The sequence below is a fragment of the Rhinolophus sinicus genome, linkage group LG10 (genome assembly GCF_036562045.2).
Source record: "Rhinolophus sinicus isolate RSC01 linkage group LG10, ASM3656204v1, whole genome shotgun sequence".
In the NCBI taxonomy this organism is placed as follows: Eukaryota; Metazoa; Chordata; class Mammalia; order Chiroptera; family Rhinolophidae; genus Rhinolophus; species Rhinolophus sinicus.
The window spans coordinates 111,168,633-111,233,319 of record NC_133759.1 but is presented as its reverse complement, the minus strand read 5'-3'; the positions used below and the strand labels follow the sequence as shown (position 1 = coordinate 111,233,319).

At 59.4% G+C, this 64,687-nt stretch overlaps 1 protein-coding gene and 1 long non-coding RNA gene across 12 annotated transcripts; both read right to left on the bottom strand.

Annotated features, from left to right (window-relative positions):
• Positions 1-21,256: 21,256 nt before the first annotated feature.
• On the bottom strand, positions 21,257-55,795 carry PDGFA (platelet derived growth factor subunit A). 11 transcript variants are annotated; one of them, XR_012489952.1, is made up of 8 exons: positions 55,207-55,338; positions 54,128-54,257; positions 52,685-52,781; positions 48,351-48,455; positions 46,058-46,245; positions 39,525-39,651; positions 37,466-38,981; positions 36,406-37,161 (listed from the first exon to the last, which is right to left on the bottom strand). XR_012489952.1 is itself a non-coding variant. In XM_074314078.1 (7 exons), the coding sequence occupies exons 2-7, from the start codon at positions 54,188-54,190 to the stop codon at positions 21,408-21,410; spliced, it is 927 nt and encodes a 308-aa protein (XP_074170179.1). In that variant the 5' UTR covers positions 54,191-54,257; positions 55,501-55,640; the 3' UTR covers positions 21,257-21,407. The 11 variants fall into 11 exon arrangements, 9 of the variants coding, with proteins under 9 accessions (XP_074170179.1, XP_074170177.1, XP_074170178.1 ...); XM_074314078.1 differs by lacking the exons at positions 36,406-37,161; positions 37,466-38,981; positions 55,207-55,338 and adding exons at positions 21,257-21,754; positions 55,501-55,640; XM_074314076.1 differs by lacking the exons at positions 36,406-37,161; positions 37,466-38,981 and adding an exon at positions 21,257-21,754.
• A 7,082-nt stretch (positions 55,796-62,877) lies between these two features.
• LOC141567333 (uncharacterized) lies at positions 62,878-64,217 on the bottom strand. Its single transcript, XR_012489951.1, has 2 exons — positions 63,877-64,217; positions 62,878-63,191 (listed from the first exon to the last, which is right to left on the bottom strand). It is a non-coding gene; the product is annotated as an uncharacterized LOC141567333 (long non-coding RNA).
• Between the last annotated feature and the right edge of the window lie 470 nt (positions 64,218-64,687).

The following is a 64,687-nucleotide window of genomic DNA, read 5'->3' as shown; positions in this document are numbered from 1 at the left end:
GCTGACCGAGGAGCCCCAGAGGCCCGGGACCTTCCAGGCTGCGTTGTCCCCCAGGCACAGTGCAGGGGACAGACACCCGGTACATACATGGCACAAATCACAGAGTGTTTGTGCCAGGCTGGGTGTGCGGTGTGGGAGGAAAGACAGACAGGCGGACAGTACACCTGGGTGTGTGTCCCCAACCATCTGTAAACAGGACCATGTAACCAGCCTATGGCCCTCGTGGTTCCCACAGCCCTGCCCTTGGCACATGGTCCCCGGCAGCCAGGAAGCCCCTCCCCAGTGCCCTGTGGGGCGTGCGAGTCCCTGGGAGAGCCCCCCACACTTGGGAACCTGCTTGATGGATGGGGAAAATATGGGACTGTCCCTACAGAGACCCCCAGACAAGGCACCACACTTCAGAAGCCCCAATCCCCAATATGCCCCCCAGTATTTTTGATTGAAACAGATTTTCAAATCTCTGTTCCCCTCTCCCCTCACTGTGTGGATGAGAGGCCAGCCTCCCGAGGGGACAATCCAATGTCCCCATCAGCTGGGAGGAACCTAGCGTGGAGGGGGAATTCGGGGCCTGAGAAAACTTGGTTCAGATCTTGCTGGCCACTGGCCAGAGGTGTCGCCTCAGACAAGCTCTCTGTGGGGACAGTCACACCTACTTGGGATTGTGGGAATTAAATATGATAAATCTCGTGTGATGCTCAGCCCAGGCCCTCAGGCAGTAAAAGTCCAGCTGCTGCTATTCTTGCTCTGACTGTGGCTACTGGCCGCGGGCCTGCCAGCCGCCCTGTGACTTCAGGCCTCCCGGCCGCTCCACACAGGCTGGACAGAGGGGAGCAGTGCTGGGTCAGCGTCCCCGGCAACTCGACTGCTTGCTGCTCAGGGGGCTGCAGCTGCCGCAGCCTGTCTGGGCCGTGTGGGTCCTGGGTCTCTGCTGGCAGGACCGGCCGCCACCTTCCCGGAAGAAGTCTGGGGACAGGGAGGTACTGAGGGACACAGGACTGAGTACAAGCCAAACAAGCTTTAGGCAGAAACCAGCTGGGCGGCCCCCACCAGGGCAGGCAGCGGGCAAAAGGGGATTTGCGCTCTGTGCCCTGTGCCCGAGGCCTGGCCACCGGAGGCCCACAGGCTCTCACTGCCGAGTGACTTGATTTAAGGCTTGGCTCCTGGTCTGATGGCTTGTCATTTGTGTAACCTGCAGTTTTCTAGGCACATAGCAATTTCCACCTCCCTCCCTGTCAAACAGGAGACAAGCTTTCTCCTTAAGTCGCAGCCAAATGTCTGAATGGAAGTAACTTCACAAAGGGGCTTGACTGACAGACGAGGACAATAAAGTGGGTGACGTCCGGGTTATCAAAGCAGACCAGGTGGGCTGGCGAGAGCGGGCACGTCCCCAGGAAGGCCTCTCATTCCTCGCTTATCTCTCAGGGGCCCCAAAGCAGGAATTAACAGGCACGGTGCTGGGTGGCCCAGGGCATTTTTTAGATCCCCGTGAAAGCTCGATCTATTTGGAGAGATGGGAAAGGGGCAGGAGCTGTTTTCAGCAGCTAGAATTGCTTTCCTCTCTCTCATTCCTTGCTTCCGCCCGCTCCCCAGGGACCCTGGGCACACCCCCTGAGCTCACAGTTAGCAATGACTAAACTAGATGCCCCTTCGTGGGGATGGCGTGCATGACCTCAGGGGTCAGACAGGCCTCCAGCTAAGTGGGTGTGAGGCCTCAGCACAAAGAGCTGACCTTTCCTGGAGCTCGGCTCCTCACCTGCAGGGGTTGGGGGGTGAACCTCCTGGCAGGACTCCCGTGTGAATCCAGGGAGGGAGGTCGCTGTTACACACGGCAATCATGAGTGCATGCCTGGCACAGACACAGCACCAGGTGGAACAGCATGGCGTGCACCCTGGAGCAGAGGCGTGGTCTCAGCTCGGAGGCCTCATGGCCCCAGACCTGCCCCCCACCCTGTTCTGCTCCTCTCCAGGGGCCTCTGACTGGCTTCTCTGAGCACACTCCTGCATCGGGGGAAATCGGGAGGGGTGGCTCTTTGGGTGGCCAGGCTGTAAATCTTGAACAATAAGGTGTGTCTCAGTTTCCCCTCTACAAAATGAGTAACTATATCCCTCAGCCATGGGAGGCTATGAGTCAGTGTTTGTAACACACTTTTGGACCAGATGAGAGCAGCTCCAGGAGGGCCTGCCCACTGCAGGTGACTGTGGGGTGCACACACGCACGTCCCTGCACCTCACACACTCAGACCTCAGCACGGCACGCTGCCGGCCCAGAGCAAAGCCAAGGGACTGGGTGACAGAGGGCCTCCTCTCTCCCACCTCTCCCTCCCCTTGACATGCTGTGGGTACTGGCCTGCCCAAGTGTAGGCCCCGGACAGCCTGCGCATAGCTCTGCAGTGACCGCTGCCCTTAGCAGCCAGCAGGTGGGCTGGACAGAAATAGGCAGGAGTGGCCATACCCAGAGGTGGGGCTGGGTTTAAGTTCCAGCCCCTAACTTAACCTCCTTGTGTTTGGGCTACCAAATCAACCTGATTTAGAACCGAGAGCCCACCCATCAGAGGGGCTCTCTCTGCATAAATCCACAGCATGGACACCCTCCTGTGCCACCAGGGCTGGCTCCATGCTGGAACCGTGCTGGAGAGCAGACAAGGGAAGCCGCCCCCACTGCAGCCCGAGGGCGGCTGGCCGCCCAGCGGACCTGCGCCCTGTGGACGTGACGGGACAGAGGCCAGACACCTGGAGCTCCTTGCGCCCCAGGATGGAGGGCATTGGGTAAGCCACCCCACCTGCCTCACCAGGCCGTCCCATCTCCGCTCCCACACGGTGGCCCTGCTGTACTGGTGGGCCCTCCGCGGCACCAGCCCAGAGACAGAGCAGACCTTAGAGGCACCACAACTCTCAACTCTCGGGGCAAAGGCTGGGTGGGTGGCCCCTGGAGGGGGCGTGTGCCACGGCAGGTGTGCAAGAGGAACTTTGGGACCTGCTGCCACTACAGTGAAATCTCTCATTAACAAGTTTTGTGTGGGTTACGTATTGAAATGACAATGCTTAGGATTATTGGGTCAAAACACATAATGAAATCAAATGTCACGTTTCTTTTTATGCCTGTTAATGCAGACACCGGCAAATTTAGAATTACACACGTGGCTCTCAGTCTATTGCCACTGGCGGCTCTGACCTAGAAACACCGCCGTGTTACTGTTGGGACTTAGGACTGCAGAAGAAAGCTGCTGGTGTGTGTAGATGTTGAGTGAATGAGAGAGTGGATGAGTTCCCTTGGGCAGAACCAAATTCAGGAAGCAGGTGACCTACGGGGCAGGTCACAAGCACCCAAGGGTGGCCCTTTTCTTATTTGGGATTTTTAATTTAAACTGCAAACTGGGCAGATACTATGCTCAACCAGCCAGGCCCATTTCCAGGGAAGCCAGCCCCTCTCTTGGGCTGGAGACCAGGGGAAGCAGACTGGGTAGTGCCCGTGCTGAGGTCAGGGCCACAGAGTCACTTGCAGAAATAACCACGGAAACGCCAGGTCCAGCAAGAAGCCACCTGCCCGGATGCTGCCTGGAACTCCCTCCTCCGGACCCGGGGGCTGTGTCCAGCTTGTCTCGTGGCCGGAGGGAAGCGGCTGCTCGCCTCCCACTCGGCAGTAACCCAGAGCCCCGGCCCATCCATCACTGTCGAGCTCCGAGACCAGCTCTGTTCTAAAGGCCGGCCTGGCTACGGCTGCTTCCGCTACCCACAAGGACAGGACAGAGAGGGTCTGCCCTGGGGCTGGCGCTGGCAGAGATGCCCTGGGCCAGACTGAAGGTGCCTTGCCAAATGCACATTGACCCCCTTCTGGGGGTCATGCAGCCAGTCCGGGGGTTCTTCTCTCTGCAGCCCCAGCTGGACATAAGCCCTGCAGTGACGGGAGCCCAGTGCCAGGCCCTGCCTCTGGGCAGAGCTGGCAAAGTGGCTTTGTGAATGTTTCCAGCTGGCAGCCTATCTCCTGAGCACCCACTAAGGGCCAGAACTTATCAGGGGCCAGTGTGGGCCGAGAGTCTCTCTGTGACCCTGCCCACTCTGGGCTGGCTGTGGGAGCAGGAAGCCTCTGCCCGGCGGCTCCTCACTGCGGTGTGCCCGGTGCTCTCTCCTGGGGCCAGCAGTGTGGGCCAGGCCGCGCCTGCCTGGGGTGGGGGGACATTCAGCATGATGCTGGATGGCTCCAGTGTATGAAAGAGCCCCACAGCGTCCAGCCCACAGCCCACAGCCTCCCTTGCCAACGGTTCACCAGAGGCTGCCCGCAGCAGCGTCACGCCCACACCCAGGATGGGTACAGCACTGTGCTCCGCCGGGAGGAGGGAGCAGGAAGGAGATGCTGGCACCACCTGTGCACCACCTGTGTGCTCACTCCATCCATCACCTTGTGTGTCACAGGGAGGCCTCCTCAGCCCGGTGCCCAGGTGGGAGCTGAGCCCCAGAAAAGGCCACTAGTTTGCCCCAAGTTCTCTGACTCACTCAGGGTGGGGTCTGATTTGCACCCAGGACTTTCTGACTCCAGGTCCAGTGGTCTTTCTACTCAGCCCCACCCCCACCCCAGCTGCCAGCCCACAGGCCCCTGGCCGCCCTCACTGGCTGCTCCTGGGTTGACACTTGAGCCCTGACTCAGTGGTTCTTTATCCACTAAGTAGTTCTGGTGGAGGCTGGGAAAAAGCTGAGACTCACCTTGGCCTGGGGCCAAGAGGTCATGAGATGAAAGGTCATGCAGTGTGGCTGCCCCAGCCTCATTTATTCCAAGTCAGCTTCTGAATGAAATCAGACTCGGAAAGACTCTTGGGTGTCCTGGCTGGGCACTCAGCCACCACTCAGCCCTGAGGGACAGGTCCTCGTTGAGAAACAAACAGAGGGACAGACCACCTGCCTGCAGACACAGCTGCATGACTTCCCAACCTCCAGCCTCTGCTGCTTCTGCAAAATGGAATCTCCCTTCCAGGGTTTCAGATGGGAGCAGCACACAGCCGGTGCTCGGTGACGTGGCTCCCAGCCTGGGGCCCGCCTACAGCTCGGGATGATGCCTGGTGCTCACAGCCCCTGGCAGTGCCTCTGAGACCCACCTGCCCCAGCCCCGGCCCCAGCCTCAGCTGCACAGAACCCCCACAGCTGAGGCACGTGGGTGTGGGCCCTTCATTCCCTTTGTGCTCCTAGAAAACTCCTAGTGAGCACAAGACCAAGAGCGGGGAATGCCATTGGTCTGTCCCCACACTCCCTGGGAGGTCTCTCCTGTGGGGACCCCCACAGCCACTCAGCCACTCCCCAGAGGGGAGCCCCAGCGGCAAGAGACAGCAGAGCCCCTGGTATTGCTGCTCTCTATTTCCTCCCTTGCTTTAAAACACTGGAGTGTCAGCTTCATGAGGGCAGGGCTGAGTCTTGTCACTGCTGCATCCTCTCACCTAGGGCCATGCCTGAGATTGAGAAGGTAACGATAGCTACTGAATGGGAGGACGGATGGATGGATGGATGGGGGATGGATAGATAGGTGGATGGATGGATGACGGAAGGAGGATGGATGGATACTTGGATGTGTGGAGGGCCACATGAATGCAGGAGTGGATGGGAAGAAACCAGCACAGCCAGGATGGCTCCGGGCACCCTGGCAGCCAGCCCGTCACCTAAGCAGCCAGAAGGCGTCTCAGTCAGGGACTTCCTGCCTCAGTTTCCAGGGTGGGACAAGAGCCCAGAATCAGTTCAGTTCCCTGTGAAGCCCAGTTCCCAGACCCCCATAAGCCCCCTGAGTCCCCAGCCCTGCTCTCATAGGGCCCAGGTCTCCTCACATCCTGACGCAGGAGGGCTCCCCCTGGCCTCCACAGCCTCAGCCCTAGCTCTGCAGAGCCAGGGCACAGGGCCACTGTGCAGCCAGCATGAGCCACAGCAGCTGTTCTGATTTTAGCCTTCCTGCTAAGTGCCAAAAAACACGCCCAAGGATTAAGAGATGTAAACTTCCCAAGTTTCTTCCTCTTCTCTTTTCAAAATGTGATGTGCTGGCTTTGACATCCAGCAGTCTTTTCTGACTTACAGGTGTTTCCCCTATGAGCTCAGACTGTGTGTCTTGTCCCCCAGAAATGGGATGTGCCTCAGTGCCTCTTCTTGAGGCCCCCCTGGAGCCCGAGGGGAGAGGTCCCCGGCCGGGGTCCCCAGGGTCCCTGTGCCACACCACCATGCACAGACCCTTAAAGCCGGGAAGGAGGCCACATGCCACCCGGCAGCAGCCACTTGCTGGGGAGAGCTTGGGGGAGCGGGGTCGGGCAGTGCGGCCTCCCCGTCCCACTGCAGCCCAGGAGTGAAGAAGCTGGGACCAGAGCTTCAGCGAGCAGACGTTGACGTACCCCCCCCACCACACACACAACTGCATGCTGCCAGGCACTGGGGTATGTAGGGGGCGCTGAAGAGAGACAGGACCCCGCCATGAGAGCCAGCAGGGCCACCTGACCGTGCCCAGAGTCACTCAGGGTCCCCTAACCAACAGCCTCAGTGTCCCCAGACAAGCCTCGCCCCTGTCTGCACACAGGTGAGCTCTCAAATTCACAAATGGCTCCCTTTATACTTGGAATAAACCCTGCAGCCTCCTGACCTTGGCCCTGCTGAGCTGCTCTCTCCTGCCACGGCCACGCTCCGCGACGCACCGGCCCTGGTTCCCAACGCTCCTCATGCTCAGGGCTCAGCTCGAGACCCCCACAAGGCTCCTGAGCACGTGGAGGATGCAGCTAAGCAAACAAGGAACTGAATTTTTAATTTTATATATTCATTTATCTTATTTATTTAATCTCATTTTGGTTAATTTTATATCTAAATATAAAATGTAAGCAGCCACATTTATGAACAGGCCTCATGCAGTCACATAAACACCTGCACACACGTTCACCACAGCTTCATTTGCAACAGCCACAAATGGGAACCAATGCAAATCCACCCCACGGTCACAGCCTCCCCACGGTCACAGCCTCCCCACGGTCACAGCCTCCCCACGGTCACAGCCACCCCACGGTCACAGCCTCCCCACGGTCACTGAGCAGCAATACAAAGGGGTGACCTGCTGACGGGCTGAGTTAAAGATGTCAGACAGAAAGAGGACATAGTCCATGACCTCATTTACACGACCTGGTAAGAAATACCAGCTAATCGGAAGGGATGGGGTGCAGTGGGGGTGCCTATGGCTGGGGAGACGGGCGGGGATGTTCATTGCTTTGAGTTTAGTGATGGTTTCACAGGCGTGCACCTATGTCAGAATTCATCCGAGTGTACACTCTAAATACCTGTAGTTTGCCGAATGTCACTTATACATCAATAAAGCTGTTTTAATAGAAAGGTGCAATTGGGGTAATAGGACAGTGAAATGAAAAAAGATTACATGGGATTCACGTCTTACACTTCACACCAGAAGTAAAGCTCCAGAGACATAATGTGAAGTAAAACAAAATGAGACGTAGGAAGGGCGGTCTGTGTCTTGAAGTGGTGATTCCACCAACGCGCCATGAGACACAAGCAGCAGAGCTGCACACGCCTGTCCCCGAGCCCAGCCCTCCCCTCCGCATCTGGAGGCTGAACAAAACCAACCATCGGGGACACCGGGGTGAGGGCACAGGGAGCCCTCTGTGCCCTCTGCCACATTCCTTCCAAGTAAACAGTGTTTTAAATAAATAAGTGAGCCAACAGCCTATTTACCCTGCGTGGAAGTTCAGACGGGTTCTTCAGTCATTTCTATGGGGAAAGATGCTTTGCAAAAAAACTTAGACAGGACATAGGTAAGTGACACGCTGGGAAAACATCTGCAAACTGTGTCATATGCCAAGGTAAGTAGGCCTGATACAGAAACAGGTTCTACACAGAAAGAAAAAGGCAGACCCTCCAAAAAAGTGGGCAGGAGGCCCTCCCCCCAGCCGCCAGTCCCGGGATCCATGCGGTTCCTCTACCCGGGGTCCCTGCTCCGCCTGCTCCACCTGTCCTGTGGGCCCAGAACACATCAATTCCCATCAAATGTCAATAGTTATGGGGATTGCCTCCTGTGCTCACCCCCAAGGAGCCTTGGACACTGCCAGCACCAGGCCAGGCACGAACTGCATGTTAACAGGAGTTCTGTGTGCCAGGACCCTGATGTTGGAGGTGAATGCTGTGTCCAGTCCCGTAACAGAAGCTGCTCTGGAAGTTTGTGGAAAAAGTGAGTGAACGAATGAATGAATGAGCAAATGAATGAGTAAGCGAATGAATGAATGAATGAATGAGTGAATGAATAAATGAGTGAGCAAATGAACAAATGAGTGAGCGAATGAATGAATGAGTGACCTGTGGGTCCTGGCCCATGAGGTCACCGAAACCCCTTCTCAAAGCTGGGGTGCCTCTTCCTGATTCAGCAGGGCCCTGTCTCCAGAGGCGGGGGCCTCAGTTTCTCTGAGTGGGTCTCTGCTTCTTTTCCTCCCTTGTCTGCCTCTGTCTCTGTCTCCCTGCCCACCTCTCTCTCTCTCTCTCTCTCTCTCTCTCTCTCTCCCTCTTTCTGTCTCTCTCCCTCTTCCTCCTCTTGTCCCTGGGGAGAGAGCTAGGGGACACTCCTGTCTCCTCAGGTCCCAGCTGGGGCCCCACGGGGCTGGTGCTCTGTCCTCCCCTGGGGAAGGACTCAGGGCTCAGGGCAGCGGGAGGTGCCCTCACAGGCTCAATCAGCGGCTAATTAAGAGCTTGGGTTACTCAGGCTCAGGGTGAGGATGGGACCTGCTCCCCTGAGCCTCCTCACTGTGGGCGGGACCCTGCATAGCCCCTCCTTGTTGGGCTGCAGCAGAGGGCGGCTGCTTGGCCCGGCCAGGCCTCCCTGGAAATGACAAAGGCGATTTAGTCATTTCCCTGGAACCGTCACATCCCGCTGCCCCGTCCTAAATAAAGAAACAGCCCTTGCCCAGCGTTTTCAATTTTCCCAGATGCACACCCTGCCCTGCCCCGCCATGTGTTCTCTCTGGACAGAGCTCTGAGCCTTCCCACAGGTGACAGGCGGGGGTCTCGGGCAGGACAGGCCAGCTGGGAGCCCGGGCAGGGTGCTGAGGTCACACTGCTGTGTCCTCGCCCAGCCCCACCCCTGTAATTTGGGAGTGACATCACCCCCTCCAGGCTGTTTGATGAAAATTCCCCATTCACAGGAGGAGGGTGAAATTTGTGGTGATCCCAAAATAGCCCCAAAGAACTACCCGCCACCCCAGGAAACCACACCCGGCTGAGGACAGAGGTCACCCAGCTCCCAGGCCTTTGATGAACAGGGACTTGAAGAAGCTTCCAGAAGAGCAGTGGGGTCACAGCTCCTCCAGGGCCTGGTCCCCAGGACCCACAGGGGAGACGTCCACTCAGGGCTGAAGGAGCAAATGAAGGAAGCTGGGAGGGACAGGTCTGCCTGGGCCCCCAGAGCTGAGAGGATGGGCCCGGCCTCCTCAGCTGGCCTGTGGTCCTCTGTCAGGACAGCCCCAGGCCACAGTGTGGGGCGTGTGACACCATCGCCCCGCCCCCAGCCCCCACCCCTCAGTGAGGGAGAGACGGCTGTCACTGTGTTAGAGCCGGGAGCCCAGAAGCAGACCAGAAGGACTTGCCAAGGTGACAGCTGCCAGGGGCAGACAGGGACGGAGAAGGCAAGCCCAGCTCTGCGGCTCGTCGTGTGGGCCTGGCAAGGGGTTCACGTCTTCATGCCTCAATGCTTGCATCTGTAAAGTGGGACTGGCCCTCAGGGTGCTTCAGGGCTGTGTGGGCATTTGGAGAAGTCAGCGGGGGAAGTCTCCACACACACACCGCACAAGGGCCACACTCCATTCCTACCCCGCAGGCCTGCAGCTGCGACCGTCCCCTTCCAAGACAGCTTCTGCTGTGGCCTGGAATGTTCTGGAGAGGGGTGAGGACCCTGGAGGGTAGGCCCAGAGCACTGTTCCTGGTCAGGCTGCACTTGGGGACTCGGGTTTCAGGGGGAGTCAGGGTTGACGAGTCCCTGGTTGTCTGCAGGGGCTGCTGGTGACACCCTGGGCCTAGGCTATGGCCTGACCCCCAGAGGGTGCCCAGCTCAGAACCAGCCTCACAGCCATTGTGGTGGCACCAGGCCTAGGCCCTCCTTGCGGGCAGGGAGAGGTGGGGACGTCCCCCATCCTCTAGGCTGCACTGAGGCTGCGGCCAGCACCCTGGCCTGTGTCCCCTGTCCATTCATCTGGTGTCCAGCCAGAGCCATGGAGAAAGGCCAGAGAGGTGGCTGGACCCATGGAGCAAACACGCAGACGTGCAGAAAACACCGAAAACCCAGGAAGAACCCATGTTAATTCTAGCAACTCTGTGCTGTGTGTCACGTCTGATGACGACGCCTGTTGAGCACTTACTGAATGGCAGACTGTTCTAAGGTCTGCAGGTAAGAAATGGAGCTCAGAGAGATGGCGCCATGTCCCCAAGCTCACAATAGGAGGGACGACAGGGACCCCTCAGGCCCGACTCAGGCCCCCAGCGTTGGAATCGCACTGGATGTGGTGGTCCTGGCCGTCTTTACTTACAGAGGGCGAGGGCCTGGACTCTGGGCCGGGAGCCAGCGGGAGGGGCAGGCCCACGTGGGGCCCCCGGCTCCCCACCACCTCAGCAGGTGCTTCTGCACGGCCAGACCAGAGTTACTGCCTGTCCTGCATCTCCAGCCCCAGAGAAGACAGTGCACCTGCCCCACCGTCCCCCACCTGCAGTGGACACCTCGGCTTTTCCTTCCCCGTTTCTTGAGCCCCCTCACTCCCCATGGTAGAGCTCTGACGTCCACGGGCCCTTCCAGACTAGGGTGAGGGGTTCTGCTGAAGCTTGGGAAGGTGGGGCAGGGGAAGGGGCCGGGCTTGGATGCTTCATAGCCCCCCCCCCCCCCCAGGTCTGAATTCCTAACCCGGCACCACACGCACACCCAGTGTGGCCGGCAGGGCTCCCGGACCCTGGAAGGTGGGCGGGGCCACTGCAGCGTCCCCAGCCTCTCCTGGCAGCTGGCAGGCAGCACGCGGGCGGGAGAAGCTGCACCCTGGGCCTGGCCTTGGAGCGTGTTGGACATAGCCCTGGGGCCTGGACATGCACGGCATCAGTGCCAGCTGGGGCGCAGGGAGGAGACGAGGTCCCCTCTGTGCGTCACAGCAAGATGAAAACTCCTAAAGGTTTGGCCTTTGGGCCTCAGTACCTGCTACAATGGCATTCAGAACCCAGGTCTCCAGCGTCAGGCCTGGGAAGGCCACACGTGTGGATGGACGTGCCCCCTCCGCCCAGAGGGGGCCTACATCAGTCTCTGCACCAATAACGCTGGGTAACATCCACATTAACTCAGACACTGTGGATACCAAGTTTCATAAAAAGTGCTTTCACGTAGTGGGCCCTCAGCCACCCGGCCCTTGGAGGAGCTGTGCTGGGCGTCAGGGCATGAGGACAGAGTCAGCCCCTCTCCAAGCCTCAGTCTGCCTTCCTCTAAATGGGCTTCACATGAGGGAGTGCCAAGACTCCTGGTGGCATTCCTGCCCTCAGACCCGCCCCCAGACCAGCACAGTGGACAGACGGGCCAATGGACGGACATGACTGGCTTTCCAGTGTGTGTGTGGGGGGGGTTGCCAGTTCTGGATTAACAGTGAACCTTCCTTGTGGCTCCCAGAAGGGGCCTGTTCCCTGGGCTTCCTGCCCCCACACCCGCCTGCCAGCTCCCCGGCGTGCCTGTGGGTGACTCCTGGAGCACAGCCAGATGCTGTCACTAGTCCCAGGGGCCCCTCAGCATTCTCATTCTCAGCTTTTGTTTCCGATGATGCGGATCCAATGGGAAGGGGAGAGTGGTGGGGGGAGGGGGAGCTGCCAGCGAGGGTGGGGGTCTGTGGATGCTCCACTTGAGGCTGGGGATCCATCCCATGGAGGGTCACAGCAAGCAGGTCGGTCGATGACACTCAGCCTCACGCCTGGGGCAGACTCGGGCCAAGCATGGGGGTACCAGGGGGACAGCATAGCACCAGCTCTTGGAGGCACGGGGGTGCCAGGGGTACCAGGGCCGGGACGGGTGTCCACGGGCCTCCATCCTTCTGGAGGGGCCTGCAGAAGGCTTTCTCTCACCGGACAAGAAAAGGTGGGAGAGGGTGCTGCGGAAGGCCGGGGTGGCCGGGGGGTCCTGCAGCACCCTCCCACTGTGGGCCCAGCCGCCTGGCCTCCACTGGCTGCGGCCATCATCAGGCCCTCTGGGTTGAGAACAGTAACAACTGTGCCCTGTTTATGTCAGCAGCTTGCCTGTCTACAGGCCAAGGCCAGCAGAGCCCACCCAGCTTCTCTACCGTGATGGAGTATTTTAAATTACATTTAAAATAAACGTTTCCTTAACTCGTATCTGATCTCCCGCGGTGACTCTCGGGTCCAGACTCTGAGTTAGGCCTCGCTGCTGTGCTCCCTGGGGCAGTGGCCCAGCCCCAGCTGTCCCCGGTCGGCAGCACTTCGGAACACTGGACCCCACTGAACCCCACCTGGATCTCACTGGACGCCACCTGCATCCCACACCCCTGACCCAGGGGGCCTGACTTGCTTCCAGGGCTGAATTGTACCCCGCGGCCCCATCAGGGGATGAGTATAAACCAAACCCCACAACCACTGGAGGACAGCCCCTTCTTCCAGGACAGGCCAGCACCCCCTCGGGACAAGTGGGACAGGCCCTAGCTGGAGGGAGGAGGCGGAGGCCTTGGTGGCCAGAGGCAGCTGCTGGGCTGGGCACCTCCTCATTTACTGGGGACCCTGAGGAGCTGTGCTCTCACTCTCGGGGCTGGAATGCTAATTATGCTGATGACCTCACCCACAGGGGCAAAGGAATCCGGGAGGGGGCCATCCTAGAAATCTCAGGTCAGTCATGGCGCCTCACTCAGGCCTGGCTTTCTTCTCTCCCAGCCAAGAGCGCCCGACCATGAGGGGGTGGATGGTCATGGCTGGCATTACCGAGCGCCTACAGTGCCAGGCTCTGTGCTAAGAGTGCTCACCACCCCCAGGGGCTGCGCAGTCAGTTCATTTCACAGAGGAGAAAGCTGAGGTTTGGGGACCTGAAATGCAGAGCAAAGGGCGGTGGAGCCAGGCTTCACACAGGCTCGCAGGCTCCACGGCTGAGCGTGCAGTCACGTCATGCTACAAGAGGTGACATTGAGAACAGCGGTGATGTCGGGTGAAGACCAGTCCATGCAGCTCCCCTGTGTCGCCAGACGGGGAACATGTGCTCTGATCCCAGGCCACCTCTTCCAAGCCCAGCAAACGGGTGCTGACGCTGTTCCACAGACGCTGTATTGTGCCGGAGCTCAGTCTCGTGGGGGAGACAGACGGGTGGGAGTGCGGCCCCCAGTGCAGGGGTAAATCTGCCGCAGAGCAGAGGGGCAGCATCTGCAGGGGGGTGGGCACCTTAGGGACTGCTTGATCCAGGAGCTGCTGCCAAGCTGGGTTTTAAAGGCTGAATAGGAGTTTTCCATCAGGGAGAAGCATTCCAGGAGCAGAAGATAGTGTGTGCAAAAGTGTGACACCCGTGGGAGTGTGCTGACAGCCAGGCGCATCGGGGGCTGCAGAGGTTGTGGGGTCCTTTCTCAGGGGCCTTGTGCACCAGGAGGGGAAGCTGAGAGGGAGCCTCATGTGTGTGGTGGGGACAGATCCTGCCCCCGCTCCCTCCACCATCCTGAGCCCCTCCAGCTATTTCCAAACTGCCCCTGGAAAACCTCTAGCTGGGAACCGGAGGCAGTGCCGGGAGGCACCCACGCAGCAGCGGCAAGAGTCCCTCGGCCAGGACACCAGGCACTTCCTGACTGTGGGCTCCGACCTCCGGCGGGCACAGAGGGGGCGGCATTCCAACTCCTCCTCGACAGTTTGTCCATTTCCTGCCCTGGCTGCAAATTTCAACCATTTCCTTCACGGGCCACCTCCGGCCTCTGCCGCTGCCTGGCCCCACACTGACCCTGGCAGGCACAGGATGGGTCTTGTCCTGCCAGCTCGAAGTTTGGAACCGGCTGTGCCCTCAAGCGAGCACCCTGCCAAGAGGCTGCTGGATGCTGGGAGGGGCACTGAGCCAGAGTGCTGAGGCGCCTGGGGTCCAAGTCTCGCAATGCATGCCCCATGTGTGCTAGCCTCAGCGGCAAATGCATGGTGCCTACTCTGCGCCTGGATAGAGCAGGTGTGGCAGACCAGCCAGAAGCAGGACGTGGCAGCACCATGTGCTGGGGGTGGGCTTCTACCTCGTAACCTTTTACACAGTGTCTCCACTCAGAGAGGGTGAGCTCGAGGGACAGGGGCCCGCAGGACAGAGGGCCCAGACCTGAGGGACCATTGCAGCGTCCAGCGGGCCCCCAGCAGGCCAGCCTGAGCAGATCCCAGGAGATCCTGGCAGGGGTCCTTGCAGAAACTCCGTGGAGCACACAATTATTTCTTTGTGGGCCACTGTCCCTGAGTTCAGAGGCTGCCCACTCACGAGAGCAGGGTCCTGTGGATGAGTCGAGGGCTTCCCAGCCTCCCTTGCAGCTAGGGTGCAGCCCTGCGAGTGAGGTGTGGGGGGGCTGGTGCTGGTGAAACCCCTGATGTCTTCCCGCGCTCTCTGGCCCTAGGCCTGCAGCAACCTGAGGGCATTCAGGATTTGTTCAGGCCCCATCCACAGAGTCTGGGGGCTGCCTTTACTACGCAATTCTTAACAAATGTCTCTTCAGCATAAAGTAGCAAAGGGGTCTGCTGCTTGTAGCTACGATCAAGGCTGACGCTGGACAGGAAGCTAGGCATCTGGGGAAGCAGCCCCACAGCACTGGGACATGCCACTCAGTGGACAGTGGCAGCTGCATGCGGTACCCACCCAGCCCGGAGACCCTCCTGCTCAGCTCCCAGCCTGGCCCGGGCCTGCTGGCTAGGACCCTCCACTGATGCCCAGATGTGCTTAATCTCTATTTGTCCCTAGAAGCAGGCCCCCAGCTGATCCCCTGTGGGGAAGGGGTGGGAAACCCCTCAGAAAGCCAGGCAGGGTCCGAGAGCTTCCTGCGAGGTTGGGAAGGGCAAGGCTTCCTCTCCCGATTCGGGCCCCCGACCTGGGCCAGAACTCCAACTCCGGATTGCAGTTTCCAAAGTGTGCTGTCCTGGAACCTGACGGATAGCTACAGTGGCACCCCCGTCTAGGCTGGCACAGGGGTCCCCAGTGTGTCCTGAGGTCACCCCACTGGAGTTGGTATGGCCAGCCTCAGGAGAGCCACAGCCACATCTGTAAATGGGGCGTGGGGGGCAGTAACCCTTCATGGGGTATCTGTGGGATTTGACCTCGTCCAGTGCTGTGACCCTGTCCGAACACGCAGCACTCTGACAACATAGGGAAGATTAACTAAGATCTGAAGAGGGAAGGTGAGCCCAGGTCACCCATCACAGTGTTCTGGCCACAGCAGGGATCTGTGCAGCATGGGGGCCTCGGGAAGGGCAGAGCTCCCATGGACCTGGCCTCGGGTGGCCCCACTCTGGGGAGCCAGAACATGCGGTGGGCGCCTCCAGCACAAGCTGTGACGCTAGACAAGCAAGAGGATTTTCCATGGGGGCCAGGGTCCCGGCTGCCTGCCATTAACACAGGGCTGTGAGCTCATCCGGGCAGCAACAAGGCACAGGGCGGCCTCTAGCCATTCGAGTTTCAGGATTACCAGCGGGGTGTTCGTGCAATATTTATGCAATAAATCTTTCCACTTGGGGGCTTTAGTATGTCACAGGAGGCCCCTCCCCAGCCCCACCCCCAAAACAGAATCCTGGGAAAACCCCCTTTCGCAGTTTCCCACAAGGCCAGGTGCAAGCAGCCGCGGCGTGCGTGCAGACAGCGGCTCCCAGCACTCAGCCTGTGGTCCTCAGCAAGAAGGAGCGAGAGCGAGGGGACGCTGATTAGGTAGCTGCACGGGCTGGCAGTGGCTCTGCTTCCCCGGAACCTGAGCCGAGAAGACTCAGGGACTGCCCCTTGGCCTCCCCGTGGCCAGGACCCTGCTCTGGGGGGTGGGGGGGCACCAGCGTGCTGAGCGACATCCACACATGCAAAGAGATGCTTCAGGCAAACTTGTAAAAACCCACTTCTGAGCTAAATATTCAAGTAGGTTTTGGGCCAAATTTCACCGCCAGCGTCAGAGCCAATTTTGTAGACCCCTTCCCGACCCCAGCAGCCCACCTTCACCCCAAGCTGGCTGGGAAGTGAGCCAAAGCCTGCAGTACTGGGCTGGGGGTGGGGAGAACCAGGGACAGCCAGGCACACACACAGCCAGACCGAGCTCCATCTGCGGCCCAGCTGAGCATGGGCCTGGGGCTCCCGGCCTCTCCCATGGGGGCCGCTGGGAAGGGTGGTCCTGAGTGACCACCTAAGCTCTGGCTGTTCGTCTCCATCTTCCTGGTGGCCCTCCTGCCCCCCACTGGCTGCTGTGACCTGCAGCTGCTTTAACTTGACGTAGGAAATAACACATACGTCGGGAGCACAGGCGAGGTGGTAGGCTGGTCACACAGCGCCGGGCAGCCCTCACACCCCTCTGAGAGTAGGAGACACTGTTCCCTGTGACAGATGAAGGCACAGGAGCCCGGGGAAGTTAAGGGATTTGCCAAGGTCCCCCGGCCAGAGAGGGAGACACAGAGCCCAGAACTGAGGCGCACCCCCGCCCCTCGGCCCACAGTCTCCCCACGAGCCCTCTGGGCCCTGCTCGGGCTGCTCCTGCAGAGCTGATGCAGCCATTGGCCCCAGGCCGGGAAGGAGCAGGTGTCAGCGGATCCATCCTACGGCCCAGCTGTGCAGGGACAGGCAGATGGCCAACTGGGCGCCGCCCGCCAGCGTGCCCCAGGAGACAAGACTGGTGGGCCAGCTCTTTCGAGAGCCCTGAGCACACTGAGCAGCCCCTGCACCCAGGGCCCCCAACCATCACGTGCAAGGCAGGAATTAGCTGCCGAGGCCACGATGGTCTCGGGCAGCTGCCTCCCCAGGGCCGCCAGGGATCTCAGCCGGTAGCAGACACGACTTGCCTCTAATGAAACAAGTCATCTGAGGCTGGGAATCCACAAGAGAGAACAACTGTTCTGTGCTGCTGGCTGCCAATGAGTATTTCGAGTCCATCTCAGCCGGCCTCAGAGCAGCCGGCCTGCTCGGCTCTTGCAGAATTCTGAATTCTTGGCCGTTTCTGATAGTAGAATGCCCTGGGCCCTCAACAGGAGAGTGATGGCAGCCGTGGGAGGCACGCACATGGTCACACACACAAAAATTAGACCAGCAGACCACTGCTGCGCGTGCACTTGGGCCGGAGGCTGGGATGGTGCATACAAATGAGTCAGAAATCCTCGCACAATCGTAACCACACATACAAACATGGCCAAAGGTAAAATGCCTTATGTCCACAAGACATTCTACTTAAATGGCCCCAAACGGGACACAGGCAAATGTCCATCAAGAGGTGAAAAAACACTGGATTCGACATGAGAAAGACCAGCAATAGCACAGACTCCAAATCCCATGTGGGTGAAGGGGCGTGCGGCTGGTTCTGTGGTAGGGAACGCTGATCGGGGGTGGGGGGCTGTCACGGACCAGGAGGGACTCTGGGTGCTGGGAAAGCTCTCCAGCTTGACTGGGAGGTAGGGACCAGGTGTGCACACATGTGAAAGCCCCGGAGCTACACAGACCTATGGACTGTCCTTGACACGGGGACGCCTGAGCAGTCCCTCTACCCGCCCACAGCCCAACCCCTTCGTAGAGGTTTAAATTGTGAAGGAGGGACACAGAGGCAGGCCTTGGGGACAGTGAATTCTCTCCTGCCTGTGGCAGCACACAGGCAGCTAAACAGCTGTCTCCTCAGGCCAAGGGGCAATGGCTCCTGCTTGGGCCCCAGGGTCAGCGTGTCATGGTGGGTTCTTAATGATGGACACACAGCAAGATGTGACCACAGGCCTTTCCAGCCTTGTGATGCTAGAGAAAAGAGATGTGACAGTCCCCCCATCCTCAGGGGGTACATTCCAAGGCCCCCAGCGGATGCCTGGAACCGCAGATAGCACCAAACCCACTGTATACTGTGTGTTTTCCTACACGTGCACACCTGGGATAGGGTTTAATTTATAAACCAGGCACAGTAAGAGATTTACAATAACTACTAATAAAATAAGATAGTTATAACAATGCACTGCATTGAGCGTTACGTGAACATGGTCTCTCTCTCTGATAACCAATCTGATTACCGAGGCACCAAGACAGCTACTAAGTGACTAACAGGCGGGGGCATGTGCAGTGTGGACGCTGGATATTGGGGTGACTCACGTGCCGGGTACACAGAGTGGGACAGTGAGACTTCATCATGCTACACAGAACAGCATGTAATTTAAGACTTCTGAGTTGTTTATTTCTGGAATTTTCCATATTAAAAGTTTGGGTCATACTGGACCGTGAGTAACTGGAACTGAGGAGAGCGAAACCACAGACAAGGGGACACTACTGTATTAGCCATCACGCCAGGCGGTCTCTCCCAAGAACTCACTGACTAAAAGAAATGAAGGGAATCCAGGCGTCACAGTGACCGTGTCCTGGCTCCGGTGACCACCAGCTGCTCTCACCACCACCGGTACCACCACCCTGCTGCCAACGTCATCTCCATCACCTCCACCCATAAGTCTCTTCCCTTTATTAATAAGATATGGGTGAGTGTTCTAGTATCTGGGGCCCCCAGGCAAGTGGCAGACTCTAAACTCAGACGTAGATCTTTAGACCCCACTCTCTTGGTCCCACAGCCCCACGGGGCCGCAGCCAATGCCCCGTCCCCAGATGCTGAGATGTGTCCACTGAGAACCCCGCTTAAAATAATGCCAAAATTCTGTTTTCAAAGCTCTCCCTAAACCACACGTGTCTGGACGCTCCTCACGCTTGCTAATGACCCCAAATGTGTTAACTTTATGGTAATTACGTGCGTTGTGCAAAGTTCCCTGTCTCCCCTGGGAGCCAGCACAGTGGCAGCCCCAGTTCCAGAACCCTGAACTAACACTTACGTAACCCTTGTTGAAGTCTGCCATGAGAACAGCCCTGCTGAGGAATGACTGCCACCAATAAAACATTTTATGGGCTGGCGGCAGACTCCATATTTGAAACAGTTCTGTTAATCTCTGGGAAGTGAACGCTTGCTGGAACCTGGGCAGCTCACAAAGTAGACAGAGGCTTCGGCAAAGCCCTGGGGTACCATAAACTAAAGAAAGAAAGCTGTAGGTCAAACGCCCGAGAACTTGGGCAGTGCTCTCCAAGGACGTCTGTTCTAGATGCTGCCCGGCCCTGAACACAGATATGGCCATGAGCCTGGCCCACGGGAGCCAGGTGGAGAAGAGATGAAAGAATGTACTGCACACGCTCATGGGCCGTCCAGCAAGTGGGCCATCCAAGCACCCTACACACCCCGCCCCACGGGCGTGCCCTCCCCCACACGGCACCCAGAGCTGCTGTGCAAAATGGCAGCAGTGGTCACATGTGGCTACCAACACTTAAGCAAATCAAAACTAAATGAAGTTTTAAACATTCAGCCTCTTGGTCACACAGGCCACATTTCAAGTGCCCGGTAGACACAGGTGGCCATGGTTGCCACATTGGACTAGCTCTATCCAAGTGACTGAACACGTTCATGATCTAGAAAGTTCTACCAGAAAGTGCTGGTGAAGAGGCGAGAAGCTATGGCATCCAGAGCTGAGGGCCTGGGAGCTGTATCGGCTACCACAAAGTGCCACAAACTGGGCGCTTAAAGCAACAGGCCTGTGCTGGCCCAGGTCTGGAGCTGAGGCCCGAGGTCAGGTGTGGGCAGGGCTGGCCCCTTCTGGACGCTGTGAGGGACAGTGTGTCCCGGCCTCTGCACACTCTCCTGGGTCCAGCAAGCCAGGTGTTCCAGGCTCACACCGCCCTCCTGTGTGTCTGTGTCCACACTTCTCTCTCTTGTGAGGACACGTCAGTGGGTCAGGATCCCTCCTCCAGGGTGACCTCACCTTAGCTCATTGCGTCTGCAAAGCCCCTATTCCAGTCAGGCCATAAGCACAGGCTCCGAGCAGACATGAATCTTGAGGGGACGCTCCCTAACCCAGCACGCGCCCCCCCCCCCACGGCTCCTGCGTGGCCCCCTCACCACCTGTGCTGCTTTATGACCACTTGTTGACTGTCTGTTTCCACTTCCAGGTCCTAAGCTGCCAGGGCAGACACACGGCCTTGTCGCCACTGCTCACCCAGAGCCCGGTCCATGGTATATGCTCAGCAAACAATTGTTCAACGAATGAATGGACGGATGACACAGGGGCCACAGAGGGTCTCATTCCAGACCTCTAGAGAGCCTGGGTCGCGTTGCCCACCCAAACAGGAACGCTCCAGGGAGCTGACATGGGACAGAATCGGCCTGGGTCCGAGGCCTGGCTCTGCTGGGTGACTGGGTCGCCGGTGACCACCGAGCTCCATCTCCTCGTCTGTGCAGTAGGTCGACCTACGGGTGGGTAAGTTGACAGCCAGTGTCTAAAGGGGGAGCCCTTGGCCTCCGAGCCGGGTCTCAAAGAAGGGGCTGCCTTTGCCCAACAGTCCAGAGTGCCCCATGGGGCTGCAGTGTCCAGCCGTCCCCAGAACCCATTCCACAGAGCCCTGTCTGACGTGTGACGAGGGCAGCAGAGCACTGGAGCCTGGGGCCCTCCCGCTCCTGCCGGCCCCCCAGGAGTCAGTGGGAGCCCACGGAGGAGGCTTGCTCACACGGCCGCCTAAGCCAGAGTGTGTGCTCCTCCCTCAGGACAAGGAGGTCCCAGCAGGACCGAGGCACAGTGTCCTGGCAGCGACCCAGGTGCTCCCGGGCCAGCTGTTTCCAAGGAGCATAAACTGTGTCTTACAAATTAAGATAGCAATTCCGATGAGTGAAAACATTAAAAATAGCTCTGCTGATTCAGTCCTTCTCAGAGCTCTGTGGGAAAGAGTCCGTCGGCCGGGGACTGGCCCCACGGCCTCAGCCCAGCTTGGGCTCCAGCGGCTCACGAAGAAAATGTGAGCAGAATTCCAGACGGTGGGTGCCCTGCAGCTGGTGAGTGGCCTCGAGGCCCACCCTGCACAGTCCCTCAGTGACAAGGAGCGGCACCCGTTCTGTGGGGTTTGGACCCAGTCACAGCTTCTCTGGCCACTCATTCCTCACTTCCTGTCCTGAAACGTTCCCAACCTCTCCTCTGCACAAGGAGAGACCCTTTAGTCCCATTTTAAGGTTTAGAAGGGAAATTTTTATCACAAGTTCACGTGTAGCAGACACAAAGATACAAACCAGATGAAATGCTTTAATCTGCAGTAGGGAAGAGCCAAGTGGAAAGGGCTTACAAATGTATTGTGTCACGTGACAGGAAGTTGACTGGTGCACCAGTGAGTGTGACATCACAGGACTTGGGAAGCCTCCTTTTGGCCTCGGGCCTCAGAACCGGCCCTCACGGCTGCAAGATGACTGCCGTGGCACCGGGCAGCGCATCCGTCCTCCAGCCTCTGCAGGCTCACTGCCATGTGCCTTTTGAAGAGCCAGGAAGATGTCCCCAGGAACCGTCCACGTGGCAGTGGAGCACAGGACCTGGACTTCAGAATGAAGGCTCAGTCCTCCCAGGCCGTCCCAGGGTTTGCTGGGAAGACCCAGGGCAAGGTGGGGTCTGGCGACCAGGGCTGTGCACACGACCACGTCAGGCTCCTCAGCATCTCCCAGTCCAGCCGAGCACCAGCACCCGAGGCTGAGGGTTGGGGACGGTTGCTTCCACACATCAGCCTTGTGATCTTTATAAAACACAAGAATCGGCATCTGGTCAGAAGGTCCTGCCCTTTGCTGGCTCACAGGCTCCTTGTCGGCGTAAGTGACCCCAGCCATGTGGAAGACCCGAACCTCAGGGGCTCCCAGAGGAGGCGTTTGTCTGTCACCCATACGAAGCCCAGCCTGGCATTTCTGCTCAGGGGGCGGCAGGCCAGGTGGTCATTCAGGGACCAGGCTCTACGTGGCCCCCGCGCAGCCGTCCTCAGCCTCTCATAACCGTCTCCCATCCAGCTGCTGATGGGGAAGAGGGGTGGGGGGACCAGGTGGGCAGGACGGTGAGGGGCCAGGCCCGGATGCCAGGACATGGCTCTCAAGCTGCCCGGGTGACCCCGCTCTGTCCTGGGCAGGAGCTCGGGTCCTGGTGACAGCCTAGGACTCCACACACTCAGAAACAGCCACGTGCAGCTCTGTTCCCCAATGGCCACGGCTTTCAGGGCCTGGCCCCGACACCTCAGGTGGCGGCAGCAGCACATGGCTGTTTCAGGAGGGTGAGAGCAGCACCGCTGGGCATCTGTGGGAAGAGGGGGGGTGCTGCTGCGTCCACGGGCCTGTCTGCTCCGGCCTGCTGCTACTGCTTCCCCGCCAGAGCGTGGTCTTGTCAGGGGCCTACGCTGACCCTCCAAGTGCCTCTACAGTCACGAGTTGGCGGGATTGGGGAAAAGACTGAGACTCCCTGTTTGGTGGTGTTGTTGTCACACAAAACACAAAATTAATTCAGCCATTTCTCCTGACCTCGAAATGTCGACAGATACATTATTCATGTCTTTGGAATTCATTCTCCCAAACATGTACAAAAATAAACTGGGCTTCCTCCGAAGAGGGGGCTGTCTCACCTGAGGAACGAGACTGCTGGCAGTTGCCACAGGTCCCCCTGCAGGCCAAGACATCTGGGGGGGGGGGGCAGCCGTGTGGACAGCTTGCCATCAGTGCTGAAGACACAGACAACGTCCTGTCCCAGGCAGAGAGGACACAGTTGGGAGGGGGGACGAGGCTCTGGGACCTGCACGTCTGACGTGCTTTGAGACCTCATCAATCCCCACCCCCACTGCCCGCCCCTCTGGTAAAAGTTTGCTGAACCAGAGGGTGACCCACGGGCTCCTAGGGGCTCGGCACAAACATTCTGTGACTAAGCCCAATATCCTGGTGGCTTCCTTCCGTTCACCTGGGACCGGGGCCTGGGCATCTCTCCCAAGGCCAGTTGTCTGCTGCCCTCGGGAGCCCCGGGGCCATGCGGGGCCACCCCTCAGGGTGGTGGAAGGACCAAGGTGTCCCAGAGATTTTCAGGGACTGAGGGAGGGAGGGGCAGGCATGGAACTCACTCAGCCCATATCTTTTCTGGGCCACTCTCAGAGCATCCCCCAGCGGCTGACGTGCCATCTGCCAGCCACAGGTGTTCTTTGCTGAGGTGCAAAATGGCATGTGGACAGCTCCTGTGTGTGCACATGGCTCTAAAAACCCAGCACAAAGACAGGACACACCATCCTTTCTCGAGGGCCCTGCTGTCCAGAGAGAGACAAACACACCTCAAGAGTGACGCTGGCTGGTAAACTGAGCAAGACATGGAGGTTTGGCAGAGGGCAGGGGTGGGCGGCTCTCTTTCCACCTGGGCATCATCTCCTGACACCTGGCCACATCCCTGAGGCGCCCCAGGCCTGACTTCCTCCATTGCTGGCTCAGGATGACAGTGGCACTGCCGCGCCCCTCACCAATATGCTGGACATGCCAGCACTTAGCGAGTGTTCACACAGCCTCACCAAGAGCCCCTCCACTGTCAGCTGGGGGTCAGTGAGGCGCCCCAGGTGGGCCTCAGAGAAGAGGCCCCTGCCAGCAGCCCCGGCACAGACATGTGAACACCATGCAGGGGATGGGGCCAGTTGTGGGGGCCAGCCACGTGCAGGGAGCACCCCCTCCCGGCCAGCCACGCGCAGGGAGCACCCCCTCCCGGCCAGCCACGCGCAGGGAGCACCCCCTCCCGGCCAGCCACGCGCAGGGAGCATCCCCTCCCGGCCAGCCACGCGCAGGGAGCACCCCCTCCCGCCAGCCACGCGCAGGGAGCACCCCCTCCCAGCCAGCCACGCGCAGGGAGCACCCCCTCCCGGCCAGCCACGTGCAGGGAGCACCCCCTCCCGGCCAGCCACGCGCAGGGAGCACCCCCTCCCGGCCAGCCACGCGCAGGGAGCACCCCCTCCCGGCCAGCCACGCGCAGGGAGCACCCCCTCCCGGCCAGCCACGCGCAGGGAGCACCCCCTCCCGCCAGCCACGCGCAGGGAGCACCCCCTCCCGGCCAGCCACGCGCAGGGAGCACCCCCTCCCAGCCAGCCACGCGCAGGGAGCACCCCCTCCCGGCCAGCCACGCGCAGGGAGCACCCCCTCCCGGCCAGCCACGCGCAGGGAGCACCCCCTCCCGGCCAGCCACGCGCAGGGAGCACCCCCTCCCGGCCAGCCATGACAGCTGAGGCCGCTGGACCTCCTCCTGCAAAGTCAGGCCCATGTCAGTTTGGCCAGAAGAGGGTGAGTCAGGAATCAGGGACGCCGTGTGGGCCTTGCTGAGAGGGGTCCCCCAGAAACTCCCGCTCACCTGAAGCCTTTAAGCGCTGTTTGTGAAACACTTTCGGATGCTCAGATGGGGGGCTGTCGAGGGTCAGGGGACAGTGGGAGGCCCACTCCCAGCTGCTGGCCAGGTACAAAGTGGGGTCTGAGATCCAGAGGGGCCACCGGGATATGCACTCCATGCATCTAATATACCTGCCCTAGACACGATGGGCGCAGGGCAGACACTGCAGCCAGGGTACCAGTGGGGAGAAAGCAACACCCCTGCAAACAGGAAGCAGCTTTGGGGTATCAGCAACCAGACCACTAGAGAGGAGCGCTGAGTCATGAAGAGGACTTCCGGCCCCGGGCAGGGTGCAGACAGGCCTGGGTGCCCTGGGGGCTGACACCACAGCAACACAGGCCCAGGGTGGGAAGAGGCAGGGGTGGGAGTGAGGGCCATCCAGGTCAGCCCTGCCTCACACACCTGCCCGAGGTGACAAAGCTCCTGAGTCTCCCTTCTCCCTGGCAAGTCCAGGGTGTGCAATCCCCTGAAGCAGCCTGTCCTCGGCCCAGGCTAAACCAGTCTCTGCTCAGCCCCCAGCCGCAGGCCACGTCCAGGCTGCTGAGCGAAGCCAAGATTACAGTCTCCTGCTGGAAGGAGGTCAGGCAGGCCCAGCTGGAGGACAAGAGGAGCGGGCCCGGCAGGGACCCAGGGGGTGTGGCGAGCTGGACGTGCTGGGGGGTCTTTTCCACAGCTGGCCACCTTCCATGCTCAGGCCACGCAAGGCAGCCACGGCTCCCACAGAAATGAAGCCCAGGCCAGTTTCCCTCAAAGACCATTGGAACAGGTGAGGCCACCACAGCCAGCCAGGTCCCCGGGAGCCAGGCCGAGAGCCAGGCCGAGTCTGAGAGCAGGGGAGCACCTCACACAGGCCGGCCTCCGTGGGAGCAGGAAGGCCCTGGCACTGGGGGCAGGAGGCCAGCACCCGACCTGCTAATTGACTGCTTCCAGGGCGTAAACAGCAGCCCCCCCAGGGCTCAGGAGCTCTGACGGCCTCCAGACAGGGCGTCTCCTCTGAAGAATGGCTTTGTCCAACTTGTTTTCAGTGTTTGGAAACTGAAGGTGACCTCACCTAATCTCTCCATCTTCTCACCTCACAGGCGGCTCTTTAGCAGAGCTGGATAGCAGGTGGTCTGGGTGGGGGGCAGGGGGAGGGGCAGCTGTCCTCACCCCTCCTCACCCCTCCCACCACGCCCCACCACCTGCTCAAGACTGCTTTTGTCAGCAGCAGAAGCCCTCCTAGTTGAAAGAAGGCTGCCCACAGCTGGTCCATCTTCCCGGACACGCTCCCCCTGATTTGCCCACCCTGCTCGTCTGGGGTCCAGGCACGCTGGGCGTCTTCCCTGATGCCACCAGACCAGGCTGGGTGCCCTCACCTGCCCCCACCCCAAGCCCCAGAGAAGCAGAAGACCTCAGAGTTTAAGCCCAGTCTGGCCCATGTTCACATTCTGACTCCTTCACTTGCAAGACTTGGGTCAAATTCCTTACTGAACCTGCCCTCTCGTCCCCTCCTGGACAACAGGTTGTTGGTGGCACTGATCTCATGGACGACTGTGAGAACTGACACACGAAGCCCCTGACAGGACACAGCATCAGGGTCCGAGCAGTGCTGGCCATGGGGGCCGTCTCTTCCCTCAGCCTACAATTACGTGTTCATCTGTGTGACTAATGCTGGACTTCCTCTGAGTGTTCAGTGCCAGGAAGGCAAAGATGACGCCTAGCACAGTGACAGGCCCTGCTAGGTGTTCAAATGTTTGTTGGGTGCACGGATGGGTGATGGATGGATGGATAGGTGGTGGATGGGTGGGTGGATGGGTGGGTGGGTGGGTGGGTGGATGGATGGATATGTGGAGGATGGATGGATGGATGGTGGATGGTAGAGGGATGGGGTGGTGGGTGGATAGATGGATGGTGGATGGATGAATGGATGAATGGATGGATGGATGGATGGTGGATGGATGGATGGATGGATGGATGGATGGATGGTGGATGGTGGGTGGATGGATGGATGGATGGATGGATGGGGTGGATGGATGGATGGATGGATGGATGGATGGATGGATGGTGGATGGTGGATGGATGGATGGATGGATGGATGGATGGATGGATGGATGGTGGATGGTGGATGGATGGATGGATGGATGGATGGATGGATGGTGGATGGATGGATGGATGGATGGTGGACGGTGGATGGATGGTTGGTGGATGGTGGATGAATGGTGGATGGGTGGATGGTGGATGGATGGATGGATGGATGGATGGATGGATGATGGATGGATGGATGGATGGATGGATGGATGGTGGACGGTGGATGGATGGATGGTGGATGGTAGATGGATGAATGGTGGATGGGTAGATGGTGGATGGATGGATGGATGGATGGATGGATGGATGGATGGATGGATGATGGATGGATGGATGGATGGATGGATGGATGGATGGATGGTGGATGGTGGATGGATAGATGGATGGATGGATGGATGGTGGATGGATGGATGGATGGTGGATGGTGGATGGTGGATGGATGGATGGATGGATGGATGGATGGATGGATGGTGGATGGATGGATGGATGGATGGATGGTGGATGGATGGATGGATGGATGGTGGATGGATGGATGGTAGACAGTAAATGAATTAATGGATGAGAGACTCATGGGACCAGAGAGGAGCTCCACTCTGATATCCAACTGAGGTTCCAGCAAGGGGCTCCCAGCCTGTGCCAGACAGGAGGAAGCACCTTCCCACTGACCAGTGGATTCAGGCTGACCTGGGAGCATAGCCTTGCGTAGTAGGGTTCTAGCCTTGGATTCCTCAGGGCTGCCAGAGACAAGGGCTGTGTTTCCTGGGACAACTAGAGTCCTTCCACTTCCCACTCCCAGTCCTCAGGAGAGGAAGAGGCACAAATGTTACTTGACCTGCTGCTGGGAGACTCAGACTCCAGGGGTGGGGAGAGGCCCTAGGAGGTGTTTGCTCAGGGTGGAGGGCTGAAAAGTGGGAACCGACATCAGAGCAAGGCTTCCTCCCACAAGCCACAGCCCTGGGGGGCTTGGCCCCTCCCTGCAGGTCCTCCCTCTGTCCCCTTGGCCTAATCCCCCTCCCCAGACTGCCACGGGGCGGGTTCCCACTGCAGTGGCACTACAGTATTTTGTGAAAAACCCATTTATTGTCTTCACTGCTTGGGAAGTTATAATCTCAAGGCTGCAGCTTCCTAAGGCGTTGCCATGGAGATGAATTTTCTGTCATAAATAAAAGTATTCTGGGGTCAGGAGATCTCAAGCATAACTAGGACAGATTTTGAGGGGGAAAATGCCAGAATTTTTCAAACACATGAGACGATGATCTGGGCTGCTTTTCTCTGGAGGCTGTTTTCAGGCTGCCATGAATTTGGCACAGAAGCCCAGCCAATGCGGGAAGTGGGTGTGTCCCCCCTGTCCCCCATCCCCCCGTGAGGGACTAGAATCCAGAGACCTGGTGTTTGAATCCAGGTTGCGTTGCTGAGGTGGTGTCTGGGGGAACCAAAGATGGGGTGGTTCCCAGGGGTCACTTTCCCCCTTAGGCCCCAGCTGGTTCACCCCAGAAATCCTGACACATCCCTCAGGCTGCCGCTCAGGGGCTCAGGGGCCGAGGGCTCATGGGTTCAGGTGTTTCCTGTGTGACTTCCCAGGTGCCAGCCCGTCAGCACACTGCCACCAGCCCCATGGAAGTGGCGTTAAGGATTTCCTTTGTTCAGGGTCACTGCAGGTCAATGTTTGAAGAGGTGGGGAGGCAGGAGGAAGGTATGCAGAGCTCAGGGGCCTCGGAAGCCACCCAGGCAGACAGCTCAGGCCCAGCCAAGGGCTGTTTGCCAACACCCCCCACACACACATACACACCACACACTACATAGACACACACACACCCCACACATACACACATACACCCCCACCACACACACCACACATACACACACACACACCCCCACCACACACACCACACATACACATACACACACACACACACACACACACACACACACCTCCACCACACACCACACATACACACACACATACATACACCTCCACACACACACCTACCACACACTACAGACAAACACACCACACACACACACACACACAAACACCACACACACCACCACCCCACACATACACACACACACACCCACCACACACACACACCACTCACACACTACACACACCACACACCCCACACACACACACACACACACCCCACACACCACACACACACACACACACACCCACACACACACACACCCCACACCGGTATTAGGTAAACAGTCCTCTAGTCCTCTGCCTTCCCCACCCCCCACGCCACGCGCCGCGGCGCCATCCCTTGTACAGAGGCCCATGGTCCTGGGGCTGCTGCCCCCTGAGGCTTCTGGGAGGGAGCAGCTCTCGGTGCTCAGGAAGGTGGTTTTAAAACATTGAGGGAGGAGGAAGGCCTGCTCTGGTGGGTGATGCCTTTGGAGTCTGAGTCCTGGGCTGAGGTCCCTGTACCCACTGCCCCATGTGGGAGGGTCCACCTCTCATTCAAAGGTCCAGCTAAAAAGGCCTTAAAATGCCTAATGGGAGGTCCTTAAGAAAGCCCTCCTTAACCTGCAAATACTCTGCAAAGCCAGGACATGAGCTCAGGCCCAGAGGCTGAGGCTGTGCCCTGTTCCCTCCAGCCACCCAGACATGCTTGCAGCCCGGGGCTTTTTGCCTCTTGATGAATTGTGACACTATTTATTCAAAGGTCCAAGAGGACCAAACCAACACAGAAGGTGGGCTGTGACACCGAGAGGCCAGTGTGCCAGGACCACCACACCACCACTGCTGGGACCAAACCACCACTGCCGGGACCACATCATCACTGTCTGTTGACTAGGGCTGTTCCCCATCCCTGAGGCCAAGCAGGGACCATCCCAGTGGCAATGATCCCTCAGGGCTATGCTCACATGGCATGTCACCAACGCTGGCCACCAGCCTGGGCATTTCCTTTTTCTGCAGGAGGGTTCTGTCTCCACATGCTTGTGCAGCCCACACCGCCACCCTGAGAAGGGCACTGGGGTACATATACACTGCCAGGCCTGGGCAGGGTTGCCCACTGCCGGGCGGGACAGCAGGACATAACAAGGGCCTTTAAATGTGTGCTTCCACTTCTAGAAAAACTGCACGCCCAGGATCAAAGCCAGATCCTGCAGGGAGCTGGGGACGAGGGGTCACCTGCATGGCCAGCAGATGGGGGACTCCTGGGAAGCCAGCAGGAATCATAGTTTTGAAGAATATTTAACAGTCTGGGAAGGTACATGTCTCATGAGCAGGAAAGAATCACAGATAGAAGGACATGCGAAGAATGCTCATGGGAAACTAGTTAACACTCCAGACCAATGAAAACAGGGTGCAGCCAAAACAACGCTCAGAGGGCAATTTATGACTGCAGACTCCTGTATTATAAAAAAGAAAGATTTCAAGTCAATAACTTAACCTTCCATCTTAAGGAACTGGAACAAGAAAAGCAAACTCAGCCCAAAACACACAAAGGAAGGAACTCATACAGATTAGCGGGAGACAAATAAGATAGAGTAGGAAAATAACAGAGAATATTAACAAAGCCAAAAGCTGTTTGAAAAGATCAACAACACGGATGGATCTTTAGCTACACTGATCAAGAAAAAAAAAAAAAAAAAGAAAAGAAAAGAAAATGACTAAAAGCAGGAGTGAACCAAAGGAACATTAGTACTAACCTTACAGAAATAAGGAGAATTAAACGGGAATACTCCTAACAATGGCATGCCAAGAAATTAGATAACATAGATGAAGTGGACACATTTCCAGAAACACACAAACTACTGAAACTGACTCAAAAAAGAAATGACTCCCAGCAAAATGCAGATCTATAACAACCAAAGAGATGGAATTCATAATCAATACATTTCCTACAAGGAAAAGGCCAGGACCAGATGGCTTCATTGTTGAATTCTCCCAAACATTTAACAAAAATAACATCAATGCTTCCCGAATTCTCCCAAAAAGAAGGGGAAGGAACTCGCTCTCATAGAATCGTCATTTTTATGTGCTGATACCAAAACCAAAGACATCACGAGAAAAGAAAACCGTAGACCACTATCCTTCATGTATAGACGTAAAAATCTTCAGGCCGGCCCAGTGGCTCAGGCGGTTGGAGCTCCGTGCTCCTAACTCCGAAGGCTGCCGGTTCGATTCCCACATGGCCCAGTGGGCTCTCAACCACAAGGTTGCTGGTTTAACTACCACAAGGGAGGGTGGGCTGTGTCCCCTGCAACTAGAAAATGGCAACTGGACCTGGAGCTGAGCTGCGCCCTCCACAACTAAGATTGAAAGGACAACAACTTGACTTGGAAAAAAAAGCCTTGGAAGTACACACTGTTCCCCAATAAAGTCCTGTTCCCCTTCCCCAATAAAATCTTAAAAAAAAAAAAAAAAATCTTCAACGGAATATTAGCAAACTAGATCATGGGACACCTAAACATAATGGTCATATATCCAAACCAGGTGGGATATATCCCAAGAATGCAAGGTTGGTTCAAGAGACACAAATCCATCTGTGTAATGTATACTGTGCTAATAAGGAAAAATCATCATCATCTCAGTTGATGCAGGAAAGCATCTGACAAAAATCCAACCCCCTTCATGATTTAAAAACACTGGACAAACTAGAAGGAGAAGGGAACGCCCTCATCCCAGTAAAGGGCACTGATGTGGAACCCACAGATCGCACCACGTTTAAAGGTGAAAGACGTAAAGCTTCCCCCTGCAGGTCGGGAGCAAGATGACGGCTGCCCTCCCCACTCCTAGCTGCCTGTGAAGGTGGCTCCGGCTAGGGCAAGGTAACAAGAAAAAGAACACACATCCGGATTGCAACGGAAGATGGGAGTGCCTCCTATCTGAGCATGATGTGATCTCGAATATACAAAACCCCCAGGAATCTACGCACACACATTAGGGCTAAGAGACCAGTCGGCGAGGTTGCAAGATACAAGATCACGACGTGAGAACCGACTGTACATCAACTGCTATGCACCAGCAATGAACAACCCAAAAACTGAGTCAAGAAAACAATTCCGCTTACAACAGCATCAGAACGAATACACTACGTAGGAACAAATTTAACAGAAAAGTTGTATGACTTGTACTCTGAAAATTACAAAAACATCACTGAACGAAACTGAAGACCTGAAATAAATGGAACGACATCCTGTGTTCGGTGTTGGAAGGTGTAATATGAAGGTGATGACCCCCCAAACTGGCTCACAGATTCAACACAACCCCCATCAAAATCCCAGCTGCCTTTTGTGCAGAAATTGACAAGCTGATGCTAAAATTGAAATGGAAAGACAATGAACCCCAAACGACCAAAGCCATGCTGACAGCGACGAACCAAGTTGGAGGGCTCTGTTCCCTGATGTCACACTTACTATGAGTCGCAGCACTGGGGACAGAGTGGCCGGGCACAAGGACAGCAGGCCAATGGGCGGCCCTGAGAGCCCAGAAACAGACGCACCCGGTCTGGTCAGCTGGTGACGGGCACGGGTGCCCAGACCTTCAATGGGAGACAAACAGTCGCTCAACAAATGAACACCTGCTCGTTCACATGCAAAACGACGGCGCAGCCCTGTGTCACGCCACACACAGAACTTAACTCCAAATGGATCAAAGACCCAAACAAAAGAGCCAAAACTATAAAACTTAGAGAAAAACATGGTCAGACGTGTTCATCACTGTACCACCTGAAACCGCCTTGTGCACAAAATTTGGGGCAACTCCGACCACTATGCGCTAACCCCACAGTTTAGTCACCACAGGTCAGGGGACTGAGGTCCAGAGAGGGGGGACTCCATGTGAGGTCTCCAACTGCCCTCTTCAGCACCAGGCTGATGGAGATGCCCTGGGACGCACTCTGAGACAAGAATGAATAAATGAACGAACAAATGAGCTGCTAGAGCCCTGCAGCCGGAGCCACAGCCCTCCAGACCGTCTGGGATGTGGGTCCGGCTTTCAGTCGTCTGGTGGGTGCTGTTTGGAAGACCCCGGCTCCTGGTTCCAGAGCAGGGGACAGCAAGGAGTTGGCACTGCCAGGCCATGAGAGGGCAGGACAAAGGGCCCTGGACCAGCAGAAAACAGAGAGTAACTCTGGGGTTAGGCAGAGTTCACGGGCGCCTGTGCTGCTGAGCCAGGAGACATGATGTCTTGACAAGGTACAAGAACCTCAGAGCACAGGTCCTGGCAAGTCTGCCGAAGCCTGTTTGTCTCTGGAAAGGCAGCTGCAGGAAAAAGCCTGGGAGTCCAGGGATCTCAGCCCCGCTGGTGGGAATGGGAGGTTTGTTCTCCAGGGGACACCTGCCTCTTCTCCCTGAGGGCCTGCAGAGCTGAGCTGGGACTAGGAAGGACCCTGGGGCGGCTAGCTAAGAAGCCAAGGTCCCAGGCCGTCCCCAGGCAGCCCCAACGGAGGCCTGCCCTCAAGCACCTATAGCAGCTACCCCACTTTCCCACAGAATGGCCCCGAGCTGCCACAGGATGATGCCCAGCCAGGCCCCTGCACAGCCCGAGAAACCAGCCGTGCATGTGGGGGTTGCAGCACAAAGCTGGAGGGGCTCTGAGCCCAGCCCTTGCCCAGGCCCTGCGATAGGCCCCAACACTGCACAGAGCACAGCCAGCCCTGATCCTGGAAGTGGTGATGAGGGCAGGACCAGGCGGCCTTGTCCCTGACAGAATGACGTGAGGTCTGAGAAGGTGGCCTTGAGGCCCAGAGGGCCCCAGGGAAGGGTGCCTGGGACTCAGCCCCTGCTCCGTGGCCAAGGGCTGGGCAGGGATGGGTGCAGCCCCAGCAGAGCTCTCCTGTCCAAGCCTGAAGCCTGCCGTGCCCCCTCCCGGGACTGCCCGCCTGCCTGCACACTGAGCCGACGTGGCACAGCTGGTGGCAGCGGTGGCAGCAGCGAGGCGCGTGTGGCGCATAGGGGCAGGGACAGCCCCAGGCTGCGGGACGCGTGTGCTGTGGGGGCAGTGCTCCCAGGAGTGTTGCCCACCAGCCGGCAGGTGGAGTGGACGGCAAACACCCCACATTTCTTACACATTTTGGGGGCCTCGAGGGCTTGCTTGTAAAGTCACCGTGTTATTCTACAGAAACCACACACTTCACACTCCAGGGAGTGGGGCTGCCGTGACAGGCCAGCCCCTGCGTGCTATGGCACCTGCGAGGCCAGGCAGGACCCTGGCCCCCAACCCAGGGTGGACCTGGGGGCTCCCGTCAATGCCCTCACAACCTGAGAGCGAGGCCCCAGCGCCACGAGGACCCGAGAACCTGGGCTCTGAGCTTGCTGCCAGGCCTTCCTTCAGGGGACCCCTGGTGACCCAGAGAGACAGAGCCCGCAGCCCTGCCTCCAAGGGTCTAAGCTGGTGAAGGGAAAACAGGGACCTGGGGAGACACTCAGCTGGAGGCGGCATGCGGGGCACGGTGACCCAGACATCCCGGGAGCTCAGTCCTTGGGGGGGGAGGCCACCTGCCAACCGTCCCCTTCATCTCAGCTCTTCTTGGAGCCACACAGCACAGCGGGGAGTCACTTGGGGTGGGTGGACGGCTGGGATTGAGGGGGACAGTTGGGTCTGACTTCAGCCCACGGCTCACAGTCCCTTCATCTAAGCAGCTCCATCCTCACTCCTCCATGAAGGGATGGGGTGGGGGGACCCCAAGACCTTCCAGAGGGTTTGCAGCAGACTAAGCCCCCTCATTACCTACACCATGGTGACCAGCACAGCCACCAAGTGATGATTTCCGAGCAGAGAAGTGGCCTGTCTGCCAAGGTCATGTGGTTACACTGCTGGGGGTGCCCAGGGCAGGCAAGAGCCCACAGGGCCACATGCTGACGGCCCCAGCTGTGGCTGCCAGGACACACCTGCCTCCCTCCCAGCAAGCTGTCTGCTGCCCCTCCCCCAGGGAACTGTGTTCCCCCATCACTACTCTTCTGTGCAGGGTCCCTCCAAGAGGAATAAGGACATGCAAGGACGCAGCTGTGTCTAGAATGGGGTGGGGGGACCCAAGGCCAAGCGTGGAAGGTCACACTGACATGTTCTTGGGTCCACACGCTGCTTCCTGTGCCAGACTGGAAAGCAAAAGTTAAGGGGCCTGTCACCCAGAGGTCGTCTGAGCCCGCCCTGGGCCAGCCAGCTGGAGTAGGAGACCAGGGGAGCCTGGCTAGCCACTGGGAGACAGCTGCTCTCCAGCGAGGTCCACTCACTTCACAGACCAGAGCCCAAGGCCTGGACCAAGGGGAATGCCCCATGCTACAGGAGTCCCCACCCGCCTGGAACCTAGACCTCACAACTCCTGATGGAACCCCCGATGCGAGGCGAGGACGGCTGTGACCAAGGGACCAGGCTGTGACAGATGCACAGGTGGGGGACCGCCACCCCAGAGATTGTCCTTCTGCAGTGTTGGGCCCAGAACCACAAAAACAGGGACATGCCAGCTGGGGCTCCAGGTCCCGACACCCCCGTGCCCAAGCGGCAGCCCTACCCTGCAGAGGCACACACTGAGGCCGGACAGAGGCCTCTGGCTCGGGACCCAGGGCTCACGGACACACAAGGGCAGCCCACGGTGGCGGGTGGGCAGAGCCCAGGAGCAGAGCCTGCAGCTTCTCCAAACTGGTGTCCTCACTGGGGGCAGGAGGTCAGACTGGCACCGTATGGCCCAGCTCTGCCCAGTAGCACAGGCGTAGGTAAGAGGGCGGGAGGAAGGCCGCCAGCAGGCCCGAGTCCCTCTGCCACTGCTGGCCTCTCCTCGGGTCCCCACACACCTGCACACGGGCTTCCTTCTGCGCTGCTCTGACACGTACATTGCTCACCAGATGGTTTTATGGCATCTCACAGGAACACAAACACATACATTACATGTTTGTGTCGGGCAGAGTGGCCCAAACAACACAGCCCAAGGCGCCCAGCATGAGTCCACCTGCCAAACAGGGCACTTCATTCCAGGGGGCAGGCGGGAACCAGGGGACACGGCCACTGTGCTCACCCTCACGACTTTGAGACGGCGTGCTGAGGGATGGAAACTCTGGGCTGAGGGTGCGGTGCTAAAGGCACCCCTGTAAAAGACCCTCCATAAACATCAACACCAGACGCACGCCCGCCAGCGTCCCACAGCAGCACACGTCCTTACGGCCACACGAGCCTTGTGGCTTGGTTGGGACAGCAGGCCATGGGCAACATGGGTGCCCGGGTTTACTGGCTTACGTTCAGGCAGTGAGGCCAGAGACCAGACCACTTCTGGACTGAAATCCTTCGTCCACTTGGCTGCTCAGACGGGCGCCCGGCCTCCACCTGTGCGAGGCCACATGCACTGGCAAGGTGGCTTCAGCGGTCTGTCTCCAGCAGGTTTGAGTCCCAAGGGCAGGCTGCACTCTGCAAGTCCTGGTTGTCGTGGGGCGGCCCAGGGGCCCCACCGGCCCAGAGAGCAGTCATTCCCCAGTTGTCTCGCAGGAGCCCCAGCCGCGGGGTTGTGGGCCGTGACACGAGATGGGACCAACATTCAGCGAGGCAACTAGAAAAATGTGACTATAAAATGCGTTTCGTGTATGGGTTTTGTGGGGGTTTTTTCCCTTTTGGTTCAAAAAAAACAAAAAAAACATAGCAGGCTCTCAGGTATATAAAACTAGTAATATTAGATAAAAATACAAACTTCACCTTTACAAAACAAAATTAACACACACACACATTTCTGGTAAGTACACGTGAAGCATAACACCTTACCAAAAATAAAGACTTTAGGTTCCATCCAAACCCTGCAGCAGGAACAGCATCGCTGTCCTCACGGGAAGGTGGCCTCCAACGGCTGCATGTAGCAAACGGGGGAGCCCTGGGGGCCGGGGACAGGGGACCAGGGATGGCACCTGATTGGATCACGCACAGTTCTCTCGAAATGGCTTAAACTAAAAAGTAAAATAAAATGAGGCAAGGAGAAACATGGGAAGCCAGAAACATTTAGGAAATGATGCATAGGTAGGTAGACCATGTTTATTTTAATACATCTCATTTGTTTGCATCCCGCTAGGAGAAACACCGTCCCACTGTCCTGACGGTTACAGCAGCCTGGTGTTATCGGTGTAAATGTCATCCAAGAGATAATTAAAAAAAAAAAAGCTAGGCAAAGAGTAAAAAGGAAAGCTTAATAATCACTTTATGGTGTAAAAAAAAACCCACTTAAGGCTCTCAGAAGGTTTCTGTATAGACTTAAACACTACAGCAAGGAGACGTGCTTTCTATAGTCCCGTGGTGGCATCCGTGGCACTCCTGGCCCCAGGCCCGCAGAGCTCGCCGCACTGCACAGGCTTCCAGGAAAACCAGGCTCTGTGTCCTCGGCAGCAGCACCTGTGGCCACCTGGACAGACTCCCGTGTGCTGGCGCGTGGGCCACAGCCCCCTGGGTGCCCCTCCGAACGTTCCCGCAGCTGTTCAGGTACGTTGTGGGTCAGTGTCGCCGCCAAGCTGCATGGTCTTGTTTGCTCTCTTTTTGACAAGGAAGCGCCTTATTGTTTCACCAAGTGCTACAATACTTGCTTTGATGTCACATTAAACAAACGTACACTGTCTCTTTGTTCTCCAGAGTGCGCAGGGAGACAGTTTTTCACGGAGGAGAACAAAGACCGTACGCGGGTGGTAAGCACCGCACAAGTAGGTTCAGGAATGTCACACGCCATGTACATCCGTGTCCCGGGAAAGGGCAGCTAGCTTAGCCTCACCTCACATCTGCGGGGAGAGGGAGAGACAGACACTGAGGCGGGGCCGCGAGCACACACACGTGGATGGAAGCCAGAGTGGGCCTCCAGCCGACCAAGGGCACGCACACTCACACGTATGTGCCACAGAAAGTCTTCGGCTTTAACATGTTCGTGAAATTCTTCAAACCAAATATGTCTCGTTACATCCTGATGGGAGCAGGACGGGGCTCTCAGCATTTCACAAAAGAACACGGCTCAAGAGCAGGTCCCAGTCTCCCATTGCACAGGTAAAGGACACCAGGACCCAGAAAGGTTTTTGTCTTTCTCCTCACCTTCCTATTTCTTCCAGCCTAGGGTCTGATGTGCTTTCTGGAGCTCTGGCAGCCACCTTGGACCATGAGGCAACTGTGGACACTGCCAGCCAGACAGAAGGGGTCTCTGACCGGGCAGGTCCACACTGAGCTGTGAGCCAAGAGCAGCTCGTGTCCATCGTAACACGTCACCTGTCCACTGCTCATCCTAACCCTCGTACCACCCACACGCCCGGAGCCTGAATGCCAGCAGGGCCTGGGGGAGCAGGGATGCCCGCCTGTCCCTTGGGGGTCTCTGTCATCGGCTGGACCATGGAGCCCAGAGCCCAGTGGTCTGTAGGCAGGACGTACAGACAGCACACGACCCCCGGGCTGTGCTCCTGGACTAGCAGAGGCCAAGGCCACGCAGCCACTTGGGGCTGCTCCAGGCACCCATCCCCATGGCCTCTCCTCCTCAGAGAAGCATCACGAATGCACCGGACCCGCAGGCCTGCAGAGCGCCTCACCTGGGAGCTTCCTGCTGTGACACTGCCAACCGCAGCCCAGAATCTCAGACACCTCTTAAGACTTCCTCTCGCCACTTGTTTTGGATGCCATGGGCTCTCACGCGCCCAGAGGCAGACAGGCCAACACCAGAATCAGGAAGGCTTGAGACCACCTTCTTCATGCCGACTGTGGCTGCCCAAATCTCATGCACTGGGAAGCAGCGCGCCTCACTGAAAGGCTGTACTTCCCAGGCTCCCTTGCAGCTGAGGGATGGCCAATGAGATCAAGGCCAAAGTCGCTGGGTGGGATTTCTCTAAGGGCTCGTTTTACCCTTCTCCCCACTTTACTTGCTTTAAGCCTGGAGTGTGGATGTGATTTCTGGGCTTCAGCAGCCATTATGGGCCATGAGGCACCTCTGAGGATGGGTGGCACCAGTCCCGGGTAGATGAGGGTCACCGATGATACCTCAAGACTGCCATACCTGCTCTGGTCTCACTGTCTTTCTGTGAGTCGTGAATGTCTACCTTATCTCAACCTTTGTTGCTGCTACATTACCAGCAGCCAAACACAATTTCCAGCATCGTGGTCAACTACCCTACATGTTAATAAAGCATTTCCAGACAGGACCTGCTCACCTCCAACAACCCTTACCTGCAATCTCTGTAAGTCTGTTTTTCCGTCTGTCAAGTGGGGTGGGTAACATGCCCGAGCTGCCCCACTGCTGCTCGGGAAACCCCAACCCCTCCACTCACGTGACGTTTTGCCCCCCAATCAACGAAGACCAAAGCCAGAGCAGGGGCTCAGGGCTTCCCGTGCGGCAGGAGGGGAGGGGTCGAGGACAGGAGCAGGAGGCCCACAGCCCAGCCAGACCCCAGAAGCTGCAATCAGGCCAATCAGAGGGTGTCCTTGGGGTGATTTGTCCTGATCAGCAGTGCACCTCCCACCGCGGTCATGGCACATCCAGCTGACAAGACAGCTCCTACCTGGTTGGCTCGTTAGGTGGGTTTTAACCTTTTTCTTTTCCGCTTTTTACCTGACTCCCTACGCCTTCCTGTTAACAGAAGGGCACGGCGGGTGAGCAGGCCTAAAGGAGGACTCAGGTGGAAACTGAAACAATAAACACCTGAGCTGTTTGTCTTTCTGGAAAAAAAACTCCATTAGCGCTTGCACAGACACACTTCCTGGTCCCTCGAGCCAGGCCTGACCCGGGCTGCTTCTGGGCAAAGTCTGCTGGCGGGGGAGGCTGAGACCCCCACCGGTAACGTGGTGGCCCAGGTCCAGTCCCTGCCTTCCCACCGGGGTGGGAACCCTCCTCAAACACGCCTGGCCTAATTACCACAAAGAACCGCCGGCCAGGGTGGGAGACTTGCACGCACACCCACCCCTCACTCAGGCTTGGACCTGTCCTGCCAGAGCCACACAGCTTGTCCCACCTCCCCACCGGTGCCGGGGCGGCAGTTTGCTTCCCCAGGGCGCTGACTGGCCTCTCTGCAGCCGCAGGTGCCACGACCCCCGAGCCCCACTTCCTGGCAGCAGCCGCGGGAGCTGGGCTCTGAGGGCGGCTGTGAACACCCCGCGGGAGCTGGCCACTCACCGGTCTCCTCCTCTCGGTACTCCGGGTTCGGGTTGGCGGTCGTGCACGTGCACTCCAGGTGCTCCTCCAGCCTCACTTGCACTTCTTTTAACTTTGGCTTCTTCCTGACGTACTCCACCTTGGCCACCTGCCGAGACAGCAGGCCCAGCTGTGAGCACTCAGGAGGGCGGGCGGGCGGCCTGGCCTCGGGCCTCCTCCCTCCGCCCGGTGGGAAGGCAGGAGCCAGGTGAGACTCAGGTGAGACTTGGTGCAGCACAGCATTTGTGGTTGGTCTCATTTTAACTGAAAGTAAACCCAACATGCGTGCCCGGAGGCGTGCAGGATATACCTGGAACTGGGGGCCCTGGAGGCGGGGAGGCATTTGCTTCCGTTTTAAGGATTTCTGGGGCAACAGGAAGTTTTTGCATGGCATTAAGTTATTAAAGGGGAAACGCCGTGGCTGAGGTACACGGCACTGCTGCCTCTGGCTGGTGGCCAGGCATCGCCCTGCCTCCTGCCCGAAGCCCACGGAGGAAGCAGTGTGGCCCCCAGGGTCCACAAGGAGACTGTGTGTGTCCGGATGTGAGAGGCTCCAGCCCAGGACCCTACAGGATCCAGGTACCACACCGCCGGCCCCACGAGGACCCCTCCCCTCCCCCAGGGCCAGTGGGCCAGGCCCATGGCACCAACAGCCTCAGTCCAAGGCAGGCCTGAGGACTTCTCGTGCCCCCAGGCCACGGGTCTCTGTGGACTTGGAGGAAGCTGGCCTTCTCAGAAATGTGGGCAGAGGCCCTGGGGCCCTCCCCAGAGGAGGTGGGGGGAACCCAAACGGAGCTGCTGCCTCCTCTTCAGTTTGGGAGAAGCCAACAACTGCCCTAATTCAAGGGCCTCGCCAGCTGGAAATTCTCGGCACAGGATCACATGCGGGCCTGCCTCCACCCCGAACCCCAGGCGCTGCAGGGGGACTGGCCCAGAGTCCAGCTGGAAAGGCCCCAGGCACAGCTGGGGGGGAGGGGGCGAGAAATCAAATCCCCAGGGGCCCCAGGGAACTGGCTTGTCTGCTGGGAACGCAGCTCCACCCCCCACACAGGCACACACACGCCCGTCATGGGACCTCAAGCACATGCACGCACGCACACACACACAGTGCACCAGCATACACCTGGCTCCACACTTAACACACAGCAACAGTGAGCACTGCAGAGGCAGCCATGCCCCCTCCATCCCTCCCAGTTTGTGGAGCAGGAAAACACTAAAGCAACACTCCCTGCCTCCCTGCAGCCCCAGTGGGATCCCCACTCCCACAGGCCCACAGCCTGTGCTCTGGTCTCCGGTCTTTCTGCTGGCCCCACACCCCCACGCAGCGTGGCAGGCACTGCATCTGTGCCAACACTTGGGGCCGGGGCCCAGCCCTCAGGCATACCTAGCCCACCCCTCGCCATTTGCCTGGGAAACAGGTGGAAAGGGAACAGAGCCCATAGGTTACACCCTGAGCATGTGACCTGCAGGGCCCATCCAGAGCTGACAAGGGGCGAAGGGGACCCAGGCCCAGAGCAGAAGCCCCCAGGTTGTGAGAGTCCGGATGGGGAGGAGCGGGGAGGGACCCTCCTCCAGGCTCCTCTGCAGCGGAGGAGGACCCTGGGCAGTGGGGTTGGCCCTGTACCCTGGCAATGGGGCTCCCATCACACAGGTCAGCAGGCCAAGGCTTGTCCAGACCCAGCCGTGACTGACCCACAGAGTGGCATCTGAAATGGTATACATTGCATGGCCTCAGGTGTGAATACCAGGTATGGGGAGGTGGAGGGGGGTCAGGAGCCAGGCCAGGTTTGGGATCAGGCCAGGGAGGTTCCCTAAGTCAAGGTTGGAGAAAAGGTGGCCTCCAGCAGGAGCAGCCACAGGCTGGCCCGCTCCCGAGAGGCCTGGGATGTGGCTACCCCTCCACCTGCCCCTTCCCCAGGGCCCTGGAGCCAGAGAGGAGACTATGGACTGTGGGGCAGAGCCTCTGCCTTCCCGTCTGCTAAATGGGACCATGGGTCACAGGGTCATGGTAAGAAACAAGGTGACGTGTACAAAAGCAGCTGGATCCTGATGGGGCTGCACCGCTTCTGGAGCGAGTGCCCCTGGTGTTGGCACTTCCACACAGCACCCCAGCTTACCACAATCAGCCCTCAGCACCCCCAAGTCTGAAGCAGCCAGCCTGCTGGCCCGAGAGTGAAGTGGGGTCAAGTGATCCCCATGAGGGTACTGGGTGGGCTGGGCCTCAGCAGGCCTCCTGCCACCCTCCTCTGTTAGGAGGTCTAGGTCTGCCTGGGTGGCAACCAGGGGCCCCATGCAGGTAGGTCAGAGGTCTGAGTGCCATGTACCCCCCACAGCCACCGTCCTATCACCCCGGCCTGCTGGGGACACGAGAGGGCCTGCTCTGTTTGGTCAGCAAGCATCATACCAAGTTTCCTCTGTGGGGCCGAGACCCCCCAGACTCCTGGGCAGAGGCGGGTAGAGGGGGGCAGGCTTGTTCACCCAGGACAGCCTGGACACCATGGAGAAGGTGACACCCCAGAAACTCCACCCCACCCCAATCCCTTGGCGAAGCACGCAGTACTGGCTGCCTCAGCCTGGGAACCCACTTTCTCCTCAGACGGGCCGTTTTTATCTAAGAAAACAAACAGCGATTTACGATGGCACCTGTTTCGGGGCATTCAAGGGCTTTGCAAGGATTGCGGATGTCCCGCCACCTGTCTGGCCCGGAAACGGCTACATTTTCCCCAAGAACATGCTGTGAATATTAAGTTCTCAGAAGCGTCCTCCACACTAGCCAGGTCCACAGAATGGATCCCCTGTTCCCACACTGGAGCCAAGCAGGCTCCCCATGTCCCTCCCTCCTCTCCCCGTGTGCACCTCGGTGTCTGGGCTACACCTTACAAAGCAGAGTCCAACTCCTCAGTACAGAGGGTGCCTGCCCTCAACCCACCTGTGTACCATAGGCCAGGCCACCCAAACATACCCCCCAAGAAGGGACGCCCAGCACAGAAGGCAAGTTTCTGCCACTCACCAGCATCCCAGGCTGGGCCGCCATAACCACAACACAGGATGCCACCCAGGAGGGCTGGGGACAGCCACACCTGCCGAGGACGCCCCAGGTGCTGGGGCCAGGGTCAGGCAGAGCGTCATCACCAAGAGAAACAGCAGCATTAACAGCCCCTGTGCCAGTCGCTGTAACGCTCCCAGCAGCCCTGCGAGGGCACAGTTACATCAGCTTGACAGATAAGGAAACTGAGGCAGCAGACAAGCCTTCTTTGTTCGCTGGAGGCCGGGACCTGGGAACAGCAGAGGCCCTGAGCTCGTCCGAGGAACTGTCTCGTCAGGCGTGAGGGCTCCAGCCTGCTGGCACTCCAGACACAGCATCCCCATGTTCCCCTTCCCGGTCCTATGTCCACCTAGAACTCAGCCGACCCCAGGGCCATTTGGGCAGACCTCACCTGGTTTAATGGCCGGAGTGGAGGCAGCCCTTCTCCTCCCACCTGGCCAGAGGCCAACGCAGCCCGGGGAACAAGGACCCCAGGCTCCAGGGCCTGAAGGCTGATGATCAGTGCCCCTCGGGCCATGTCCAGCTCCCCAAGGCCAAAGGTATTGGGCTCTCTGACCGCTACGGCTCTCCCCAGGCAGCCCTGCACCGCGGGGCAGGGGCTCAGAGGCCCTACCCGAGACCTAAGCCCCCAGGCCACCGCGTTCTCCCCCAGGCCCATAAATTGGACCCCACACAGCAACAGCTGGACCCTGCCCCAGTGTGCCCCTCCCAGCTCCATTTCCAGGGCGCAGAGCCTGTCCTGGGCACCCAGGTGGACACGCCCAGCCTGTCTTCCAGAAGTCTAGCCAAACAGGGCCATGTCCATTGCCCGCACACAGCCGCAGAGCTGGGTCCTGGCTCCTGGCTGACCAAGGTCATTTACTGATGAACTTGGGTTGGTGCGCACAGTCTGCCCTGGAACAAAACGTGAGCCCACCTGCAATGTCCTGAGATCCCCACACAGGAGACAGCTGCTCAGAGCTGCTCCTACACCCTGACCCCACTGAGGCCCATGCACCCCAGCGCATCCACACCCAGCCTGGGGGCGTGTGCACACCCAGCCTTCAGCTAGCACAACTGGACAGTCACTGGCTGGGCCTCAGGATGACCGTGCCCAGCCTGTGACCTGCACGCATAAAAGCCCTTGGACTGTGGATCAAAAGGCCATAAACCCCGGAAAACCTGGGAAGTGCCATTGCAGGACGGGCGGGGGAGCCACAGCACCTCCCACAGGCCCACTCTGGGGTTCCGAGGGCTGCGCTGCCTCCACCCCAAATGGAGCGGGAACGGCATCCACAATGGGCCTCCTGTTCCCACTGACCTTTTGTCCCCTCTCTGCCAGAACCCCCGCTGTCTGGGGCCGGATGTTTTCCTGCCAACCCTCTGACGGGTGGGCAGGGAGGGAGAAGGGGCCCGGGTCTGGGCAGGGTGGGGTGTGGGCGTGGAACCAGGCCGCCTGGGCTCCAGATGCATGACTGAACCCTCCCTCTCAGGCTGACCACCACCCCGTCTGGGCAGATGGATGAAGGCTGGGCAGGCCCTGGTACAGAGCACCCCTCCCAGACAGGCCGGCCTCAGACACCACCGTGCTGCTGGGACCCCTACTGGAGTCTCTGGACCCCCACCTACCTACTCAGGTGGGCCAGCAGAGAGGCAGACACTCCCTGGTCCTCACACTATGGGGAGCAAGAGTGGGGTCAGGGGGAGGCCCTGGAGGCCGGAGAGCCCTTCACTGCAGCACCCCTGCACCTCCAAGCCCCGTCTCAGACACCCTGGTGCCCGTATCTGGGTCCATCTCATCTAAAGCACCCACTGCCTATGCCCGAGAAAAAGACCCCAGGTACCCGGATTCTTGGGGCTCATAACACCCCCCAACATACCACAAGTGAGGACATTGAAACCCCACAGGGCAGAGGCTGGCCGGGGTCACAGAGTGGAGACCCGGTGGGCAGGGCCGGTACGGGGTGCACAGGGCTTGTTCCTCGAGCCTCCGTTTCCTCCTTTAACAAAGGGGTGGCAATGGGGGCCCTGGGGTGCAGAGCTGGCTTCAGCACCAGGAGGGGCCCTACTGCTGCAAGTCTGGAGGCCTGACTCAGGTTCCCACCTGGGACACCTTGGCATCCAGGGGAGTGTCAGCCGGCCCGGCAGCCCACGGGCAGTGAGCCATGCAGCGTGCTCGCTCAGCACGGAAGACCTGCAGACACCACGTCGAGGTCAAGTCCCACTTATGGGTCTAAAGGACCTTTGCGTATGACACGTGGCCGGGCCTGCTATGTGGTCTGTCACTAAGAAAGCTTTCTCCCCTGAGCTTTCATGGGGACCACAGACCAACATCGAGGGGCCTAGACTGGCAGCAGCCTGGAGAATTTGAAATAATTTCTAGTCAAGAATAAGTTCTATTGCACCCCCAGATCTGACATCCCCACTCGAGGACAACGGGCCCACCCTGTGCAGAAGACACCCTGCTGCCCAGGTCCTCGCAGGGTCCTAACGCACCCAGAGCCAGTCTCCAGGTGTCAGCCTGACGTTACAGGAGCCAAGAGACACCCTAGAACCACCCTCCAACCCTATCCTTTAGAAAAGGGCCACACAGGGACTGATGCCGAGACGTACAGCACGCCCTGCTCTCTCGGGGGCTCACAGCCCAGACACACAGGGCCATGCCTCAGACCGCCTCACAGGTGGCGCAGGTAAGCCCAGGCCAGGAGGCGCAGGCCAGCAGGTCACAAGCCAAACCCCAATTTGGCTGCCCAGAGCGACCTAAGGCAGAATGTCCCCAAGGACTCAGGAGAGGAGCACAAGGAGCCCCCAGAGTGGGAGGGTGACCTTCCTGCATCCCCCCAGGGCTGCCCTTGGAGGTCATCGTGGCCCGCCCCTGCTTGAGGGAGGGCCGTGCCAGATGACCAGCTGTGTGCAGGCTCCCAAGTGACTACAGGTGGATGGCGAAGACAGTCAGCCGAAGCCACCGGGTCCTGTCTAAAATGAGGGGAGGGGCTTGGCCTCGGATCCCGGCACCCCAGAAAACCCATCCAGACAAGCACTCCCAGTGGAACAGGGTACGCGCCCCGATTTACAGATAAGGCACGGCAGCGTGGCCACAGCTCCACACCAGCACCCCCTTCCTTGTCGCCCATGTCCTGGGGAGAAGTGTGGGGTAGGGCAGGCTCCGAGGGGGCCCCGGGCCCCTGCCATGCACCACGGCCCCTGCCAACGTGCCTGCGCGAGCTCTGCAGGGCCCCCACCTAAGTGGCTGCACCTTGTGGAGCCTTTAGCAAGGCCAGTCAGCTCCAGACCACTGTATCCTATGTTTCTTTCTTCAGGGTCCCTTCCAAATTGTCATTTCCTGGGCGGCTCTATGTGGTGGGGGGGACACCAGGCTGCGTCCCAGCTCTCCCCACACCGGCCCACACCGCATGTCCCTTCTCCCGGGCCTCGGGCTGCTGGCCATCACGCGGGCCAGCGTGGCTCCCTTGGGGGTGGCAGGGCTCACCTTCACACTCCGGTGGTGCACGCGAGAGGGCTGGCACTTGACGCTGCTTGTGTTACAGCAGCCAGTGCAGCGTTTGACCTCCACACACGGAGGCCAGATCAGAAAGTTGGCAGACGTGGGGTCCACCTGGCTCCGAGGTATCTCGTAAATGACCGTCCTGGTCTTGCAGACGGCGGGGACAGCTTCCTCTGCAGAGGAAGAGCCGCAGTGAGTCCAGAGGTCTCTGTCCCATGCACTGCGCCCACCCACCCCCTCTGTACCCTCCCAGGCCTGCAGCAGCTGAGGGGCCACCCAGCTGCTGCCTCCTCCAACGTGACGTGTGTCACGCAGCCCCAGGGCCCCCCTCCCCCAGAGCGCAGCTGAGCTGACCCAAGGATGGGCAGGAGCATGAGGGCCTGGTGGGGTGACCCCAGAGGAAGGACACAGCTCGCAAAGGGGACAACGTGACACTAGGGCCGAGACAGCAGGGAGGCCCACTGTGCCCATGGGGGTGAGGAATGTGTGGCTGGGGACAGGATGGAAACTGAGGCTGACAGGCGGTGGGGCTGCTGGAGCCCAGTGTCCCCCTGCCCACGATCAACACTCGGGGAGCTGCTGGGCTGGGGTGACGGGGAGGAGCAGGGAAGCCAAGACTGTGAGGCCCTGAGAGAGCTGACTGGAGACACCAGGACACAGCCTGGCGTATTGGTTCACACCCCAGGCTGCTCTGGGCCATCCCGGGGGCCTCGAGGGCAGCTTGGCTGTGGCTGTGGCGTGAGATGGAGCAGCCACAGGAGGTCTGGGGGGAGGGTGTCAAAGGCCTGCACAGTAGGCAGGGGACAAGGTACATGGGACACAGCACGCCCAGACTCCACAGCCCCCGGCCAGAGACCTGCTCACGGAGGGTCACCCGAGGCCATCCACCAGCCACGAGGCCCCTCCAGGGGGGACTGGCTCCCTTTTCTGCTCCGTACTCCTTACCACAGGTTGACCAGTCCAGCCAGGGCCCTGAACGCCTTATGGACACCAGGCTGTGACTGACAGACGAGAAACCCACCCCAGGACCGGGGCGCACGCACAACACACTGCCTTCCTGGGCCACGACGAGGCCCAGCTAGGTATTGTGCGATGGTCGCCTGGCGTCATCCAGACATGGGGACTGGCCACCAGGGGCGCCGCTGCCTAGTCACCTGCCCAGGGAGCACGACCGGCAGGATGAGGGGCCAGGGAGGCTCAGGGACCACCCACTGAAGCCGCTGCCCCCAGCAACACGGTGGGGGCCCCCAAACCCCAGAGCGGGAGCTAGAGGACTCAACAGCCAGCCACTCACACAACGGGCCTCCCACAAGCGCAGTAGCCAGCTCAGAGCAGGCCCGTGCCCCTTGCAGACAGGAAGATGGTCCGAAATGTAGTCGGGGGGGCCAAGTGTCCAGGAGGGGCGTCAGCTCTCACTGTCCCCTCCTCGCTGGGCCCCGAGAACAAGCCACCAGACAAGGAAGTCTGGGTGCCAGCAGTCTGGCCACCCCAGTGGGGGAGGGGGCTGCCTCACAGCACACAGCCTGGCGCCCGCCAGGTGAGAGGGGCCCAGGGAACCTGGCCAGGTGGGCTACAGTCACAGCAGTAAGTGTCATTTGGGGAGGGCCCGCCTGCCTTAACTGAACCATTCACCCACTCTCGTGCTCAAAGGTGGAAACTATAAACCCGTCTACTTGGAGGAAACCGACGTTTGCATGGGAGTCATCTGCCCAAGGTCACACAGTGAGTGGAACAGCCGGGGTTCACACGTAGCAGCCTCAGTAAGCAGGCGGGACCCCCAAGTGGCACAGGGTTGAACAGGCCACACTCCCAGCTGCATCCCGGGGGCAACAAAGAACAGCAGGCCATGACTTCCGCTCAGAGCCCCACCCACTAGCAGACATGGGGTGCTTTGCGTCAGGGGACAAGAACCAAGCATCCCCGAAACCCATGCCCAGGTGGGGCCCCAGGAGCCAAGCACAAGTGGGGTGGGGCACAGGAAGGGGGTGTCCATGAGCATCCCGCCAGGCTCCATGGCAGCTTGCAGCCAGGAACACCCAGCACTCCACATGGCGGGACCGCCAATGAAACGAGGCCTCCTCGAGAGCAGGCCCCAACAAGACCGGCACTTAAGGAATTTATGACGGCCTCCTCTCCAGGGGCTGTCAGCCGGGCCAGGCCACAGCACGAGACACACTGCAAGACCGAGGGGCCCCAGGCAGGCTGGGCCTCTGCTTTACACGAGGGAGGGCGGGCTCCCCTGAGTCCCCCCCAGCCCCTCAATGGTCCTGGGACTCACCGATGCTTCTTTTCCTCCGAATGGGCACAGGTGGCTTCTGAGGTGTGCGCTTGGTGGCACGGCCGCTATGGGCTCTCAGGCTGCTTTCCAGAGCATCCTCGGCCCCTACAGGAAGAAAGAGGGAAATGACCAGCTGGCCCCTGGGGGCCCGTCCACAGCTCTTCCTGCAGCTCAGCCCACCCCCATCCTCAAGATGGAAGGGGTCCTCTGGGAGCCCCTCCACCCCGACATGGGGAGTTTCCAGGTGTGCAGCTGCCAAAAATATCCTACCACCCTCTCCAAAGCATCCACAGAAATGTGTTGCCCGCACCACACCTCCAGTGGACCTGCGGGGGAGGGGCTGCAGGTGTTCTCCCAGGTGAGGAAGCCCAAGGCCAGCCCTGCCCCTCCCCCCCCATGTCCATAAGACCCAGGCGGACAGACCCACTGCTCCCAGCCGGGCACTGTGGACAGCAGGCTGACCTGAAGGACCAACAGAAGCGGTGGCGACAGACGTTGCCAGTGAGTGTGCACCTCCCCCCCATCCCCCTAACCTGCCCTTGATGGTACAGCTAGCTTTTGAGAGTTCGGAAGGAAGGCCGGCCCGGCTGGCTGACAGCCAAACCCCACTTGTTCCCAGTCATCTCATGCTGAGGGTGAGGCCACGAGAAACGCTGGAGGGGGGAGCAGGAGTGGCTGCAGGGCCTGGACATGAGTCCTGGTGACTGACAGGGCAGACAGCCTGCACAGGAGTGCCTGACGCCTGGGAGCCACGGCCACTACCGCAGAGGCAAGCTGTCGGGAGGGGCTCTCAGCCACAGAGCAGTGGGCCCCAGAGCTAAGATCAGACTGGACCCTAGTCCCCCAGGACTCGGACAGGCTAGGGGAGGCCCAGTCTCTCAGAGCAATGGAAAAGGGGGATGGGAGGGACAGAGTTCTGCTCCTGCCATTTGGCCAAACCTGGCCCATTGACACTGCCTGCACCTGGGTCAAGTGGGTCCCCAGACTTGCCACCTTTGCCCCCAGGTCCAGCTGGGAAGGTCTGTTCCCATTTCTCCCCTCCACCCCTGCCTCCCCAATAGAGGACTGGGAAAGCAGGTCCTGAGAAAGCTGTTCCAGTGGCCAGCAGCTCCAGCAGCTGTGCCAAGGTCGTTTCTGCCGGCTCCCTCCGACCCTGGTGGTGACCTGGCCACCAGCCCAGCCCCGACGCTTCCTCCCCGGTGCGGGGCCAGCGAGGCCTCCATGATAGCCCACGAACCAGCACTGGATGAGGATGAGGGAACGCAATGCACAAGGTGCAGATGGCAGAAGACGCACTCTCGAGAACCCAGAGCAGAACCCAACTTTTCACTGAAAATGACTCAATGTTCACTGCCACTATTTTTTCTGAGACCCAAAATAAGATCAGAACAGAACTACTCACACAGTAAGAATTTCCCATCAACCAACTGTTACAAGAAGCATTTTTTTTCCTGAAAAAGTGACATTTATGAGTCATGTCCTGGTGGCGGCCATCTTGTATTGGCTTCTAAGAAAACTTAAGAACGCGAGCGCTCTGCAGCACATCACAGACCAGGCGCTGCCACCTGTGCACATCTGAGGACACTGAGGCCCAAGAGATGGGCCGGCATGCAGGGACAAAGGGCCCTGTCCAGGGCCAGGTGGGCTCTCCCACCCCAGGCCTAATAAACAACGAAGGAAATGCCCCAGTTCATCAATTGGTTTTGAAGACAAGAGACAGAAACAAAACAGCTGCTAGTCAAACAAGCCCACCCTCTGATGCCCCCTATCACGATGAGGGTCAGCAAACGCAGCCCAGACCGCGCCAGGGGGACGCCTTCTGATTCATGTTGCCGGAGAAGTAGCCCAGCAGCGACTTCCACGAGAAGGTCCCTGGGAATCACACCCTCCAACCACTCTGAGGACAGTTAGTCAAGCGGTTTCCCTCTGGTCTTTGATGCACAGATGTCCACATGACAACTTGGCGGGAGTACTGCTCCAGCCATCCGTCCTGGTGAAGCGTTAATGGCCCAAGATGGGATATTTATGTATCGGTTACTCAATGACCCGGGCGTTCAGCCAGACTGCTCGGAGAACAAAGCTCCCGCTGCCACTCTGCTGAGGGGTTTGTTCTCATCACACTGGACAAACAGGCCCCAAACTCCATGCTACTGGTCATTAAAAGACCACATGCTGGTCTCTCCACCCAAAAGCAGCAGGTGGAAAACCATCTAGGGCTTCACTCCTTATACTCAGAACTCAGGACACTCCAGAGCAGGAATCCTACCCCCTGGGCCTCCAGCCACACCCACCTGGAGCCCAAGCTCAGTTTCCCACCTGTGAAATGGGAATGCAGTCCGCCCACAGGGAGGAATCAGGACCCCAGTGCCCCATCACAAAGCCCCGCCCACACAAGTGAGGAGTCGCTGTTTGAAAAAGCCTCTTCTCAAGCGGCCTGGGCGCAAGCCTTACACTCAGGTCAATCTGGCAGGGACACCCCTAGAGTTATAGAGGGAGATTTTCCAGCTGGGGACCCAGCCCCTTCCTCCCTGGTCCCAGAAGGACCTCTGCTGGACCTAGTGTGGCGTCCAGGGCCGGCGGGGGTGGGGTGGGGGGCGAGGCAGCTCAGTCATCCACAGCTGCTTACAACCCAGCAGCCCACTGTTTCAACTCCACTTCTGGTGGGACAGGAGTTGGGTGGGTAGACGCCCCCTCCCCCCAGACAAGCTCTAGAAGCAACAGGTGCAACTCCTGTGCTCAGGCCAGAGACCATGGTCTCTTCTGGTTCTCAGCTTCCACTTCTGTGGAAGGGGGGCAGGACCAGGACAAAGGAGACCCACTTTTGCTTTTGTGTCACAAATGTCCCCCTAGGGGCAAAGATAGTGAGCAAGGACTGTCCTTCAGGCCCTCTTGGTTCTCACCCACAGTTTCCCAGGCACCAGAGCCCAAAAAGTCTGACAGGCTGGGGTGGGCATCCCCGCAGGTGAGCCACTCTACCCACTCCCTGGGGCAGGAAGAAGATGGGGTCCTGGGGCTTTTTATAAAGGGGCAACTTGAAACAAGCTAAGAACTGGATGGTGCATCGTGGCTTTTTCAGTTTGGACACACACCCCCTCCCCAAGAGGCTCTGGGCCCTCAAGCTCCCAAGTCAGGAGGCAGTCTCCCCACCACTTTCCCAAACCCACAGGGACCAGCAGAATGCGGGAGTGCTTCCCTCAGCTCACCAAAAACAAGCCCTTCCGCGGCTACACATCAAGGGGCAGCAGTTCCAAGCCCCCATCCTGCCAACTCTGATCTCGAAGTGAAATGCTACCCTTTCTTGATAAAGATCAGCCAAAGGATTTCCTGGGTCAAGAAACTACAGAAACCGCCCGCCTGCCCCACTGGAAGGTGGTTTTGGCATGCACTGCGAACGGTCCGGGCCTCGCCAGCATCATAATTAGGGACAAATTTCCAAATGGCCCAGCTAGTGATTTCCCCTAGTTCCCCTACCCAAACCCCTTTTCACAGCAGTTTGCAGGAGAGGGATCTTCGTCCCACCCGACCTTCCATCCACTACCTTCCCTGCTGCCTTTGACAAGTTCATTTGCGGCCTCTTAGTAGAGTGTTTCCCTACTTAACACACTGAAGTTCCAACGCTAGGAATACGTGGGCCAGAGCCCTTGTCCGCCAGGAAGGGGCTCCCTCTGTTCCACACCCAGCAAAGCCACCCACCACCACCTGCTTCCACCCCAAGGCAGCCTCTGCCAACCCAGGTCCAGTCCAATTCTGCAATCGGCCCTCAAGCGGTTCAGCACAACACTTCACACATAAACTGTTTTTCGAAAGTGGCAGGGCTCCAGGGCCTGAGAGAGGAGCCTCCAAACAGCAGATGTACCCGAGTCGCAAAAAGAAGACACAGGTCTCCTGCAAACAGAAAGGCCCAGCCCCGCCTCAGGGGTGCAAAGGGGCCCTGACCTGGGGCTCCCAGCAAGGCACAGGGCTGTTCTGCGCTCAGGGCCTGGGCCCGCTGCCGCTCCTCCCAGCCTGAGGGCAGGCCTGGGGCAGGCACACCTGGCCGGGGCGCCGGCGCCCTCTATGCGGCTGAACTTTCTGTGACACACGCGGCGTGTTCCTTAAATGCAAAAACAACCTCTGGGCGAGCGAGCAGCTCTCGGCCGCCGCCGGGAGAGAAAGTGGTGATTGGAAGAGAAACTCCTGACTCATCCGCCTGGGCTTTATGGCCCGGGATTGGATTCTGACCTTTCGGTGCGCTCCTGCGCGGCCCGGCCCAAACGCGGGAGGCGCCGCGGGGCGCACACACGGCCCGCCCCGCCCGCGCCCTCCCCGCGCGCGAGGGAAGGGGCGCGATTTACCTACGGAGTCTATCTCCAGGAGTCGCTGGAGGTCCCGGATGCTGTGGATCTGACTGTGCGCCAGCCTCTCAATTACCTCGCGGGGGATCTCGGCTTCCTGCAAGCAGAGCCACACGGTCAGCGAGCCTCGCCCCGGCCCCGCCGGCTCGCGTCCCACGCCGAGGGCTCTTGGTCCCTGGCCCACCCGGGCACCTCGCACGCAAGGCCGCCCGACCCCCGGCCGGGCCCTGGAGCCGATGGCCGGTGGTGGGGCTCGGTGAGACCCCATTCTTCGTCCCCATCCACGTCTGCCTTTTGAAAAAAAGCCCGCGCGCCACCTTTAAAATTTCAAACAAAAGCCCCCCATTCCAGCCCTTCCGCCTGGGGTGTCAGTTACAGGCGGTCTGGGGGTAGTGAGGGGCCCGGGGAGTTTCCGATTTAATAGTGAAATCAACATCTAGGAAGATCAAGCTGAAATGCGTCATGGATCAGCGACGAAAGTCACGGCAGCCCTAACACTTTAATCCAGCGAGGGGCTTAAATTTCACACCCGGAATCCCGGGCAAACCTGTAGGGGAGAGGGTCTCTCCGTCTCACAAACGCGCGCGCACGCACCCTCACACCCACTCACACTCGCCCCACCCCGCTCCGGCCCAGCAGCGGCCCTAGCGCCGACTCGGGCGCCCCAAATCCAGCCGGCAGTTGGGAGAGGCTGCAGGGAATGGGAGAGTTAAATATCTACCTCTCGTACCTCCCGGATCCCTGCCCTGCCCACCCTCACCACTCGGTCTCCCCCCACTCCTTCCAGATTTTTAAAGGGAGTCAGGCGTCCCTGCGGGGGGTCTCAGGCACTAAGTTCCCACGACGGGGGCTGTAGAAAGTCATTCATCACAGCAGAGCTCCTGGGAATTCGGGATTCGAGATGAGGGGTGGGGGGCGCCGGCGGTGGGAGGGCGCGGGCGCCTGGCCCGGTCCCGGCTCGCCTCGCTCAGCCACCTGTAAGCAGGCCCCGGGCGGGTTTGGGAACCGGGGACCCGGGGCTGCGGCTCCACGCTGCCCACCCGGCCTGCCGGGGGGCCTCTACCTGTTTATGCGCCGCTTTTCCCCCCCCTCCCCGAACTCCGCCGGCTCACACACACCCCCTTCCGCGCTTCCTGCACCCCTATACTGCACTGCCCGCCGCGCCCCGGGTGCCCACCAGGGAGAAAAGCCCGCGCCCCCGAAGTTTCTCCCCACTCGTCCACCCCGCCGTCACTCAGTCCTTCCTCGGCAGAGCGACGCAACACGCTGGAAACTCACCAGACACACTTAGGCACAGCAGAAAACACAACCCCACTTGGGAAAATTTTTAAATCGACCACCTTAACAGAAATGAAAACGCGCTCTGCAGACCCCGAGCCCGGGGCGCCCCAGCCCGCGGGCGGCCGCAGGGGGCGTGCGCCGGGGCGCGGGGGTGGCACCCACCTCGGCCAGGGCATGGGCGAGGCATCCGCAGCCGAGGAGCAGCAGGCAAGCCCAGGTCCTCATCGCGTCCCGAGGCGCTGGCGGCTCGGCGAGGAGGCGAGGCCGCGGGGCGGGCGCTGCAGCCGGGCTCCTGCGGCGGCGAAATTCAGTACCATCCCTCAGGGAGCGCGGCCCGGAGGAGGGTGGTGCGGAGCGGGGAGCCGACGGAACGCGCCCGGCGCGAGCAGCGAGGAGGAGGAGCGGGGAGTGCGCGCCTGCCGCGCCGGGAGCCTCCGGGGCCGCAGGGTGGGGGGTGGGGACGGAAGGGACGGAGGGCGGGGCTGGGCCTCTTCCTTGGTGCGTTCCCGGTGCTGGCGGCTGCCGCTCTCGCTCCTCGGCGCCGGCTTTAGGAACGACCTGGCCGCTAATTCCGCGTGTTTGCGGCGTCAGCCCCGAGGAGCCCGGAGCGAGGCTGGAGCCGCCGCACCCAGCACCTGTCTGGACGCCCGGCCAGGCCCCGGCCTCCAGCTCGCGCTCTCCCTGCGCGCCCACCGCCGGCCTTCTTTCGCCACCGCCGCCGCCAGGCCGGGCACGGCGCGGCCCAGCACGGCGCGGCCCGGCGGCCTGCGTGCGCCCCTCCGCGGCGCGCCCTCGGCTCCGGCGCCGCGCTCCGCCCTCCTCCGGCCCGAGCCGGGCAGCACCCGGGGCCGCGCTGCGCGGGCCTGAAGGCGGGCGCAGGACCGAGCTGGCGCCGCTGCCCCTGCCGCTGCCGGGAGAGGAGCAGGCGCGGGCAGGCCCAGCTCGCCAGAGTTGTGCGGGCTTCTCCGGGCGCGCGTGTGGAGCCGGCCGGCGACGGGGAGGGGGTTATAGGGCCGTCGCCGAGCCCCTCCCCTGCCCCTCCCTCTCACCGCCCCCGGATTCCCGGCCCGGGACCCGCACCTCGGAAGCGCGCGGGGGCCGCACCGGCCGGGTAGGGCCGGGCCGCCGCCGCAGTGAGCACACACACGCGCTCACGCAGGCAGTGAGATCCATGCAAGCCCCGCGCCCGGCTCCAAGCACAGCCACCAGGGCTCTGCGCGCCCCTCCCTCGAGCTGCCCACCCTCCAATTCCAGCTGCAATCCTGCGGCACCGGACGGGGAGTGGAGGAGGCCGCCGCGGAAGCGCCGCCGTCGCCGGCTCGCCTCGCCTCTCTCGGGCCCCAGCGGCAGCAGAGGGCAGCGCCCAGAGCTGGACGCCAAAAAGGGCAAAAGCAGGCCGGCCCCCGCCCCCCGCCCTCGGGCCTCTTTCCACGGTTGGGATCCAGGGCCCCTGCCTCCCCCTCGCCATAAAAGGAGGGGGAGCGAGTCTCTGGTGAGAGGTGGGCCGGCTTTAGGGGCGCGTCTGGGGCACTCACCTGGTGGCTGCCACGCGCTCCCGCCCACAATCCGATGCCTGGGGCGTCTGAATGAGGAACCTCCACCCACATTCCGATGGGAGAGCGCCCAGGTCGGAGGAGGGGGGCTGCAGCGTGCCTCGTCCCCACCCTGGGACCCCGCGTCCCCCAAGTCCCCATTCGCTTGTGGAAGGCAGGGTTGCGGCCTGAGCCGGGAACTCAAGGGGTTGGGAGGGAAGGAAAAGAAAAGAGCCTCTGGTGAGGAACCCCGGAGTGTGAGCCTCCAGCGCCGCCGGGATCCGCTGGGCGCACAGAGCGCCACCTCCGGCCAAGGCGCCGCACAGAGCGCGATGCGGGGGCACGACGCGCGGGGAGCCCCAGGCCTGAGCGCGGCTGGAGGGCTCCCCGCCACGAAAGGGCGGGTAGACCCGGGCTGGGTTGATTCCGCCCTCCTAGACCAGGTGGGGTCGGGCCCTCGAGGGGGTGGACCTGTCCCCGTACCACAGCTATAGAGGAATGACGGGCCGAGACCCCAAAGCTAGACGGCCGAGGCCCTGGAAGGCTGTGAGACGCCCCGGTGTGGGGGTGGCCAGCGGAGGAGAATGCCGTCTGCCCTGGCCCTCCGCCCCCATTGCCCCGGCTGGACAAAGGCAGTAAAGGCGCTGCCTGGCGGGCGGGCTTTCATCCTTGGCTGGCCTGTCCCTGGCATTTCAAAAGTGAGTCCGGAGAGGCCTCGGGGCGCTCGCCTTCCCTCAAATACCTGGGGGTGGGGAGGCTTCTCCTGCAGTTCCCAGACCACCTGGGTGTATGCTCACCCTTCCACAGGCCTCCACACACCTGCCGCCTCCCAATGCCGTTGCGACTTCCCGCTGGCGAGTGTGCGGGGCCGGGTGGTCAGGATGGAGGACGGAGGCAGAACCGGGCAAACAAACCTGGAAACGTTTAGAAGCACGTGAAAGTCCGTCCAGGTGGAACCTTCTATCGTAGAAGGAGCACTGGAAGTTTCTGGAAGGCAGCCGGACGCTCACTGCCAGGACTCTGGCTGGCCCGGTTCGAGCTGGCCCGTACTCATCCGAGACCTGACTGCATCATCCCGTTGAGCCTCGGATTCCCCTCGGGCAGAGGCGACCCAAGGACACTCTTTTGGGGTTAAGGATTGGGTTTGATGGCAGGTGTGGGAAGGAAGGAGGAACGGTCGTCTGTATTTTGGAGGAAGCGGGGCCTTTCGGGTCCAGTCTCTGCCCAGAGAGGATCGCCAGCTCCAGGGGGTCTCTGGCACCTCTGAGCGGCCTGGATGGGTGCTTCCCTCTGCACCCATTCCCAGCCTGGCTCTTCGGGGATGCCTAGTTCGAACTTGGACCGGGGGAGATCTGGGGATGCGGAAGGGGGCGCCTTCCGCTGGAGTCTCAGGCCAGAGAGAGGGCGGGAAGCGGGGGCGAGCCTGGGCACACCCCCCATCCCGGACTCGAGAACCGCGCCGGGAGCGCGCAGGCCGCCCTCTAATCGCCAGCCGCTATTAAAAATAAAACGCGGCGCGTCGTCATAGCGACCACGACAACAGCGGCACGCGAGGGTGGCAAAAACTTGTGCAGCCGCGCGACAGCCGCCGTAGGGAAACTCGGCGCACCTCTCGCGTCAGAGCACCAAGGCCCTCCCTGGGCTGAGACAGGAGCCCCCTCCTCCAGCCCACCCCACCCTCCCCCATCCTCGGAAGAAACTGCCCGAGAAATGAAAATGGAGCCGGTAGGGCCGACTTGACCGAGAGGTCACCAGCTTGGATGGGAACCACTCCTGCGTGGACCCCTCCAGATCCTGGTTCCTCCTCAACACCAGGTCCGTTCGGACTCCAGCCGCCCTCATTTCGGTCTCTGGAGAAGGGGCTGCGGGACAAGGTCCAAGAGGGGACTTCCGTGTGGGGCCAGGCGCCTGGGGGCAGCACACTGCCCAACCCGCGGGGCTTGGGGGGCGGTGACCCCTGCTGATCAGGCGTGGTCACGTGCTGCTTTCTGCCTGGGAATCGGGTTTCACTTCCAGCCGCTATTAGGTTCACACGGTTCACTGCAAACATTTGATAATGAGGCTAAATATACTTGAGTCAGAGGCGGCGGGAGCTCGGCGTTCAGGGCCCTGCAGACGGACCCAGGCGGGCCAGACTGCTCCAGGCTTTGTGCGAAAGGAGACCTCAGGGGCTCTCACGCGTCCGGGAGCCCTGACAGAAGAAGGAGGCCCAGGGGACCTCCATGCCAGGGAGGGGTTGGTGGGTGGGGAAGGTGCACCTGGCGGCTGGGGGTCCGGTCGACCCCAGCGCAGGTGTTTTCGGGCTATCTCCAGCGTCCCAGGCCTGCCCTACGTGCCCGCAGGCCTATAATTAAGGTGACTCTGGTGCTCCAAATGGACCCAGCTGAGGTGACGTTCCCTTTGTGCTCCCAGGGGGAACTGAAAGGGCCTTGTCCTTCCCTCAGAGCGAGGTAGGGGGCTGGAGGGGACAGCATGCCTGTTATAAGGGCCCTTGTGTAGTGTGCAGCCAGCACCCACCCTGAAACCCAGCTCACCCCGTTCCCTCCAGGGGCTGGGTACCAGCTGGACCTCCATCATCGTTCTTACTGTTACTTCGCACTGGCAGTCACGACGAATATCCACCGATCACCTCGGTCCCTGTGATTTCCTGTCACACAGACACCCAGCAGTGGAGACCTGTCCCATCCCCCCCTTTACAGACAGGCCAGTCCCAGACCTCATGGAGGCACTGCCCAGGGCCAGGCCCCCAAGGCTGGGGGCTGTGCTGCTCAGAAGAAAGTGGACTCACCTGGGTGGCATTGGTCTTACAGCTCAGATGCCACAAGGGCGTGCAGGACGGTGTGGTCACCAGCAATAAAGGCAGCGGGACTGGAGCCCACGCCCACCTGACTCCCAGCCCTAAGGTGCAGGGGGACAGGAAGGGCACACCCAAGCCTCCCTCTGCCCCTTGGCCTTGGCCTTGTTGCCATGGTTTGTCCCTAGGCTGCCCCAAGTCTCAGTCCTCTCGTCTGGAAAGTGGGCCAATAACCCTGCCAAGCAAGGAGGCTCTGCCCCACCCAGGAGAAGCAGCAGTGCACGTGTGCACGCACACACACACCTGCAGTGCTGGGGTCCTCAAGCAGGGACCGCTGGGTATCCACACCAGGCCTTTGCTGGTGCCAGAGCAGATTTCAGAACAATTTGTAGTGATGAAACGCCATGCCCCTTTATCTTGGCAAGGCTTTCTGGGTTTGGGGCAATTAATACAGGAGCAGCCTCAGCCGAGTGGGCACCGCTCCTTGGAGATCAAAAGTGCCCAGGCAGGCGTTAATTAAGTGGTTATCTGAGGGCGCCCCAGGCCCCGGCTGGGATCAGGCCTTTCTAGTTCAGACTCCCCAGAAAGGAAAGAGCCTGCCAGCAGGCAGGGAAGTCATGCTCAGTGCTGTTTTTAACTCCCTCTTCAATTTTTTAATTTTCTTTTTTATATACACAAACAGAAATGAAGTCTAAAATAGGATGTGAGCCTACATCAGTTTGTGAATATTCTGTGAATGAAGACCTCGGGACACTTGGTGGCTTCAAGAAATGAAGGCTGAGCCTGGGCTGCCTGGCACAGGAGCCACTGGCTACAGGTGGCCATTGGGCATGTGACATATGGCTGGTCCGCAATGGGCCATGCTGTAGAGTAGATGACACAGCCTTAGAGTACTTAGTATGAAAAGAAAGAGTGTAAAAGTTCTCATTAGTAATTTTTATATTAATCACACTGAAAGGATAACATTTTTGATATGTTGAGTTAAATAAACTGTGATTACAACTAATTTCACCTGTTTGTTTTTCCTTTGTTTAACATGACTTCTGGAAAATAGAAAATGCTGTATGTGGCTCAAATGATGTTTCTACTGGACGTTAGTGTAGACACCCAGAATTCATGTCTACACGGGGAGCCCGCCAGGTGAGTGCATGGGTGGCGGCGGAGCTGAGCTGCCCGGTGGGGTCCCGGAGGAGAGGCGGGAAGGCTGAAGTCCTGCGGGTCCTGTCGGTAGGTCGGGGGCAGGTCCCAGCCCCTCCCACCCAGCATCCGCTGGCCGGTGCCATGGGGCTTTGTAGGCTGTTTAGCACCTGGAGCCTCAGCTCCCTCCCGGCTGACAGCCAGCTCAGAGGGTTCTTTAAGAAATATTTACTTGGTCATTGAACAAATATTTATGTGCCAGGCACTGTGTGAAGCACTGGGGACCGACACTCAAACGGTGTCCCAGTCTCACTGGGGAAAAAATAAACAAGGGACAAATAAGTGTATAAGATTTTAGGTCAGGAATTTGGGGGTGGTCAGGAAGGCCTATTTGAGGAGCCAATGTTGAGAAGATTCGATGATGTAGCATTCTAGGCAGAGAATGCAGCGTGGGGAAAGGCCCTGAGGCTGGAACCGGCTTGGCTTGTTCAAGGAAGAAGGGAGGGGGGTGGGAGGGGGAGCAGCAGGGAGGGAAGGGGAGCCCATCACTTAGGCCTTGAGACCAAAGTAAGGAATTCAGGTTTTACCCTCGGGGGATGGAAGCCATCTGGGGAAAGACCAGCCCTGGGGCCATGGCCCCACCCTGGAGTCCCACAGCTGGGACCTGACTGAAGAAATGACCCAAAGACAGAACAGAACATATCCTCCAGGGGTTCCGAGCACACCTGGAAGTAGCAAACATCCAAACAGCCTAAACCCACGTGTGAACAGACACATGCCTCTAACCCTTCTGTTGCTGGGAACTGTGTGCATTCAGATGATGGCTGCAGAGACCATGTCCCATGTATGGAACCGGCGCTGCTCCTGTACATCCACACGCCACAGCCGACATCCCCAGGCCCTGTCTGGGCTCCCTTGTCCTATAAGCATTAGCACTGCCCGCAGGGGGTCAGGGCAATGGGCTGTGTTCCAACTTCTCTCACCCACCCTCGGTGGTCTGTGATGTGCTGATATTACTTCTATAAGAAACTCAAGGGCTTCTATTTAAAAGAGACATTCGGGTATCAGAAGCTGTGGCTCTGGGCTGGAAGGGCTGGTATGTCTCCTCCCCTCTCTGGACCTCGAAATCCCTGCCAGCCAACAGTGCTGCCGAGATGACCCCCCTCTTGCGACGAGGCCACGGTGAAGGCCCATCCTCCCTGGGGAGGGCACGCTGGCTCCAGACTCAGCCTCCTGCTGGCTGTGTCCTTGGGCAGCTCACAAAACAGCATCAAGCCTCAGTTTCCCCATCTGGGAAAACAGGGATGATGACAGTTCTGTTCCAGGGCTGTTGTGGAAAGAAATGCAGGACTGATGTAAGAGCACCGACCGCATGGGACCTCAGCTGCTGCTCCCCCCGCCCAGCAGCCTGGCCCGTCCCGCAGCCCTGGGAGCCAGGAGGGTGCAGGCGTGACACCCAGGCTTCCAAGGGAAGGGCTGTCTTGTGGCTGGTGGGCTGGCATCTGGGGGAGACCAGCTGGTCTGGCTGGTGGGTGTGACTCAGTGAGCCTTCTGGAGCACGTGCCCTCCCTCCCGGCTGAGGGCAGGCTAATCTCACCTCTGGCTCCCAAGGCCAGGGGAGGTCTGCAGAAATGACTTTCTTGTGAGAGAGACTTCCCTGCACCAGTCTGGGCTGCGTGGCACCACCCTCAGGATGGAGTGCCGCTTCAGGAGGCCAGGAGGCATGGGGAAGGGGCCAGGGTGCCTGCAAGAATCTTTCCACTGAGGCCAAGACATGGGTAGAAAGAAGGAAGGGAGGGGAGACGATGAGGAGAAAGGAAAGCATGCGACAAGAAGAAAGGAGAAACAGACAGGCAGGGGACAGACAGAAGGAGGGACAGATGGGGGAAATAAAGGGCTGGTGGAGATGAGTCAGAGAGAGACAGAAACACCCCACCCACCCCCAGTCCTGCCCAGGTTTTGTGGCTGCGACTTCTCTCCTCCTGCAGCCAGAGCAGGGTGGACACGAGGCTTCTGGCCTCAGTTAATTTCACGACTGTGTCCCTTCCATTTCAACGGCCATGTAGACTGTGCAAATGGCCCTGTGCTAAGTGTGTGAGGACGTGACGACACCACCTTGTTGACTGTCCCTGACCTCAGACAAGATCTGTCACTGCCACATCCATGGAGCTCAGAAGGAGGGGTCAGGCAGGGAGAGGTGCTGCGACCTTGTCTGGGAAGCACTGGGTCAGGAGTCCCACAGCAGAAACCCCAGCCCCTGTCATGTAGACAAGAAGCCACAGCCCACCTCCACCTACCAGTTCTGTAGACATCGGCACGCTCGGTTGTTGTGACAAGAACCCGACTCCAAGTGTATCAAGGCAGCGGGAAAGGCATCAGGCCACATACTCGCCAGGCTCTGGAGTGACCAGCTGCAGGTGTGGCTGGGCCAAGGCGCTCAGCCCTCAGCCTTCAGCTCGACTTTCTCCACAGGGTGGGCAGCAGCCGGAGCCCCCGCCTGACAGCCTCCTGGCCCCAGACTCTTCAGAGCCTGCATGTCACAGGCTCAGTCTGGGCCACTGGCGGTGACCGAGGTGGGGACACGGCATTCTGGTTGGTCAGGCTGGATCCTGGGCCCAGGACTAACTGGGTTGGGAGAAGCTATTGTTCTCGACAGAAGAAAGTACTCTCAGATAATCTTATCCCTATCCTGCGGTGACCCAGGGACCTGTCTGGGAGTGCGGTGACTTGCCCGCAGCCTCTCGGTGGCCAGGCACTTCCCTCTGGTGGGACAGCATAAGGGGAGTGGCATATGGGCACTCCACTTCCTGAGCACCTACTATGCGCCCGCCTGCCCTTAGGGGCAGGGTGCCAGATACATGGTAGGCAGGGACCGATCCAGGCCCAGGCCCAGAGGGGCATTCCTGGGTTTGATGACAGCTCCACCAGCTGCTGGCTGTGCAGCCTTTGGCAAGTTAACGCACCTCCCTGAGCCTCAAAGACTACAGGGGACTAGTGACAGCAGAAGTGCTACTGGCTGCTCAAGGGGAAGCCAGAGAGGTGCTGAGCACTGACCCAGGGCAGCCCACGTTTTACTCTCAGTCACAGAGGCCACGGGCGGGCCGTGGCATTGTGCACACACGGGGCCTGGCACACAGCAGACGATTCATGAACACCGCAGTTCCCCCTGCAGCTACAGCCGCAGGACACGCCTGTCAGGTTGAGGACAGCCCCAAGAGGCCATCCTGTACCCCGTGCCACCAGCTCCCATGTATCCTCAGAGCCCTCAAGGGCAGCCAAGGTTATCATGCACCCCCCCATCCCAGAAATGCAAAATAAACCCACCCAGCACCTAAAACTGCAGCTTTGGTCTGCACTGTGGATATTTCCAGATCTGCTGACTGTGGAACTCTGGGTGTGTTTGTCACGCACAGTCTCTCTCTCCTGCTTTGACAGTGCCCTAAGACGCATTCATTTGACAACAAACATTTATTATGCACCTACTATGTAATGAATGTGGGCCCTTTCTAGTCTCTGGAGACACAGCCATGAACCCTTCGCGTGGAGCTGGCCTCGGAGGACATGGAATAGAACAGACACACACTGGCGCTCGCCCCCTGTGGAGCCGGCATCTCAGCAGGATGAGCCAGAACCGCTGACACACGTGCAGCTTTAGGACAGGTCTGATCAAGGGCCTGCTGGGCCTCCGTGATCCCCTCCATGGCAGCGTCTCCCTCATGGTGACAAGGCAGCTGCCAGGGCAGCTTAGGTGTCCTCGTTCGCACTGGCAAGAAAGAGCAACAACAGTCTCAGCAGCTTTCCCTTCAGACAAGAAGCTCAAAGGCTCCTTGGCCAGAAGCGTCCAGTCCACCACGCCCCACGGTCCAGTTCACCAGAGGTCTGGACGCTGCAGCACTGGTCCGTCCTCCTCAGGTCTCCTCCCACTGGTCACGTCCCCTCCTGGACCCCCCACTTCCTGATTTTCTGTGTCCTCTGGCTGCCCAGTCTTGTCTCCTCTGCTGGCTCCTCCCCTCCCCCTGTGAGCCCAGAGCCCACTCTTGTGCTCTTTTCCCTCCCTGGGGGAGCTGTCCCAGATTCATGGGGACAATTCTGCAGTGGGATCTCTAGACCCAAGTTTTGTCCTGAACCCCAGATCCACAGTCCAACCATCCACTCAGCACCTCAACTCTGTGTCCAGTGGACAAGTCAACCTTAATACAACCAAGATGCATTCAGGCTGCTGCATGCTGCTCCTGGGACCTCACCCCCGGGACATACAGGCCAGCAGTCCCAGCACCAACCCTGACGTCCCCAACACTACCTCCCGTCCGTTGGAAATCTTGTTGACTCAACCCCTAAGTGTCCCCACAAAACTGACCCGATCCCATCCCGGTGCCACCAGCCGGGTCCCAGCCCCGCCCCGCCTGCAGGATGACTGCCTCCCCTGCCCCCCACCAGTCTGTCCTCACCAGGAGAGTGACCGTCAGCCCAGGTCCTTCTCTGCTCCAAAGTCTCCCTAGTGACTCCGTGAAAAATCCAGCAGAAGATGCTGGAAGGCGTTACCCTCACAAGACTAAGTAGGCGGGTCAGGTTCTGGGTGGCCCTTGGGCCTCAGAGATGGGGAGAGGGTGATGCCAGCGCCCTCCCTCACCGGTCTTGGGCGCTCCCTGAGTTAGAAAGCATTTCCCTGGCAGATAACAGGTTATAAATAATTCTGTGCTCCCACCAGGCTCCTCTGGCAAAGCCAACATGAGCAGAAAGCAGAGGCAGACGCTGGAGCCCAGGGACGCGTCCATTAGCAAGCCTCGGTTCTGGCCCTGGCCCAGACCTGCCCGGCCCCGCCTCCCACAGGGCCCTGGGAGTCAGGACCGCCTGCTTTCAAAGCCCTGTACATATGCAGCTGTGCCTGACCTGAGGAGCAGTCACCACCTCTGCCGCCTCCCACCTGCCTTCAGGGAGCAGCACGCCTGTTGCAGCCAGGCTGAGGCCCCACGTGTCACGTCCAACAAAGACCCCAGAACGGCCACACACAGCAGGACCCTGGAGGAGGGCAACCTGGTCCAATTCCAGGCTTCGTCTCTGTGTCACGTGTTCCGTGGGTAAGTCAAGTAAGCACCCTGTTTCCAGCAGAGCTAACATTTGCTGTAGGGCTTGGCTGCTGAGCACTTACAGCCCAGCCAACACTGGGGCGTTGATCACCTGTCTCTGAGGCTCAGGCTTAGCTGGTGGTCCTGTGGGGGCCACTGAGGCCTGAGGGAAATGGCTGCCCCGTGGCTGTGT

Excerpts from the sequence above, each read along its gene's own strand:
- PDGFA (XM_074314074.1), bottom strand. The coding sequence starts at position 55,659 with ATGGGGACTTGGGGGACGCGGGGTCCCAGGGTGGGGACGAGGCACGCT. Across the intron at positions 48,456-54,127 it reads TCGCCCATGCCCTGGCCGAG|GGGCCGAGGATGCTCTGGAA; the intron begins GTGGGTGCCACC and ends TTCTTCCTGTAG. Across the intron at positions 21,755-39,524 it reads GTACCGAGAGGAGGAGACCG|ATCACAAGGCTGATGTGTGG; the intron begins GTGAGTGGCCAG and ends TGTTTTATAAAG.